The following is a 72,089-nucleotide window of genomic DNA, read 5'->3' as shown; positions in this document are numbered from 1 at the left end:
TGCTTGCTTCTTGGAAGAAAAGTTATGAGCAACCTAGACAGCATATTAAAAAGCAGAGACATTACTTTGCCAACAAAGATCCGTCTAGTCCAAGCTATGGTTTTTCCAGTAGTCACATATAGATGTGAGAGTTGGATCTTAAAGAAAGGTGAGTGCTGAAGAATTGATGCTTTTGAACTGTGGTGTTGGAGAAGACTCTTGAGAGTCCCTTGGACTGCAAGGAGATCCAACCAGTCCATCCTAAAGAAAATCAGTCCTGAATATTCATTGGGAGGACCGATGCTGAAGCTCCATTACTTTGGCCAGCTGATGCAAAGAACCAACTTACTTGAAAAGACCCTGATGTTGGGAAAGTTAGAAGGCAGGAGGAGAAGGGCACGACACAGGATGACATGGTTGGAAGGCATCACCGCCTCAATGGATATAGGTTTGAGCAAGGTCCTTGAGTTGGTGATAGAAGGGTAGCCTGTAGTCTTGCAGTCCATGGGGTTGCAAAGAGTCAGATATGACTGAAAGACTGAACTAGGAGTGTAGTAAGATCAAACCAGTCAATCCTAAAGGAAATCAACTCTGAATATTCATTGGAAGGACTGATGCTGAAGCTGAAGCTCCAATACTTTGGCCATCTGATGTGAAGAGCTGACTGATTGGAAAAAACCCTAATGCTTAGAGGAATGGAGGGCAGGAAGCAAGGGGGATAACAAAGGATGAGATGGTTGGATGGATCACTGACTCAATGGACATGAGTCTGAGCAAACTCCAGGAGATAATGAAGGACAGGGAAGCCTGGAATGCTGCAGTCCATGGGGTCACTAAGAGTTGGACATGACTGAGTAACTGAGCAACAAAATATAGGAAGATGCATAGTGTTAGAGGGCCTCCTGGGTTAGTGGTTTTCATAGAAATAAAGACTTTAAATCAAAGGATATAGAAATATTGGTAACTGTAAAGCTTTGAAAGTATAGTCTTAACCTCAACATGCCAATTATTGCGGACAATGCGCCACATGCTGTTTGTCTCTTTTTAATCAGAGGTGTTAGAAACTTAGCACATCTCAAATAAAGCTCTTAATAGAACTGATTTTGTTTCTTTGCTAGGGTTTTCTGATTTCCTTTGGTGATCAGACTTTGGCACAATGCCTTTCCTTGGGTTTATTTGTTTCTATGTTGCAGGGTTATGTACATTGACTTTGCTGACTTCTCTTTACATAATATGTTAATGTCAAAGCTCATTTCAGTTCAGTTCAGTTCAGTTGCTCAGTCGTGTCCGACTCTTTGTGACCCCATGAACCGCAGCACGCCAGGCCTCCCTGTCCATCACCAACTCCAGGAGTCCACCCAAACCCATGTCCATTGAGTTGGTGATGCCATCCAACCATCTTATCCTCTGTCGTCCCCTTCTCCTCCTGCTCTCAATCTTTCCCAGCATCAGGGTATTTTCAAATGAGTCAACTCTTTGCATCAGGTGGCCAAAGTATTGGAGTTTCAGCTTCAACATCAGTCCTTCCAATGAACACCCAGGACTGACCTCCTTTAGGGTGGACTGGTTGGATCTCCTTGCAGTCCGAGGGACTCTCAACAGTCTTCTCCAATAAGCTCATTTCATATTCCTACTAAATCACTTTTCTCCACTTTATATATATATATATATATATTTTTGGCATTTAAAAAATATTTATTTTTATTTGAAGGATAATTGCTTTACAATATACTGTTGGTTTCAGCCATACATCAACATGAATCTGCCATAGGTATACATATGTCCCCTCCCTCTTTTTTTAAAAATTTTTTAAAAATATTTAAATTTTTATTGGAGGCTAATTATTTTACAATATTATATTGGTTGGTTTTGCCATACATTGACATGAATCCGCCCCAGGTGTACATAAGTTCCCCCTCCTGAACCCCCCTCCCACCTCACTCTTCCCCTTATCCTCCCTCTGGGTCATCCCCGCACACCAGCTCCAAGCATCCTGTAACATGCATCGACCATGAATTGGTGATTCGTTTCACATATGATAATATACATGTTTCAATGCCATTCTCCCAAATCATCCCATCCTCACCCTCTCCCACAGAGTCCCAAAGACTGTTCTATACATCTGTGTCTCTTTTGCTGTCTCGTATACAGGGTTATCATTTCCATCTTTCTAAATTCCATATATATGCGTTAGTATACTGTATTGGTGTTTTTCTTTCTGGCTTACTTCACTCTGTATAATAGGCTCTAGTTTCATCCACCTCATTAGAACTGATTGAAATGTATTCTTTTTAATGGCTGAGTAATACTCCATTGTGTATATGTACCACAGCTTTCTTATCCATTCGTCTGCAGATGGACATCTAGGTTGCTTCCATGTCCTGGCTATTATAAACAGTGCTGCAATGAACATTGGAGTACATGTGTCTCTTTCAATTCTGGTTTCCTCAGTATGTATGCCCAGGAGTGCGATTGCTGGATCATATGGCAGTTCTATTTCCAGTTTTTTGAGGAATCTCCACACCTTATCTTTGACAAAGAAGGCAAGAATATAAAATGGAGAAAAGACAGCCTCTTTAACAAATGGTGCTGGGAAAACTGGTCAGCCACTTGTAAAAGAATGAAACTAGAACACTTCCTAACACCATACACCAAAATAAACACAAAATGGATTAGAGAGCTAAATGTAAGACCAGAAACTATAAAACTCCTAGAGGAGAACGTAGGCAAAACACTCTCCGACATAAATCACAGCAGGATCCTCCAAGACCCACCTCCCAGAATATTGGAAATAAAAGCAAAAATAAACAAATGGGACCTAATTAAAATCAAAAGCTTCTGCACAGCAAAGGAAACTATAAGCAAGGTGAAAAGACAGACTTCAGAATGGGAGAAAATAATAGCAAATGAAGCAACTGATAAAGGATTAATCTCCAAAATATACAAGCAGCTCCTGCAGCTCAATTCCAGAAAAATAAATGACCCATTCAAAAAATGGTCCAAAGAACTAAACAGACATTTCTCCAAAGAAGACATAAAGATGGCTAACAAACACATGAAAAAATGCTCAACATCCCTCATAATCAGAGAAATGCAAATCAAAACCACAATGAGATACCATTTCACACCAGTCAGAATGGCTTCTATCCAAAAGTCTACATGCAATAAATGCTGGAGAGGGTGTGGAGAGAAGGGAACCCTCTTACACTGCTGGTGGGAATGCAAACTAGTACAACCACTATGGAGAACAGCGTGGAGATTCCTCTCCACTTTAATATCTACTGAATTTTGTTTTGTATTTAATTTCTTCTTTCTTTAATTCACAGTCGGGTGATTTTCTTTATAAAAGATCAAGGTGAGCCTTGATTCATTTCTATAAAAGCATAAAGTAACTCCTAATTAATACATTCAAGTGGTGCATGCATAGATCTCTCACTGTAAACATGAAAAGCAAAGAAAATCTTTGGAAAAGGGTGTGAAGTGGATGAAGGTTTCCTCTGGGGACTTACTGACCTGTGAATATTCTCTGTTTCTGTGGTAAAATATGTGGGACTTTGTGAACTTATTTTCAAGAACTAAATTATTTGATTAGTGGAAATTCTTTGAGATTTGACAAAGCATTGGTTAATATTACTGGTTTCCAAGGAAGTCAGGACTCTGAAGCTCCTGGAATATTTTTCACCTCCTCCTCCAGCATCTTTTTTTCTGTTGCTCTCTCTCATCTTCCATTTTCTCTTCTCCTTCCTCTACTCCTCCTTCTTCCTCTTCTTTGATCCTTCTATTCCTCCTCTTTCTTCATCTCAGCGTCTCCTTCAAAGGGAAGTTGGATGAGAAAGCTAGTCATCATCTAACTTCTAAATCTTCTTCCTATTATAGTTTTATTATAATGGGTAGTGACAAAGTAAACAATCCCTGTTGGCTAAATTTGCTTTACTGAAATTAGTTTGAATGTATAAATAAGTATAATATCACTACTGAACTTAATTTAACATTCTAATTAGATGTCACTACTTCCAAACCTAGAATAATTGCCTTGTGATTTCATGGACTTGAAGCATGTTTGCCTAAGGAGACTATGACTAATGCTTCTTATTTTCCTGGAAAAAATTATTCACAGCTGTGATTCAGTAAAGAGATAAAGCTTCTGTAACCTATGTGTAAAAGACCTGAAGAGATGTGTCTGTGGCCTCTTTGCTCCGCTGATCACCATGTGACTGACAGGTCTGAATGACTAGCTGACACTGTCTTTCCTCACTGAGAACCATACTCCTTCCTTCAGGAAAGAAAGACCTTCCCCAGTAGAGGAGTCCAGGGTTTTGGTACCTCTAGAAAGGAAAGTCTCTGCAACTATGTGTGTGTGTGTGTGTGTGTGTGTGTGTGCTCAGTAGCATCTGACTCTTTGCAACCCCATGGACTGTAGCCAACCAGGCTCCTCTGTCCATGGAATTTTCCAGGCAAGAATACTGAAGTGAGTTGCAATTTCTCACTTTAGGGGATCTTCCCAACTCAGGGATCAAACCCATGTCTCTTGTTTTGTCCTGCATTGGCAGGTGGATTCTTTAGCACTGCACCACCTGAGAAGCCTTTGGAACTGTAGTGCACTGGCAAAACATAGTTTGCAATCTTTTTTTTTTTTTACATTTTTGCTATGAAAATGTCAGTACCTTTTCTTCCAGGAGATCATTTTAAAGTAATGTGTGACAGTTGTAGCTGACTAGTGATTTTTCTCATCAGAAGATAAGAAATTACAAATTCTAACTGAAATAAATGATAGAATTCTATCAGAGATATTTAATTATATGTGTATATATTTGAAGAATGAAATATAGTCCCAATAATTATAAGCCTGTTGATTATTTTCCCTAAGTTGTTTACTGTTCAGTCACTCAGTAGTGTCCGACTCTCCGCGACCCCAAGAATCACAGCACGCCAGGCCTCCCTGTCTATCACCAACTCCCGGAGTTCACTCAAACTCATGTCCACAGAGTCGGTGATGCCATCCAGCCATCTCATTCTCTGTCATCCCCTTCTCCTCCCTCCCTCAACCCCTCCCAGCATGAGTCTTTTCCAGTGAGTCAACTCGTCGCATGAGGTGGCCAAAGTATTGGAGTTTCAGCTTTAGCATCAGTCCTTCCAATGAACACCCAGGATTGATCTCCTTTAGAATGGACTGGTGGGATCTCCTTGCAGTCCAAGGGACTCTCAAGAGTCTTCTCCAACACCACAGTTCAAAAGCATCAATTCTTCGGCGATCAGCTTTCTTCACAGTCCAACTCTCATATCCATACATGACCATGGGAAAAACCATAGCCTTGACTAGACGGACCTTTGTTGACAAAGTAATGTCTCTGCTTTTTAATATACTATCAAGGTTGGTCATAACTTTCCTTCCAAGGAGCAAGCGTCTTTTACTTTCACGGCTGCAATCAGCATCCGCAGTGATTTTGGAGCAAAAAAAAAAAAAAGTCTGACACTGTTTCCACTGTTTTTCCATCTATTTCCCATGAAGTGATGGGACCAGATGCCATGATCTTTGTTTTCTGAATGTTGAGCTTCAAGCCAACCTTTTCATTCTCCTCTTTCACTTTCATCAAGAGGCTTTTGAGTTCCTCTTCACTTTCTGCCATAAGGGTAGTGTCATCTGCATATCTGAGGTTATTGGTATTTCTCCCAGCAATCTTGCTTCCAGCTTGTGCTTCTTCCAGCCCAGCGTTGCTCATGATGTACTCTGCATATAAGTTAAATAAGCAAGGTGACAATATACAGCCTTGATGTACTCCTTTTCCTATTTGGAACCAGTCTGTTGTTCCGTGTACAGTTCTGACTGTTGCTTCCTGAACTGCATACAGTTTTCTCAAGAGGCAGGTCAGGTAGGCTGGTATTCCCATGTCTTTCAGAATGTTCCACAGTTTATTGTGATCCACACAGTCAAAGGCTTTGGCATAGTCAATGAAGCAGAAATAGATGTTTTTCTGGAACTCTCTTGCTTTCCGCATGATCCAGAGGATGTTGGAAATTTGATCTCTGGTGCCTCTGCATTTTCTAAAATCTGCTTGAACATCTGGGAATTCACGGTTCACATATTTCTGAAGCCTGGCTTGGAGAATTTTGAGCATGACTTTACTAGCGTGTGAGATGAGTGCAATTGTCCGGTAGTTTGAGCATTCTTTGGCATTCCCTTTCTTTGGGATTGGAATGTAATCCAGGCCTATTCCCCAATCAGTAACTCTGAAGAAGCCGAAGTTGAGCGGTTCTATGAAGACCTACAAGACCTTTTAGAACTAACACCCAAAAAAGATGTCCTTTTTATTATAGGGGGCTGGAATGCAAAAGTAGGAAGTCAAGAAACACCTGGAGCAACAGGCAAATTTGGCCTTGGAGCACAGAATGAAGCAGGGCAAAGGCTAATAGAGTTTTGTCAAGAGAACGCACTGGTCATAGCAAACACCCTCTTCCAACAACACAAGAGAAGACTCTACACATGGACATCACCAGATGGTCAACACCGAAATCAGATTGATTATATTCTTTGCAGCCAAAGATGGAGAAGCTGTATACAGTTAGCAAAAACAAGACCAGGAGCTGACTGTGGCTCAGATCATGAACTCCTTATTGCCAAATTCAGACTTAAATGGAAGAAAGTAGGGAAAACCACTAGACCATTCAGATATGACCTCAATCAAATCCCTTATGATTATACAGTGGAATTAAGAAATAGCTTTAAGGGACTAGATCTGATAGATAGAGTGCCTGATGAACTCTGGACGGAGGTTCATGACATTGTACAGGAGACAGGGACCAAGACCATCCCCATGGAAAAGAAATGCAAAAAAGCAAAATGGCTGTCTGAGGAGGCCTTACAAATAGCTGTGAAAAGAAGAGAATAGAAAAGCAAAGGAGAAAAGGAAAGATATAAGCATCTGAATGCAGAGTTCCAAAGAACAGCAAGGAGAGATAAGAAAGCCTTCCTCAGTGATCAATGCAAAGAAATAGTTGTTTACTGCTGCTGCTAAGTCGCTTCAGTCGTGTCCAACTCTGTGCGACCCCACAGGCAGAAGCCCACCAGGCTCCCCGGTCCCTAGGATTCTCCAGGCAAGCTAGTGGAGTGGGTTGCCATTTCCTTCTCCAAGTTGTTTACTACTAAACATTAATACTAACAAAGATCAGAATGATGGACAGAATGTTCAGTATTATACATGTGCAGTTTATTAAAGTAATTCAAAATTTGAGCCAGCAAATAAAACTTTGTCCTTTGCTTTATTTTTTTTCTGGCATCATCTGGATTTGCTTTACTTTTCATAATATTTCTGTCCTAAGCTTCCCATATGAGTAAGATATCTGCACAGCAAACTGTCACTACATATCTCACCGGTTAAATTTTAGCATGTCCAAGACATGGATGATCTCTGCCCATCACCTTCTTCTGCAGCATACATCATGCACCACATTTCATTAACACTCACATCCAGTACCTCTTGGCTAACTTCCATTTCTCCTTTCAGTGAGAGGCAATGCCACCCAGAGAAAAAAGTGAGGTAAATCATTTTTTCATTATACTTCATCCTCATTACTCCTCAACCAATTGACCATAAAGTCCTGTCACTCAACAACTGCAGTTCAAAAGCACAGGTCCATTAATAATAAAAATATATAGACCCAATGATGGGCCATAAAACAAATCTCAGTACATTTAAGAGGATTGAAATCATGTAGAGTATCTTTTCTGACCACTATGACATTAAATTAGAAATCAATTACATTTGATTGATGTTCAATGAATCAAATTACAGTAAGATATTTGGAGAAATCCCAAATATTCAGAAATTGAACAGCAAACTTCTGAATAACACATATATAAAAGAAAAAGTTACACAGGAAGTTATAAAGTATTTGACCTGGATAGAGGAATAATTGTAATTTTGAATGCTTATTGTAGTAAACTCCACGAAAGTAGATATTGTTTACTGGACATCCATGGGTTCAGAACATAATAATATAACAAGAACTTAATAAGTATTTACCCATGAAATCAACATCCTATATGTCACTTCTTTCTAACATTTTTAGACTTTCTATATTCCCTCTTACTCAACTCTTATTGTTCATCTCATTATGAAATATGTGGAAGTTAGAAACTACGACACAACTCTCTCTCAAATCTGGGATTGATCTTATATTTCCCAATCAAGAGAGTAATGATTTCTTTTCAACTGTATTTAATTTTCTTTCCTCTATAGAAGTATATTAATCTATTTTCAAATAATTATTAACAAAATTTTGCTTTAGCTTTATTTTCATCTTATCTACAAACATTGTATGAGAAAGATATTTAATACAGTTTATGGAAGAGTAAAATGTTTACTAGTTTACCAAAAATAAAGATGTAAGTTTTAATGCTACAATTACTCTTGAAGAGTACATTGCATCAGCATATTCCATCTACTTCTATTGGAAAAGTATCTGAAGTCCTCATCCTACCATCTGTGGATTAATGACAGCACTCCCTTTCCAAGTCATAATATACTGATATTTGACTTTGATTGATTATAATTGCACTTGCAATTCTGAATACCTTTGTCATTGGCTTTATTTAAATTTCAGAGAAAGTTATATGCATACAATTATTTTGATCAATATTGATACATGTTTACTGATTTGGTTTGATTTCAAAGTGCTTATTCTATGCTCAGCACTCCCTACTCCCTACCCACAGTGAAGTGGATAATTTCTAGTTCATCCTCTCAACACTTTTGTTGTTGTTGTTGAGTCTCTCATTTGTGTCTGACTCTTTGTGACCCCATGACTGCAGCACGCCAGGCCTCCCTGTCCATCACCAACTCCTGGAGCTTACTCAAACTCATGTCCATCAAGTCAACGATGTCATCCAAGCATCCCAACCTCTGTCATCCCCTTCTCCTCCTGCCTTCCATCTTTCCCTGCTCAGTGTCTTTTCTAATGAGTCAGTTCTTCTCATCAGGTGGCCAAAGTAATGGAGCTTCAGCTTCAGCATCAGTCCTTCCAATGAATATTCAGGATTAATTTCCTTTAGGAAATCACCTAGAGTATCAATTTGTCTTACATTTAATAAGTCTATTAAATAAAAGAATACCAATAGCTTAAAAAAAACCTATTTAGCTTTAGTATGGTTTCTGATGAAAAGTTTGAGGTGCTCATCACCCTAGCTGTACTTAATTTCTGACAAAAAATATAGAGAGATGGTTTACAAAGGTGGTCTTGCTATGTGCTTGCTCAGTCGCTTCAGTTATGTTCAACTTTTTAGGACCCCATGGACAGTAGTCTGCCAGGCTTCTCTGTCCATGGGATTCTCCAGGCAAAAATACTGGACTTGGTTGCTATGCCCTCCTCCAGGGGGATCTTCCCCACCCAGGGATTGAACCCACATCTCCTGTGTTGCAGACATGTTCTTTACCCACTGAGCCACCTGGGAAGGCCAGTCTTGCTGTAAGACTCATGATTCTCTTTGCTTTGAGAGTATTATTCTCTTAAAGTTGAAAAATGTTGACATATACTACTCAGGACAGTACTTATGAGTTAAAGACTCACTTAGACACTTTGGCAAATAAAAACGTGTGCCAATTTATCAAAGCAGGCACAGATGACTCATTATTACATCAAGCACTTGATCTAAAATCATAAGTGGTGTCAAGCCAAAATTAATCAACAATTTAAGTGACTGACATGGTGCTTAAATTCTAAGGCTGTGCCACATATCCTTTATATGCTAAAGCATTAGTCGCCAAAAGCAAAAGGTGGTAGAGAAAGTAATTGTCACTTACTAAAATACATTTTATTAGTTTGCCACAGATACAATGTTTGTTAAATACAGCATTTTTAGGAAAAAGGACAATTTGATTATATGCTGCTGTAGATTTTTTGAGAACAAATACTAATTTTTTTTCAACAAATTATATTTTTAATGACAAAGCACAGGAAGAAAAAAGAAAATTAAAACAAGAGAAATCACTGCTTATAGATGAAAATGTACAATCAGCTATTAAGGAAGAAAACTGGTACATGGAAAATACTAGAAAGAACAAAAGTTTGTATTAGAGAGGAAGCCATGATTATTTGTACAAATGATGCTGGCAGTTCAAGTAAAATGCCAGTTGTTAAATGAGGATTGGGCTTATCAGTATGGAAACCATGGAATTTTTGACATGAGCAGTTTTGGTAGAGTGTGGGAATGAAAGTCTGAGAGATATGGGTTTAAGAAAGAGTGGGAAGAGAGGACATGAATAAGGCTAGTTTAAACAATTTTTTTTCTAAAAGTTTTGCTGCCAAGGGCAGTAGAGTGATTTGGGTGATATCAAATGGGGAAAATGATATCAAGAGAAAAAAAAATATGATAGGAGAAGTAAGAAAATGTTTCTTTATTTAAAAGAATGATCCAACAATTATGCTATTAAAAGAAATTCCACTTTTTAGAACTTTTATTTATTTTTTTACTCTTCTTTTATTTTATTTATTTATTTTTAATTATTTTTAAATTTTAATTAACTGAAATATACAATGTGTTTATATGTCTCACTGAGTACATGGCATTTAGAAACATCATTACAGAAAGATAACAAAAATACAAAATCTTAAAACCTATGGGATATGGAAAACATTATCCACTGAGACCTTAAATGTAGTATACTTTACATAAAAAGGAAAAGCAATGAGTATGCAAGTATACAGCCAGTTTAAGAAGTTAGCAAGAACTTTTAAAAACAGTAACAATGGAAGTGATAACCTCAGCAATATTTTTTCAAAATATACCTCTTCTAGCCCTTGATTCATTTTCCTGCTGCAATTGCTTTTAGAACCTCATTTGCTAATCAGTCTCCCCTGATGTCTCCTCCCAGTCCAAACTCTTCCACCCCACCCTTTTCCCTAGACCAGCCCATCTTCTTGAAATTTTGAGAAGGCTCACCCTCTCAAACAGCCTAGATCTTTCTTTTTCTGCTGTAGCACTTATATCACAAGAGATTCAGAAACTTACCATCAAGAACCCTAAAAAGTGAGTGCTTGGGGTCGGGGTGAGCAGTAGATAAAAATAAGGAGAAATTAGAGAATATCCTCAAGCTAAAAATTCTTTTCTCCTTCACATATGAATTAATGTTTGTGGTTTTGTTTGCTTGTTCTTTTGTTTGCTTTGGACCAGATTGGTTTCAAGCTGCTCTGAGAATCCCTTGGACTGCAAGGAGGTCAAGCCAGTCAATCAAAAAGAAAACCAACCATAAGATTCATTGGAAGGACTGTTGCTAAATCTGAAGATAAAATCCTTTAACCACCTGATGTGAAGAGCCAACTCATTGGAAAAGATCCTGATCCTGGGAAAGATAGAAGACAAAAGATAAAGAGAACTGCAGAGGACAAGATGATTAGATATCCACCGACTCAGCAGTCGTGAATTCGAGCAAACTCTGGGAGATAGTGGAGGACAGAGGAGGCTGGCATTCTGCAGTCCATGAGGTTGCCAAGACTTGGACATGACTTAGTGACTGAACAACAACAAACCAGAACAGCACCAGGAATATAATTGGGAAAAAGGTTTTCCATTGAAAACTGGGTTGATGCTAAACTAGTTGAAAATACAGAACAATAAAGAAATAAAATACTCTCGAGGCTTTCTTTGCTCTCTTACTTGTCAAGGATGCTAGGAATTAAAACCTGCTAAACCACATCGGACACGACTGAAGTGACTTAGCAGTAGCAGCAGCAAACCACATCAATCCTGGGTGTTCATTGGAAGGACTGATGCTAAAGCTGAAACTCCAATACTTTGGCCACCTCATGTGAAGAGTTGACTCACTGGAAAAGACCCTGATGCTGGGAGGGATTGGGAGCAGGAGGAAAAGGGGATGACAGAGAATGAGATGGCTGGATGGCATCACCAATTCGATGGACATGAGTTTGAGTGAACTCTGGGAGTCAGTGATGGACAGGGAGGCCTGGCGTGCTGTGATTCATGGGGTCGCAAAAAGTCAGACACGACTGAGTGACTGAACTGAACTGAAACCACATCAATAATTAAGATTTTGTGTAATTTCTTTTACATGATTAAAGTAATTTTTTTCTGAGGCTGGCATAATAAAAAAAAAATCTTTGTTCATATAAACATCATTGTAATTTATTTTTCTACATGTTTATATTTTTACCTAGATAATCACAAGTTATGCCCAACCTAGACAGCATATTAAAGAGCAGAGACATTACTTTACCAACAAAGGTCTGTTTAGCCAAAGCTATGGTTTTTCCAGTAGTCATGTATGGATGTGAGAATTGGACTCTAAAGAAAGCTGAGTGCTGAAGAATTGATGCTTTTGAACTGTGATGTTGGAGAAGACTCTTGAGAGTCCTTTGGACTGCAAGGATATCCAACCAGTCTGTCCTAAAGGAAACCAGTCCTGAATATTCATTGGAAGGACTGATGCTGAAGCTGAAACTCCAATATTTTGGCCGCCTGATGCTAAGAACTGACTCATTGGAAAAGACCCTGATGCTGGGAAAGATTGAAGGTGGGAGGAGAAGGGGACGACAGAGGATGAGATGGTTGGATGACATCACCGACTCAACGGATGTGAGTTTGAGTAAACTCCGGGAGTTGGTTATGGACAGAGAGGCCTGGCGTGTTGCCGTCCATGGGGTCACAAAAGAGTCATACATGCCTAAATGACTGAACTGAACTGAATCACTTCATAGCATTAAGTACAACCACTGGATTATTGTAGTTGCCTGCGTGTAAGTCATTTCAGTCGTGTCTGACTCTCTATGACACCATGGACTGTAGCCGATCAGGCTCCTCTGTCCATGGGATTCTCCAGGCAAGAATATTAGTGTGGGTTGCCATTACCTTCTGCAGGGGATCTTCCTGACCCAGGGATCGAACCCTCATCTTTTACATCTCCTACAATGGTAGGTGGGTTCTTTACCACTAGCGCTACCAAATGATCACATAATTATGACCCTAATTATCTTTAATACTTGATTCACAATATTTTGAAATTATCACAGCCTTCGAATAATAATGAAGGTCAAAGGTTTATCTCTATGGAATTCTTTATCTAGATGATTTTAAATATTATACATATTTTATCCTTATTTAAAATTAGAAAAAATGACACCAAAGACTAAGCAGTGATCAGAAAATTTCTGTTGACTGTAAAAATACAATGTGGCATATTCTCTTATATCTTTGAAATGACAGGGAATTCTTTCTTTATATTTGACTTATTTGCTGTCAGACATGACTGAAGCTACTTAGCACCAAGATATCCTTCAGAAGAGGAATGAACAAATGGTGGTATATTCATACAATGGAATATTTTTCAGCAATAAAAAATTAGCTGTCAAGCATGGAGGAAATTTAAATGTATATTACTAAGTGAAAGATGCCAGTCAGAAAAGGCTACATACAAGAGGATTCACACTATATGCCCTCTGGAAAAGACAAAACTACAGACAGAGTAAAAAGATTGGTGGTTGACAGGGGTTAGGAAAAAGGATGAGTATTTGGAGCACAGGAGATTTTTAGAGCAGTGAAACCACTGTATAATACTGTAATGATGAATATTTGCCATCATACTTTTGCTAAAGTTCGTGGAGTTTTCTTTTCCAACACAGAGTGAAACCTAATGCAAATATGAACTTAGTTAATAATATATAAATATTGATTCCTCAATTATAACAAAAGTGTCACACTAATGCAAGATGTTTATAATAGGGAAATAAATGGAAGAGGATATGAGAACTCTACTTGCTGCTTTTGTAAACTTAAAACTACTCCAAAAATAAAATCTATTAAATTTAAAAAGCTCATCATTAATTTTTGTTGTTATATTGAATAAGCTTTAGTTTCATGATACGAATTAATTGCAGAAACAGAATTATTATTGGTTTGCTTTAAAAAATACTAGCTAGTGTTTGGTAATATACAGAGTAACCCTACAGTTATATACTTTAAAAAATGGTTGTTCTTCTAATTGTACATAAGTGATAAAGAGGTGCTGATCTGGAAGAGAAGGAATTATTTTGCTATAGGTGGGTAGCCTACTAGAAGGCCTGGTGTTATATAGTTGTAGTTTCTTAAAATATTTCATAGTTGATATCATTCAATTAAGCAATGGAAGCTTCCTTTGCTTAATGATGATTGATTGAAAAAGAATCATCTGAAATGATTACAGAAGAGATGTAAGGACAGAATAAATGATAATTAGCATTAAAGGTGCAGAAGATAGTATTTTTTGTAAAGATACATTAAGATAGTTCATGTTAGTTACTAGATAAAAGATGAATAAAGGGCACATAAATTTAGTCAAATTAACCAGAATCTTATTGAATAACTTTATCATATAACCATTCTGACTTATATAACCATTCTGACTCATATAACACAGTCTGACTTATTTTAGGCTACCAGACACTTGATAAACAGCAAGAATTTTAAATGTACTTGGCTAAGGTCTGTCATTTACTTGGGAAAATAGAAAAATCAAATCTTAAATTATATCAGACTTTATGGTAATCATTTGAACTGTAATAACATTCTAATTGGTTTACCAGTGAATTTTTTAGGGTTCTTATTTTTGATGATCAATTTCAATTTGCTTTCATATATTTCATTTCTCCCTTTATCATCTGTCTTTTAATATTGTGAAACCTGGTAATAATAGATTCATTTGAATTTTATGAACCCAGTGAATGTCTTTTTATGATGCCTTTTTCATTTTTAGAGAAAAAAGCATTCCCAGCCTCAGAAGGTTATTTCTTTAAGCATTATATAAAAGCTAGTAAAATTGGTTTAACTGTCCTGACCCTTTCAGTTTTAGTCAGTTTTCCATTTCACTGTCTCAAATAAAATTGCATCTCAAGTTTTTAGTAGCTATCAGAAGTTGAAGTACCAAAGATAAAAACTGAAGTTAAAGAAAACCTCAATATGATATGAAAACAAATCCTATGAAGTATACCATAGTATAATTGCAATTATATTATCCATTTGGATATAAAAGAGTAAAAAAAGTTTTATTTTGTTACTACCCTGAAGTTCCCACTGTAACACCCCTATTCATTAAATATTTCCACATATATGGCACATTTATAGTAATAGCTAGGAAGTCAGGATGACCGAGTGGTCTAAGGGGCTGCATTCAGGTCACAGTCTCCCCTGGAGGCATGGGTTCATATCTCACTTTTGGTAGTATTCTAGTTTGGGGCTTCCCTGATAACTCAGTTGGTAAAATATCTGCCTGCAATGCAGAAGACCCCAGTTCAATTCCTGGGTCAGGAAGATCCACTGGCAAAGGGATAGGCTACCCACTCCAGAATTCTTGGGCTGCCCTGGTGGCTCAGCTGGTAAAGAATTCACCTGCAATACAGGAGACCTGGGTTTGATCCCTGGGTTGGGAAGATCCCCTGGAGAAGGGAAAGGCTACCCACTACAGTATTCTGGCCTGGAGAATTCCATGGACTGTATAGTCCATGAGATCATGAAAAGTTGGACACTACTGAGTGACTTTCATTTTCACATTTTTCATAATAATAGCTAATATCAGCTGTGCACTTAATGTGAGATACCACCAAGTTAATTGTATTAACAGAAGAAGATTTTGCCCAATAAGAGAGTATTGATGTTTTAGCACAGAACAAGCACTCAGTACAAATCAGCTATTCTTATTACTCATTTTAGGGCATTGCTTTGTTTTTAAACTGAGACTTTTTCTTCCTAAATTGAGATTTAATTTATGTACAATGAAGCACACAAGTACACGTTCTGAATGTACAATTCAATGAGTCTTATAAATAATTACATCCATGTAACACACATTTGTTACAAGAGAATATTTTGATCTTCCTAGAGAAAGTCTTTCTTGCTCCTTTCAGCAGTTCTGAGTAGAGTCAACTTCTATTCAGACTCTTATTAGTTTAGATAAATTGTGCATATTCCCAAACTTCACAGAGTGAAGTTATATAGTTTGTATTCTTGTTTCTGGCTTCTTTCACTCAGGGTATTTTTGAGTCCCTGGAGGTTCAGTCCATAAACAGTCTGCCTGAAATGCAGGAGCCACCTGCAATGCAGGAGACCGAGTTCTATCCCTGGGTCAGGAAAATCCCCTGGAGAAGGAAATGACAACCAAATCCAGTATCCTTGCCTCGTAAATCCCATGAATAGAGGGGACTAGTGGGCTAGACCATGGGGTCCCAAGAGTCAGACACAACTTAGTGACTAAACCACCACCACTTGTGCATAGCAATAGTTTGCTTCTTTTGTTTGTGAGTAATACTCCATTTGTATGAATATGTCTCAATTTGTTTATTCGTTCACCTGTTGATGAGCATCCGTTGTTTTCAGTTTTTGGCTGCTGCTGCTGCTAAGTCGCTTCAGTCACGTCCAACTCTGTGCAACCCCATAGACAGCAGCCCACCAGGCTCTCCCGACCCTGGGATTCTCCAGGCAAGATCACTGGAGTGGGTTGCCATTTCCATCTCCAATGCATGAAAGTGAAAAGTGAAAGTGAAGACGCTCGGTCGTGTCCAACTCTTCGCGACCCCATGGACTGCAGCCTACCAGGCTCCTCCGTCCATGGGATTTCCCAGGCAAGAGTACTGGGATGGGTTGCCATTGCTTTCTCTGCAGTTTTTGGCTACCGTTAATAAAATGAATACAGCTGCACTCAGTGAAATGCAAGGAGACCCTTATAGCTAGATTTTAGAGCTCAGGAGAAGAAGTGGTGAGAGACAATGCTGGCAAGGCTAGAGTGGTGTCAATCATGAAAGACTTTATTTTGCTAAAGGAGTTTGGTTTTAATCCTCAAAGGAATGGGGGACCATTTGAGAAAATAGTGCTTCAGATTATCATTTCGGACTTACTACTCAGATAACAATGAGTAGAAATCATGGTTTTCTATAAGCTCTACTCTCAAAGGAGGAAAAAGATATTGCTCAGAATGAAAATATGTCAAATATTTTCTCTTAGTTAAAGCATAGGATATATATGTGTTTTAGGGGGAAGGGATTTGGTTTGGGCCCTCATGGGATGGGAAATAAGCACCTATGCATATAGAGATCAGTACTCAGCCACAGCCTTGAGAGGATTACCCTGCAGAATTCTGGAATCCTCCCTCCGAGCTGCCTCTTCCTCTCCAGTACGTTGCCACACAAATTCTAGTACCTCAACGACCTCAGATTTGTATCTCTAATCATCTCTTTCTCCTCAACCTATGGAGACTGTCAACTTCAGTTTGAGTTTCTCCTCCTGGTACTGCAGTTTAGAAACTGACTCCAGGCAATAAGCTAGAGTCACCATGAAACAAACATCTTTTGTTTCCTTGCTGTCAAGAATTACAGTCCTGCACTGCCACTTGTCCAACTTATGAAATCAGTAAATGTAAATATATAAAAAATATAGTTTTCTATGTGCTTAAAGCAAAAGTATAACTTTCACAGCTCTTCATCCTTATGGAGGTAAAAATTCTATTTTTGTTGCTAGTACTAGGTTGACTAGTATGTTTATTTCCCACTGCAGTGTAAGCCATTTATCATTTATTTATTTATTTATTTGCCCTTGCTCAGTAACTCAGAAAAAGAGGGCTCTGGGTGGACTTTGTTCTCAGGGTCTAGAAGAGGCAATGCTAGACTGAAGAACTCAGGGAAGCCTGGAACATACTTCCGCCTAATTCTTCTTCATTTTAGAAACTGCTCAAGTCTGGGCATGTCTGTCTTATGAGAGTCTTCAGTGTCTTTGCCCAGTGGGTACCAGAGACAGATTATTGAAGAAAATAAGAAACTGTTTTCTGACTTAGTAATTTACTATACCAGAATTGTTCAGTTCAGTCGCTGAGTCATGTCTGACTCTGGATCCCCATAGTCTGCAGCACACCAGGTCTCCCTGACCATCACAAACACCTGGAGTTTACTCAAACTCGTGTCCATTGAGTCAATGATGCCATCCAACCATCTAATCCTCTGTCCTCCCCTTCTACTTCTGCTTTCAATCTTTCCCAGCATCAGGGTCTTTTCCAATGTGTCAGTTCTTTGCATCAGGTGGCCAAAGTATTGGAGTTTCAGCTTCAGTATCAGTGCTTCCAATGAATATTCAAGACTGATCTCCTTTAGAATGGACTGGTTGGATCTCCTTACAGTCTAAGGGACTCTCAAGAGTCTTCTCCAACATGACAGTTCAAAAGCATCAACTCTTTGGCGCTCAGCTTTCTTTATATTCCAACTCTCATATCTATATATGACTACTGGAAAAACCATAGCCTTGACTAGATGGACATTTGTTGGCAAAGTAATTTCTCTGCTTTTTAATGTCTCTAGGTTGGTCATAACTTTTCTTCTAAGGAGCAAGCATCTTTTAATTTTAAGGCTGCAGTCACCATCTGTAGGGTTTTGGAGCCCCCAAAAATAAAGTCTGAAACCGTTTCCATTGTTTCCCCATCTACTTCCCATGAAGTGATGGGACCAGATGCCATGATCTTAGTTTTCTGAATGTTGAGTTTTAAGCCAACATTTTTAATCTTTCACTTTCATCAAGAGGCTCTTTTGTTCTTTACTTTCTGCTGTAAGGGTGGTGTCATCTGCATATCTGAGGTTCTTGATATTTCTCCCGGCAATCTTGATTCCAGCTTGTGCTTCCTCCAGCCCAGCATTTCTCATGATGTACTCTGCATATAAGTTGAATAAGCAGGGTGACCATATACAGCCTTGACGTACTCCTTTTCCTATTTGGAGCCAGTCTGTTGTTCCATGTCCAGTTCTGACTGTTGCTTCCTGACTGGCATACAGGTTTCTCAAGAGGCAGGTCAGGTGGTCTGGTATTCCCATCTCTTTCAGAATGTTCCACAGTTTGTTGTTATCCATATAGTCAAAGGCTTTGGCATAGTCAATGAAGCAAAAATAGATGTTTTTCTGGAACTCTCTTGCTTTTTTGATGACCCCGCGGATGTTGGCATTTTGATCTCTGGTTCCTCTGCCTTTTCTAAAACCAGCTTGAACATCTGGAAGTTCATGGTTCATGTATTGCTGAAGCCTGGCTTGGAGAATTTTGAGCATGACTTTACTAGCGTGTGAGATGAGTGCAATTGTGTGGTAGTTTGAGCATTCTTTGGCATTGCCTTTCTTTGGGATTGGAATGAACACTGACCTTTTCCAGTCTCGTGGCCACTGCTGAGTTTTCCAAATTTGTTGGCATATTGAGTGCAGCACTTTCACAGCATCATTTTTTAGGATTTGAAGTAGCTCAACTGGAATTCCATCACCTCTGCTAGTTTTGTTCATAGTGATGATTCCTAAGGCCCACTTGACTTCACATTCCAAGATGTCTGGCTCTAGGTGAGTGATCACACTATCATGATGATCTGGGTCATGAATTTCTTTTTTGTATAATTCTTCTGTGTATTCTTGCCACCTCTTCTTAATATCTTTTGCTTCTATTAGGTCCATACAATTTCTATCATTTATTGCGCCCATCTTTGCATGAAAGTTTCCCTGGGTATCTCTAATTTTCTTGAGGAGATCTCTAGTCTTTCCCCATTCTATTATTTTCCTCTATTTCTTTGCATTGATCACTGAGGAAGAAGGCTTTCTTATCTCTCCTTGCTATCCTTTGAAACTCTGCATTCAAATAGGCATATCTTTCCTTTTCTCCTTTGTTTTTTGCTTCTCTTCTTTTCTCAGCTGTTTGTAAGGCTTCCTCAGACAGCCATGTTGCTTTTTTGCATTTCTTTTTCTTGGGGATGGTCTTGATCACTGCCCCTTGTATGATGTCACAAACTTCTGTCCATAGTTCTTCAGGCACTTTGTCTATCAGATCTAATGCCTTGAATTTATTTGTCACTTCCACTGTATTATTTTAAGGGATTTGATTTAGCTCATACCTGAATGATCTAGTGGTTTTCCCTACTTTCTTCAATTTAAGTCTGAATTTGGCAATAGGGAGTTCATGATCTGAGCCACAATCAGCTCCTACTCTTGTTTTCCTGACTGTATAGAGCTTCTCCCTCTTTGGCTGCAAAGAATATAATCAATCTGATTTCAGTATTGACCATCTGGTGATGTCTATGTGTCTTTTCTTATGTTGTTGGAAGAGGGTTTTTGCTATGACCAGTGCATTCTCTTGGCACAATTCTATTAGACTTTGCCCTGCTTCATTCTGTACTTCAAGGCCAAATTTGCCTGTTACTCCAGGTGTTCCTTGACTTCCTACTTTTGCATTCCAGTCCCCTCAAATGAGAAGAACTTCTTTTTTGGTGTTAGTTCTAGAAGGTCTTGTAAGTCTTCACAGAACCGTTCAGCTTCAGCTTCCACAGCATTACTGGTTCAGGGCATAGACTTGGATTACAGTAATATTGAATGTTTTGCCTTGGAAAGGAGCAGAGATCATTTTGTCATTTTTGAGATTGCATCCAAGTACTGCATTTCGGACTTTTTTGTTGACTATGATGGCTACTCCATTTCTTCTAAGGGATTCCTGCCCACAGTAGCAGATATGATGGTCAACTGAGTTAAATTCAGCCATTCTAGTCCATTTTGGTTTGCTGCTCCCTAAAATGTCGATGTTCACTCTTGTCATCTCCCTTTGACCACTTCCAATTTGTCTTGATTCATGGACCAATCATTCCAGGTTCCTATGCAATATTGCTCTTTACAGCATCAAACTTTGCTTCTATCACCAGCCACATTCACAACTGGGTGTTGTTTTTGCTTTGACTGTGTCTCTTCATTCTAGAATTGTTAAGGCACCTTGTATGTATTAGTTTCAAAGGGCCTTACATCTATTATGTCATTTGATCCTTGGCAAAATCTCAATGGTTTTGATTCTCACAGAAATGTCTCTAGATATTTTTTTCTCAGAGTAAGTCACTCATTTAGAATCACAGAGCTAGTGGTTCAAGTGTAAAAGGAGTGTGGGCTCTTAGAATATAAGAAGTGGCAAGTGTTCAGGAGCCTTGATGTTTCTTAACATCATTGATGCTAAGAAAGCTGTCTAAGATTATATACACTTGGAACCATGCTAGGATTTGAACCAAAGCTGTCCAAATCCAAAGTCTTAGAAAGTGAAGAGCATATTTTATTGGGAGTGACATCAATTATACAAATGAAATTCATTAATTTTGTATCTCTTCCCTTACAATATGATTTTCTGATCTTTAATGATAATTCTTATTTGCCGAATTCATATCTGTGATATTTGGCTTTGTTTCAGCTGTGTTTGACTTTAGATTGCTCTTTCACTAAAATCTGCAATGAAGAAAAGAATTACTGAATAATAACTTTTCAATCTATAGTGGCTGAATTGTGATTAATTTGATTTATCAAACATTGAGTTTTTTCCCTCTTAGATATCTAAAGTCTTTGTTGTTTGGTTGTTTAGTTGCTAAGTGGTATCCAGCTCTTTTGGGACCCTATGTACTGTAGCTCACGAGGCTCCTTTGTCCTTGGGATTTTGTCCATGGGATTTTCCAGGCAAGAATACTGGAATGGGTTGTCGTTTCCTTCTCCAGGGGATCTTCCAGACCCAGGGACTGCACCCATGTCTCTTACATCTTTCTCCTGCATTGGCAGGCAGCTTCTTTACCAATGAGCCACCTGGGAAGCCCTATCTAAAGTCTTACAAAACAGTGAATTTTGCAAGTTTCTAGGACTGTCTTAGAAGCAGATTTCAAGTCATATCATGTTTTTCTTAAATTGTTTTCATATTTATACTGAATATGGCTGAACATTTATACTGAACTTATTTTCTTCAATACTTTCTGGTACCCACTGGGCAAAATACTGAAGATTTTCATAAGACAAACATGCCCACTGATCATACTTACACTTCATTTATTTGAACTCCTAAATGAAGCAAATATATATTTCTGGAAAGCAATAATAACATTAATCACACATCCTCCTCAATGTGGTTTCATGTCTACTTTTTATAAAGCATTTTCCAATTATCACATTATTCTCAAAACAAGCTGATGAAGTACATAGAGATGGTACTTTCCCTCCTACATATAAGTGCTGAAACTGATATGCAGAGATGGCTAAGCATTGGTCCCAGGAATCAGAATATGTATGGGAACGAAGACTGAGACAATAACTTAGATCTCCTGATGTTTTGCCTGCCAGTCTTTTGGTTTTCACTGTCAGCTTTGACAGACAGAATTTTCTGCACATGACTGTATTCTCAGAAGAACTGGCCATTCCCCCCATGCTGTTTCCTCCCCCACCATGAACTATAGCAGTGGAGAGCAGGCTCACTGGCCTTCATATTCTGCAAAGAAAGTGAATTTAACCTAATCCAAAAATAAGTATGCTATACTGTCAAAGTATTTAAAAAATTAATATTCAAAATACAACTTTATTATAATGGTTCTCAGAGTCATATTTTATCTTCATGGAAAATGCCAAAGAATTTTCATCCAGATTGAAATGAGAAAATAATGTTAAGCTGAAGGAGGCAGAATAAAATAATATTTTCTTTTTATCTCTCAAATTAGCATTTATCCAACTAATAACATTTCAGTATTCATGTGCACTTAGCAATACACTGAGCAGTGCACTCTTACTTTAGGGATTCTTATGAATCCTATGAAATAAGTGAGTTTGCTGGTAACTGCACAGCAGACAGCAGTTCATCATTTTTACTAGTTAAATCTTACTAAGTGATAATATCAGGAAAAAGATCAGATCTATGAAAATTACAGTAGAATTAAAATGGCTAATTTTCTTAGAACACAGCATATGTGTTTTGTTTTGAAGTGTATATGATTATAGGGTCTTTGATGAAGAGAAAAATGTAGTTTATGTTGATCTCTTTCCTTTGAATGATCCCTTGTTCCCTCCTTTGAAATCTAATAGTACTTTGTGCAATTTTGAGATACTTGTAACAAATTACACTATCTACAGTAATTTATAGGTATTTCTAGACTCTCCCTAAATATAAGAACTTTTCTCCAGGTTGGGCACAGGCTGGATAGTCCTTTTTTCCCTATAACACCTTACTCAGTGTCTGGTTAAAAACATTTGAATATTGAACACATTATTCAAAATCATGTTTAATAAAATCTTTCTAAAAATTCCTCTCTTTAGAACTTTGCCTTCTTAGGATTCTCTGGAAAGAGGGAGAAATTGGTCAGCACAATAAGTATAAATTTTACAGGATTGCAGGATAGAATTTACAGTTAAGTCTAACATCTGTCTGCAGAGAGGAGGCAGCTTGCCAACTAGTTTTCCTTGCTTTTCTAGAATGTGGTTTTTTGCTTTCTAAAGTTTAGATATTGTTAGTCAAGTTTTTATTTTTTAAAAATTTTTCTGGGAGCATAGTTGATTTACAATATTGTGCTAATTTCAGGTATACAGCAAAATAAAACATTTTTACTTTAAATCTTCCTTGCGTGTGTGTCTCAGTTGCTCAGTTGTGTCTGACTCTTGAGACCCCATGGACTGTAACCTGCCAGGTTCCTCTGTCTGTGGGATTTCTCAGACAAGAATACTAGAGTGAGTTGCCACTTCTTCCTCCAGGGAATCTTCCCCACCCAGGGATCAAACCCAGGTCTACTGCATTGCAGGTGGATTCTTTACCACTAAACCACTCTATCAGAGTCTTAAATCTTCCTTATTGCTTTTCAGATATGTTTTGTGTACCCACATTAGAAATTAACCTGAGCTGTGTGAAGAAGTGAAGTGGGATAAGGGTTCAGAATGCTTCCTATTGTCCCAGAGAATTACAGAAACGAAGAGAGTTCTCCATGAAGAAATGCATGGCTGTGTAACGAAAAGCACAAGGTCTATAGTAGATAATATTCTAACAGACATCATTTCTTTGAAATCCTAAAATTTTATCAATAAATAATTTTGGGGGTGTATCAAGGACATTGTTTTTCTTAAAAATCTTTGCACAATGTAATTATATTCATTAATCGTTCACCTGCTGATACTTAAAGACATGTTTACATGCTAAAGTAAACAGGCTTTGAAAGTGAAGCACCAGCAAAACAAATGTTTGTTGAAAGAGAGAATTAGAAAGACCAAGTTCACGTCTTTTGAGATTTTACTGTAGGTCTGCTCTGGACAAGGTTGAGCATTTCATTTACCACTGGCTTCTCTTTCTGAGCCTTTATTCTCAGTATTTGAGAAGAAACCATATCTTATAATGACACTAAAGCTGCTGTTCCTCTCCTGGGAGCTGTGTTAACAATAGCATATTCCTTTAGCAATCACTGTGAGTGGCAAGGCAAGGACACTTTCCAGGCTCATGCCTTCTGGAAATGTTCTCCCGCATTCTTCTAGCGTCAGGTTAATCTGAAGCCTCTGTTAACACATTGTGTTGTTATTAGTATATTATAACTGCCTCATGGATATAAAGAGATAATATCAAGGGATGAATATGTATTCTAAAAATGCAGGCCAAAAAAAAGTAAGGTTGACATTTTATTATAGTAGAATCTATTGAATCAAATTTACACTTGTCAAAAGATGGTAAATGGTCTTTGAAAAATATGGCAAAGGAGCTTTCCAACTATAACAGAAGTCAGCTGGTGGCTGAAAGGTCAGAAATATCAGCCAAGGTCAAGAGAATTGTGAGAATTACATTTTATCTTTTGCTTTTCATGTGAACAGTGACTTACCTATCAGGTACTCAGAAGGAAGCTGTATTTTGTGTGGGTCTTAGTTTAGTTGATGTTATCTGTGAGTTGATATCAATTTCCTTGTTTGCCGAAATTGACTGGACAAAACATCTCTCTGCTTAATGCTGCAAAATGCCGCCTTAGTCTCTTTTATATTTGTGAGGACTTAATTTTGGTTGAGTTTATGAATAAAGAAATAGAAAATTGTAATTATTTTGGCTTTTTAAAAAGTTTTTAAATGACGGCTTTAGCATTCATAAAATTTTCAGAGGGTTCCTATCTCAATCGTTGTCACAGCAGGAAACAGATGACATACACACATTGGAATAATTTGAGGAAATTTAAATAAGGAGCTATTTATAAGGAAATCATAGTGAATAATACAATACCCTTAAGCTTGTACCATACACAGGACAGGAACCCCCAAGGCCTGAAGTGGCAAGTAACTGGAAGAAGAGGCACAGAGCTGGTTTAAAGAGGACTGTGTGACAGTAACTGTGATCTTCATTTGAGCAATGATGTCATCCCACCGTGATCTCCTCTCCTCCTCTGAAGGTGAGAGGCAGAGGACAGGTACCCTGACCCATTCTCATTTTACTTTCTGTTTTCCTATTCAGATGTTAACTGGTGGAACCCACACTTCATATCTGTTGAACTAGATGGACTGAGTTGAGTTTAGGATTAAAGAATGCATAGATTTAACAGGAAAGAGTGAAAGAGTACCTTGAAACATGCAATTTTCAAAATCAACTAGGCAGTTGGATATATGATTAGATTCTGGAAACCATGAAAAATGTATAGACTGAGTAGATAGATTAGAGAATTAAATCTCCCCCAAATGATTTAGAGTTTATTTATTTATGCATTTTGGTGTCAGACATATTTTATACACTAGGGAAAAAAGAGCCCTGAAGTAAAAACCTTTGGGGATACCGAGATTGAACATTTTTTTTTAGGTGGATAGGAAGTTACCAAAAAACAGTATGGAGAAAAATAGAGTCATCAGTATTTTCAGATGTCAAAGGCTGATAAAGTAAGATGAGGCTATTGAACTACCCATAAAATTTGGTAATTAAGTGACTTTGGTAAATTTTACTAGAGAGATGTCAGTGCAAAATTGTGATAGAAATTTCATAGTACAAAGAAAAGTGACCATGGACAGGTGTAGTCATAACTGTAGACTATTCTTTTCAGTGGCCTTACATTGAACTAAGAAGAGGATCACACAGTGGAGGAGCCTGGGTGCTGTGCATAAAAAGAGAAATGAGGTTCCTATAAGGGGAGGAATTGGCAAACACAGGAAAAGAACTATCAGTGAGGCATATTTTCATACAAGAAAGCAAAAGATCAGATAATGCATTCAGGAGGAGGAATGAACCTTGCAAGAGGAGAAATAAGAGAGAAGGGATTGAGGTTTAGATACATTTACAGGTAGAGATATTGAGAAAATTAACTTCTAATAGTCTAATTGTTCTCTGACAGTTTTTGGACATTTAATATGGTTGAAATTGTATTATAGGAATGGGGGGAGTTCACCAGTTGGATAGAAAAGGGTTTCTGGGGACTTCTGAAAGTCGTTATGGGCTGAATTGTGTTCAACAAAAATATTGCTGAAGTCTGAACCGCAAGTTCCAATGTGATTGATTTCGGAGATGGGATCTCTATAGAGGTGGTTCAGTTCAAATGAGGTCATTAGGATGGATTTTATTATGCCTACTAAATGCTTTATTGCTTTTTTGCTCAAGTGAAGTTGCTCAGTCTTGTCCGACTCTTTGCAACCCCTTGGACTGTAGCCTGCCAGGCTCCTCTGTCCATGGGATTTTCCAAGCAAGAAAACTGGAGTGCATTGCCTTTTCCTTCTCCAGGGGATATTCCTGACCCAGGGATCAAACCTGGGTCTCCTGCACTGCAGACAGACTTTTTACCATCTGAGACAACAGGGAAGACTATTGCTTTTTTAGTTGTAGAATTTTCAAAATGTAATAATGTCTCATCTTCTGTGGATGACAGGGTAGCTAAAAAATAGCTGCAAATATTTTGCTACTCCTTCATTGAGAGATTGAATCCAATTTACTTCCCCTTGAATTTGGACTGGTCTCAGTTATTTATCTCTGGACATGGAACAACAGACTGGTTCCAAATAGGAAAAGGAGTATGTCAAGGTTGTATATTGTCACTCTGCTTATTTAACTTATATGCAGAGTACATCATGAGGAACTCTGGGCTGGGAGAAGCACAAGCTGGAATCAAGTTTCCCGGGAGAAATATCAATAACCTCAGATAGGCAGATGACACCACCCTTATGGCAAAAAGTGAAGAGGAACTCAAAAGCCTCTTGATGAAAGTGAAAGAGGAGAGTGAAAAGGTTGGCTTGAAGCTCAACATTCAGAAAACAAAGATCATGGCATCTGGTCCCATCACTTCATGGGAAATAGATGGGGAAACAGTGGAAACAGTGTCAGACTTTGTTTTTTTGGGCTCCAAAATCACTGTGGATGCTGATTGCAGCCATGAAATTAAAAGACGCTTACTCCTTGGAAGGAAAGTTATGACCAACCTAGGTAGCATATTAAAAAGCAGAGACATTACTTTGCCAACCAAGGTCCGTCTAGTCAAGGCTATGGTTTTTCCCGTGGTCATGTATGGATGTGAGAGTTGAACCGTGAAGAAAGCTGATCGCCGAAGAATTGATGCTTTTGAACTGTGGTGTTGGAGAAGACTCTTGAGAGTCCCTTGGACTGCAAGGAGAGCCAACCAGTCCATTCTAAAGGAGGTCAATCCTGGGTTTTCATTGGAAGGACTGATGCTAAAGCTGAAACTCCAACACTTTGGCCACCTCATGCGACGAGTTGACTCACTGGAAAAGACTCATGCTGGGAGGGGTTTGGGGTGGGAGGAGAAGGGGACGACAGAGAATGAGATGGCTGGATGGCATCACCGACTCGATGGACATGAGTTTGAGTGAACTCTGGGAGTTGGTGATGGACAGGGAGGCCTGGCGTGCTGTGATTCATGGGGTCGCAAAGAGTCGGACACGACTGAGTGACTGAACTGAACCATACAATGCAGCAAAACAAACTCTCCAAAACTTTTGAGGCAGAGTGATAAGCAGCTTTGTAGCCTCTGTCTGGGACTCTTGAGGTACTCACTCTCTGAATCTAGTTACCATGGCCTTAGAAACTGGAGGAAATTGTTGAGGAGATGTTTGTGTGAAAAGGAACCCAGGTTTTCAGATGACATATCTCAACTGAGTTCACAGTCCACAGCCAGCCTCCACTTGCTACCAAGTGAGTAAACCTCCAGCCCTCATTGTTACTGTATGAAGCAGAGGTGAGTTGTTCCTGTCACTTCCTGCCTGAATTGAAGACAGATGAACAAAATAAATGATAGTTGTTTTTCTAAGTCACAAAGTGTTGAGTTGGTTTCTGTTTTTGTTTATTTTGCAGCAATGGGTAATTGGAACAGAGAAAATGTCTTCTTATGCCCCACAGCACAGGACTGCTAAATACTTCATCAATATGGCAGGTACCTGAATGTTTTTAGGGTTTATTCCTTATTCTCTTGTTCACATATGACTTATCATCATGTTTAGAATACCTAACAGTTTCTGCTTACATCTCTAAGTAATATGATGTCATCAGTTAGATAGCATCACCAACTCAATGGACATGAATTTAAGCAAACTCTGGAACACAGTGAAGGACAGGGAAGCCTGGCATGCTGCAGTCCATGGGGTTGCAGAGAGTTGGACAAGACTAAGGGACTGAACAACTACAACTTCAGCATAATGGACAAGTTTGTTGTTATAAAGAGTGTCACATGGTCTAGTGAGGGAAACACAATACCTTCTGTGAGAGGAAAGAGAATATTAACTAAAACATGTAAGAATTCGCTAATATTTTCTGGCAGAAAGCAGGAGAACATGTCTTGCAACAGATTTGGGGGATATGGAAATAGGGAAGACAGGATATAAAAGTGGATACAAGAAAGTTCTGTACTACACAGCTGCTCTCTCATACCTTATAATTTAATATCCTGTCATTGATACCTGGAGCTGGTCTAATACAGTTGTTGGGATCATTTCTTGAAGCTTGGGTAAGACAATGGACTGTGACAGTGATGTGGAGATACTGAAATATAAAATCATACATAGTAAAATGAATTACTTACAAATGTGTACTCCAGGAGTTGGTGATGGACAGGGAGGCCTGGCGTGCTGTGATTCATGGGGTCGCGGAGAGTCGGACACGACTGAGCGACTGAACTGAACTGAAGCTAAAATAAGACAAAAACAAATAAATCATCATTAATGAACAATTTTTGAAACTCATGGGGTTGGGTATGTGGACATTTAATTCTCTCCTTTTTTTGAAATTATTTTCTGTTTTCTTTTAGTAGTGATCTTTTTATCTGCAATATGAGAATAAGTTCTTATTCCACTGCAATTTTCAAAAGAGATGATCCCTTTGATTTTGCAGGTTATTTCCCTCAGTGTCAGTTTCAGTCTACAAAGCAGTGAAGAAAATGTGTCAATATTCTGTAGGCTTTAAATCTGCTCATGAGAAAACAATGGGTATTTCAGTGTGGTCATAGTTTTGTCTCATTTCCTATCATATCTGCATCTGGATTCAAAAACACTAAAATTATCCTGAATTACAATTATTTAGTCAGTGATAACTGGATTCTCACTTTCATGTATTACTTCTACAGATTGAAAATATGCATTAAGTTGAAAGAAACAGAAGTGGAAATTAGAAGAGGAAAATAAGTGGAGGAACAAAAAACATAGAAAATATCCTGAAATTAATTCTTTATCTAGTTAATCATTGAAAGTATTCATTCATTCATTCATACAATTATACTTTTCTTTAGTAAATTATCATTAAGTGCACCAGATAATGCAGATTGGTACATGAACAATATCTAAATGTTCCTTGCTTTCATAAAGCTACCGTCTAAGTGCAAACAGAACAAGAGCCTTCTAAACAGCCTTCTTACGTCTGTTCTTGCCTTCCAATAGCTCCTTAGTCTTCTCACAACATCATGAATGAGTGTTCCTTTGAAGACACAAGTCAGTCCTCTGTTCAGAATCTTCCAATGGATTTGTATCTCACAGAAAAATTCTTATTGATTATTTGTTGCAAAGAAACAAACCACCCCAAAACTTACTGGCTTAAAATAGCAGTGACCTGCCACCTGAGAAGCCCGTATGCAGGTCAGGAAGCAACAGTCAGAACTGGACATGGAACAACAGACTGGTTCCAAATAGGAAAAGGAGTATGTCAAGTTTGTATATTGTCACCCTACTTGTTTAACTTATATGCAGAGTACATCATGAGAAATGCTGGGCTGGAGGAAGCACAAGCTGGAATCAAGTTTCCTGGGAGAAATATCAATACCTTCAGATATGCAGATGACACCACCCTTATGGCAGAAAGTGAAGAAGAACTAAAGAGCCTCTTGATAAAAGTGAAAGAGGAGAGTGAAAAAGTTGGCTTAAAGCTCAACATTCAGAAAAATAAGATCATGGCATCCGGTCCCATCACTTCATGGCAAATAGATGGGGAAACAGTGGCTGACTTTATTTTTCTGGACTCCAAAATCACTGCAAATGGTGACTGCAGCCATGAAAGTAAAAGATGCTTACTCCTTGGAAGAAAAGTTATGACTGCCCTAGACAGCATATTAAAAAGTAGAGACATTACTTTGTCAACAAAGGCCCATCTAGTTGAGGCTATGGTTTTTCCCATGGTCATGTATGGATGTGAGAGTTGGACTGTGAAGAAAGCTGATCGCCGAAGATTTGATGCTTTTGAACTGTGGTGCTGGAGAAGACTCTTGAGAGTCCCTTGGACTGCAAGGAGATCCAACCAGTCCATCCTAAAGGAGATCAGTCCTGGGTGTTCATTGCAAGGACTGATGTTGAAGCTAAAAGTCCAATCCTTTGGACACCTGATGCGAAGAGCTGACTCATTGGAAAAGACCCTGATGCTGGGAAAGATTGAGGGCAGGAGAAGGGGACGACAGAGGATGATATGGTTGGATGGCATCGCCAACTCAATGGACATGGGTTTGGGTGAACTCTGGGAGTTGGTTATGGACAGGGAGGCCTGGCATGCTGTGGTTCATGGGGTTTCAAAGAGAAAGACACGACTGAGTGGCTGAACTGAACGGATTTCTTACATTTGGGATTAACTGGGATCAGAAGGGTAGTTCTCGAGGTCTTTGATGTGGTTGCAGTCATAAGGAGGAGTAGATTCATATAAGGCTTCATGAAACTGGACCCGCAGGGTAACTTCTTTAGTCACAGGCATTAGCTATGAATGGCTGGAGCAGCTATAGGCTGGCCAGGGTCTCTCTGAATATGCAGCTTCCCCGTTGGTTAGCTTTGGCTTCCTTAGAATATGGAAGTCTCAAGGTCAACTTGCTATCCTGGTTAACTTTCAGAACACTGAGCATTCTAACAGACAAGCAAGACTTTTTTATGATTATGTAGTGAATGCCATGCTATTGGTTACACAGGGTACTTAGCAGCACCCTGTGGGACTCTGAGGCCCAAAAGCTTTTTTGTGTCTGTCATTTCTTGATGACAGGAAATAGGCTTCATTCAGCCTCTATAACCTTCCCTGAGTTCTAATAAACGGGTTCAAACCATTGCTAATTAGGGAAGGGAGGGGAAGCTTGAGACAAAGGAGGAACTCTAAAAGGAAATAATAGTGCAGCCTTGGGGCAAAGACTTGGTTTCCCCTTAAGGAATATATGTAAGACTTTCTTTGACTTGTTTTGCAGATACTGAAATCCCCACCAGATGGGAGAAGTTATGGTGTGCTGCTGGCAGGCATGTAGACCACAGATTGGTTGAAAAGGTTGATGATGCTCACTCCCAACCAATCGGAAAAATGTCCACAAACTGATCATGCCATCTTTGAACCATGTCTATAAAATATACTATCCCCTACAGGTGGGACCACACAGTTTTGAGGGCATTAGCCTGTTGTGGCCCCTTTTGCCTGGCAAAGCAATAAAGTTATTCTTTCTGAAAGTGTTACTCACTTAGTCATATCCAACTCTTTGAGAGCTCATGAACTATAGCCCACCAGGCTCCTCTGTCCATGGACTTTTCCAGGCAAGAATATTGGAGTGGGTAGCCATTCCCTTCTCCGGGGGATCTTCTTGACCCAGAGATTGAAGACACTTCTCCCGCATTGCTTGGCAGATTCTTTACCATCCGATCCACCAGGGAAGCCCTACTTCAGCCAAAACTCTGTCTTTGAAATTTAACTCAGTGTCAGGGTACAGAGGGCTTCCCAGGTGGAGCTACTGGTAAAGAACACACCTGCCAATGCAGGAGACATCGGTTTGATTCCTGGGTCAGGATTCAGGTTCAGGTTGGAGGGGAGCTTTATAAAGTGGAATTCCTGGGAATCCTGATTCCCTTTGGAGACTAACTCTCACAAGCTCAAAGCCCTTAAAATAACCTTTTAGAGTCCTTTTACTATCTGGCCTCACTTCGTTATTACTTCAATGTATAATTCTTCATCACTTGCTCATTTTATTCAACTTTCTTAGCCTACTCAATGTTCATTGAAAATGCTACCTTGACAATCATCTCAAGAAACTTTACACTCTCTCCAGAACACTCTTTCCTAGATGTTCACATGACTTTTCCCCTCACTTTCATATTTATGATGAAAAGTCACCTTCTTGGTGAGATGTTTTCTGACTACTACTTTAAAAAGGTACCAATACTGTCAAATTATGTTCCTCCTATAGCATTTCTATTTTCATCTTTTGCTTCTTTTCCATGTAAGTAACACTTGATATACCGTATATTTATAAATATATTTTTAATAATATAATTAATTAATTAATATAATTATATTATATATAATTATAATATAATTTAATTAATATAAATATATTTTTTATAATATAATATAATCTATGCAAAACAGTCATAGACCATGAATGTTCAGTCAAATGAATGTCCTGAAGTGAACAAACCAATAAAACCTGCACCCAAAACAAATAAAAGAATATTGCTGCAACCTAAGAATTTCTTCATTACCCACTTCTAATCACTGCTGTCCCATCCAGTAGTAACCACTATCTTGATTTATAATAGTACAGATTTGTTTTGTCTACTTTTGAACTCTCTGTTTGGAATAAGCGTTTATTCTTTATATTTACAAAATGCAACATGTCAACTTTATCATATAAAAAAAGAGATAATGGTATTAGCAACTTTTCTTATTAGAAGTTTGCCTGAGAAGTTGTAGGGTGAAATAAAGCAACTGTTAGGATATGTACATTGAAAGTGGTTTTTTAAAAATGTGAAATACTTTTTATGTGAAATACTGTAGAAGTTTATTTATATATTTTATATGATAAATACAAAGGGAAAGATGAGGTAGAAAGCAAGAGAGAAAAATGAGAGAAGAGAGCAGGGACAATCACTAGCATATGTTTTCTGAAGAGGCTGAAGGAGATGAAATCCAGAGCACAGATGAAGTGCTTGCTTTTAGATCAGATCTATACTTTGTGAAGGTTGAAAGGCAGGAACAACTCTGTGCAGATGCAGTGTCTAGGGGTGGAATAATGAAGAATACCATCTGATGGTTCCAGTTTTCTGTACAAAGGAGAAGGCCTGAGCCTATACTAAGTGCCAAGTGGTGAATTGTTCAGTGGTGAGAGAAGGGATTAACCAGGGAGATGCACTGGGCTCTATGACAACTCCATTCAGGGGCCTGGTGAGTGTGTACGAAGTGTGGTCCTTGTTTGATGCCTTGTTATGTGATTTGTTCTCATGGTATAAAGAATAAATAGAGACAAGAGAAATAGAGGGCTCATTCAAAATGGTTGTTCATTGCTTTGGCTTGCTTATTTTTATATGCCTGTATTTTAAGATAGGTTAGGAATGAGAGGAACAAATTAGGAGACTGGAGGAGTGGACAACTATATCTACTGGACTGGAAGTTCCTGAGATTTTCTTAAAAGTATGGAGGGCATTAAAAATATCTAGGAAAAAATTTTAGATTGTGTTTCAAAGAACATAGAAAAGATTAGTTGATTGCACTCTAAAATAGGTGTTCTCTGTTATTGCCTTACAGCATCTTGTTCTTTCTCTTCATAGTATGTAGCATTTATTACCATGTTTATTTGTCTGTGTTTATTTGCTTAATGTATGTGTCTTCTAGTAAGATAAACTTGTAACTGTAGGTATTTGTTTAGCTGAGCTCTACTGACGCGCAATAATATTTATTGTGTTGAATGTATGGAGTCCATGGAAAAATTTTCCTCTGAATATTAGCATGAGGGTCTGTTCATGTATAGCGCCTCTTCTTGCCTTCTTTACTGGTTTCAAATCAGTGATGAACAAAGACAGTAGGTTGTGAAGCTTAAGTGATGTCATGCTTTGGAGTCTCCTTTCTCATTTGTAGAGAGTATGCATCAAGAAGAAAAGATTGCCATCCAAAATAATAAAAATTGAAGCCACGTCTCCATTTCAGGAAAGTGAGGGAATTTAACTCAGGGGAAACTGCTTTTGAAAGGTTAGGGGAAACTTTATGAAAGTTTAGGCGCTATCTAGTTTTAGTGAAAATAAATTGAGAAAAGCAGGAATTTAATTGTCCTATATAATAAAGAACTGAGAAATGGTGAGCAATATAATAGTCCTCAACAGAGTTATTTTGTGGGAGAATCATAAAGGAAATTCGATAAGAAATTTTGACTGGAAGAAATGTAGCCCTGAAATGGTAGTGTCAGGTGGGGGCGATCGTGGAGCCTATAGCCAGTTAAAAATTTTCAGTGACAGTGATGAATAGTAACTTACGTGAGAGAAGTAGTAACTGATACCTGATATTTAATTTTGAATCATTGCTGTTGGTTTTTGTAATTTCTCTTTCATACCCAGAGAACCTAGATACTGTTACTAACAGCTTGTGTGTGTTTTGCTGCCTTAGGGAATTCAGGTGAAAAAAGCCAGGGTTTTCTGTAAAGTGACGTTGTGAGAAAATGGTAGCCACAGGATTGGTGGAGAAACAGCCAGAGGTACTGCACAAAATTCTAATCAAGAGATTATCACACTAACAAAATATTAGAATCCAAATACATATTGGGGAGGCGACAGGTCTTACAGTTAGGAGGGATAGGATAGGCTTATATTATTTTCCTGACTAAAGATGAGCTTTCTCAGAATACTTTCAATAAGAAGATGCTCATAACCAACTACCACTGTAGAATTTGTTGCCAGGAACAAATAAGATAATACCACTACAGCTGTTAGTATATGCAACACCTTTGTGCAAAATAGAATAAGCAGCACACTCTTTGGTGAATGAATTAGAAAAAGATGTCCGTTTGGTATGGCTGCATCCTGTTTTAGAGGGTACAATCCCCATCAGGGTGTGCAGGTCCCCTCACCTCTGTGACCAGGAACCTTTGTGCTGTGCATAAACCGCACCCATTTAGCATAGCAGCCCTTGGGTAGTATAGTAGGCATACAGTAGAATGGTAGTGATGCACATTATTCTGGATTCCATTAGGCCAGGTATTACTTGTTTCTGGAAATTACAGCTGATATGTTGAAGATAAAGACTTTTCAATTTTCCCTACAATGTATCTTAATTTAGGTATGTGTGTTTGTGAATGTGTGTATATTCATTCATGCATTTAGTCCTCTGCTTACAAAGATGGTTGCTTGTATTTCTTTGAAGTTGTTGATGTTCACAGGAAATTTGACTCATCTCTACTAACTCTTTTAACTACAAAGGCATTCTACATTAGTGATTTTAATCAACTTCTTTGTTTAGAGAGGATCTCAGGGGGTATTTTATTTTACTTTAAGTTATCATTCCAGGATAGCTTCTCCTATCTCAATGCAATCTCAGCTGCAAAGATAGCTCAGACTCCTGGAGCTGGACTGACCTGAGGGCAGAATTTGAGCCTCTAATGTTTCATTATGCTCCAGCCTCCTGAAGATCTCTGTGTGCTACCCCATTGATTCTAGATAATGGATCTTCAGATGGAGTTTTGACTCTTATGCTTCTGTGACCTTGGCATACACCAGGCAGAGCCCAGATACGCACTTCTTTTCTACTGAGCCTATACTCTAAATTCTTCTGTTGTTACTGCTTTATAGGTAGCTGTCTTAGAATTAATGAAGTTTTCATTGTACTATGGGCTTCCCTGGTGGCTCAGATGGTAAAGAATCCACCTGTAGTTCAGGAGACCTGGCTTCAGTCTCTGGGTTGGAAGGATCCTCTGGAGAAGGGAATAGTTACCCACTCCATTATTCTTGCCTGGAGATTCCCATGGACAGAGGAGCCTGGTGGGCTACAGTCCGTTGGGTCACTCAGACATGACTGAGCGACTAACATTTTCATTTATGCAATGATACTATTACATGATTTGACATATATTTTCCAATTCCTTCTCCTAGAGTAAATCCCCAATTCTCTTAATTCCTTGAAAAACTGGAATTTTTCAGAGTGAGAAATCAAAACAGCTTTTCCAGGCATTAAGTATGTTCAACTTTCATGTGCAGGACACAAATTTTGGAAGCAAGTTTAATAATTAATGGGAAATATGACAGAAGCATAGGAGAGGGAAACAGCAACCTACTCCAGTACTCTTGCCTGGAGAATCCCACGGATGGAGGAGCCTGGTAGGCTACAGTCCATGGGGTTGCAAAGAGTCGGACACGAGTGAGCGACCTCACTTTCACTTTATGCTTCTGGCTATGTATTAAAGTACATCTAAATGCATCTGAATTCTCATCCTACAAGGTAGTTGGAATGACATTTGTTGAACTTGAGTAGTAAATATTAGAAATCGTGGCATTTTATAACATTACAAACAAAACATGATGACAACATTATACAGTTTAAACAAGATAAACAAATTCTTTGTATACAGTAATGGGATTGATCGTTTATCCAGTATTGGTTTCTTCTTCCTTTTTCATAACAAAATGCTAACTTAGTTTACGTATGCATGTCACTCCTACAAGATCTATATACCTCAGGGAAATTTGATCCTAACCTCAATTCCAAGGAGAGGTCAGACTGGACAAAAAGAAATCCCATCTCTCTTCTCAATGATTAGCTCAAAAGTAAGTTTGTGATCCAGTGTTGTCCTGTAAAATATGAGGTTAGGTTTTCTGATATTTTCAGGGAAATATTTCTTGTCTTAAGTCTCTGCAAACAAGTTCTCTTCCTCCTGCAAAATATGAGCAAGGGAATTTTATGTACTAGCAGTCATTCTATAATCTGATTTTTACTGGGTCAAACAATCTTGAAATCTGACTTGCCTCTGAACTTGCTTTTGTACGAGCTTATGTATTTCCATATTATTAAGCCTGTCCAGTTCAGTAGGACAAACACTGAAGGCAGTAAACATATTGTCACATGAATACATGAATAGCGAAAAAAAACAACAACTGAGAAAGATAATGAAAAACAAAGTGTGATAGAGAATTTAGAGGTCAGAGAAGTCCTATTTGAAGGGATCTTGTTTAAACTGAGACCTGAAGTTTCATTTTCTAGGTAAAGATTCAGGAAAAGGATATTCCTTGCTAAGATCCCACGGTAGGAAATTTATTGGCACTTGTGTGGAACTCAGAGAAACTTAGCGTGACTCAATCAAGGGTAATGAGCAAGTAGGGAATTAGGAAACTGTATAAAATGAGGCTAGGGATACCAGCAGCAGTCAGATACTACAGAATATTTAAAGTTTTGGAGGAATTGTGAATTCAGTCATCAAATACCATCAGATTTTGTAAGCTAAATGGTATGTTTCTTTTCCCTTTTTCCTTGACTGCACTGGGTTTTCTCTGCTTTGGGGAGGGCTTTCTCTAACTGCCGTATGTGGGGGCGCCTCTTCAATGTGGTGATCATCCTTCTCATGGAGGTGGCTTTTCTTGCTGCAGCTCCTGGGCTCTAGGCCTGAGGGCTGTAGTAGTTGTGGCACACAGGCTTAGTTGCTCTGCCTGCATTCCGTGGAATCTTCCCAGCCCAGGAACTGAACCCATGTCCCCTGCATTGGCAGGCAGATTCTTATCTGGTGTACCATCTGGGAAGTCCATGTCTTTCTTTTTTAACATTGTCCCTGGCCACACGTTAATAACCGCTCTATAAGGAGTATTTTGTAGTCATGTACATGAGTGAGGGAGGAAAATTGTTCTCCCACTCTCCAAGGTTCCCACTGTTCTCTTTTTTCTGTTGGTGAAAACACAGTGAGCAGATGTTAAATTTTCTTTTTTTTTTTATGCCAACTTAGGCAGTCAAATTTTTTAATATGAGCACAAAATTTCCAGTCCAATTTTTAGTTAACCTAAATCAGGGTTTATATTCAAATCCTGCTTGGGTAAATACGACAATGAGTTTTGTTATCTATGGTCAGGTATGCTGCTGCTACTAAGTCACTTCAGTCGTGTCCGACTCTGTGTGACCCCATAGACGGAAGCCCACCAGGCTCCCCCTTCCCTGTGATTCTCCAGGCAAGAACACTGGAGTGGGTTGCCATTTCCTTCTCCAATGTGTGAAAGTGAAAAGTGAAAGTGAAGTCGCTTAGTCGTGTCCGACCCTCAGCGACCCCACGGACTGCAGCCCACCAGGCTCCTCCATCTATGGGATTTTCTAGGCAAGAGTACTGGAGTGGCTTGCCATTGCCTTCTCCGATGGTCAGGTATAAGCTTGACTATATCCTTTTTATCAGCAATATATTAGAGGTATATCCCTGGAGTAGGAAATGGCAACCCACTCCAGTATTCTTGCCTGGAGGATTACAGTCCATGAGGGTCACAAAAGAGTTGGACACCACTGATAAGACAGAGCACACTAGAGGAATATACTATTGAGGAACCCCCAGAAGAACATGTAACTCAGAGTAGTAAGCCTGCCTGATGAACCTGTTTTATCACTGTCTTCTTGTTGTCCTTGTGTTCAGTCTACCATGAGGACACCAGACTCTCCAAAAATACTGACTGGAAAGCAGAGGGAAGTAAGAATTACTAAGATTGGACCTAGAGAACTTGTATAGGTAAATGACTCGTCCCTGAGTGAAGTGACTAGTAGAAGTCTAAAATAAGTGGCCATTGAAGAATAGGACATTTGTCCATTAATAGCAGCTGAAATTTGTAACACCTTGGTCTGTTGATAGCCTTCCCTTGTGGCTCAGCTGGTAAAGAATCTGCCTGCAATGTGGGAGACCTATGTTCAATCCCTGGATTGGGAAGATCCCCTGAAGAAGGGAAAGGCTACCCACTCCAGTATTCTGGCCTGGAGAATTCCATGGACTGGATAGTTTATGGGGTCACAAAGAGTCAAACATGGCTGAGCAACTTTCACTTTCACGTCACTGGTCTATTGACAGTGGCTGATATATAAAGTCTGTATTTGATCGGTGAGATAGAGTAGCCAGAATTCTCAGGGAGGTAACACTTAAAAATTAAGTAGATAAGAACTTTATGATTTAGTGAAAACCATACAGATAACGGGGAACAGAGTTTTCTCCCAAAGAGAAGGTGGTGTCAGTATAGAAAGATTGACAAATAGATTACAAATCAGTCACGGCTCCAAATCCAGTGTGGGAAATTGAAAGGTAGTGAGAAGCTGAGATTGAAGAGGAGAAGTTAAAGTTTTACATACTTCCTGTTTGTTCTGCCTCTGTAACTCAGCTTGTTCCTGAATCACGTCAGTCAAGTAGTCTTGGAAAGTGGGGACTTAGATACTAGGAACTGGAGCTTATCTCACTCATCCTTCTCCTGCTCTTTGCAACCACCCAGACCCTGCAATCCTGCTTAATCATGCCTGTCCCTGTAAAGGTCAGGCATCCTCCTCCCCGTCTGGACCGCTGTTCCTGCGCATGAAACCCCTTAGTTTAAATCAACCTATTAGCAGCTAGTGTTACCCACTATAGCCTGTCTATAAAAACTCTGTAACCCTTTTGTTCAGGGCTCAGAGCTTGGAGTGTTAACTCCTCTGGGCCCGCTGGTGTAATAAATCTGTTATCCAATTCTCCCAGTGTGGTACTTGGTTTCTGGACTACTGGTTTCTGCAACAAGATATTCATTAAAAATAAAGGGAATAGAAACAAATTGTAATTTCTTACTGATTTCTTCATTGATCAACAAATTAAATATAATCTTTGATACACACTGAAAAAAATGTAGCAATCACAACACAATTACAGCAACAAAAAGCTGTCACCATCATCATTACTGTTACTAAAGCTATTAGCATTCCTACCTTTAATGCTACGCACTTTGCAATCATTATCTCTCTCACAATAGAACTATGTGGTGGTGAGTGTTCAGTTAGCCAATACTCACTGGAAGAAAAAAAATCCAAAGCAGATTCTTTGAGGAACATCCTTTATTACCTTACTGAGATAAAGTATACATTTTTTAGCCAAGTTAGACGTATATTTGTACTTGAAGGACAAAAAAAAAGTCAGAATCAAAATTTTGAGAACTGAACCATTTCTCTATTTCATGAATAATAACTTCTAGAAGTTGTCCTACAAATCTCAGATCCTGAATTAACCTGAAGGAACACTGACAGCACGTGTATGTGCCTAGTTATGTCTGACTCTTTGCGAACCCATGGACTGCATCCCTGCAGGCTCCTCTGTCCATGGAATTTTCCAGACAAGAATACTCAAGAGGGTTTCCATTTCCTACTCCAGGGGACCTTCCCAAACAGGGATCGAACCTATCTCTCAGATCCTTTACCACTGTGCCACCTGGGAAGACTTTGGTATGAGATAAATGCCCTGGGTCCTTGAGTTCAGAGCATTTGATAGTGGTGTCATATAGGTTGACAAAATTCACTTATTTCCAACTGACCAAGGGTCACTAGGCCCAAAGAAATTAGGGGACTTCTCTATTATAATGAGGGATAACAGTGACTATATATTCATAGAATATTTGTTAGAATACAAATCAGAAAATTCTATTTTTTTTCAACGATAATAAATATTTCTAGGACCTGTGTATTAGATGTTAAAAAAGTGAATTCCCCAAATTTAAAATTCCTTTAAAGTAATATCTTAGTTCCTTCATAAAGAGTGTACGACGGAAATAGAATTATTCACAAAAAATTGGGTCAGGCAACCTGAATCCATGACCAAGCTGTTTCTCATTTATGGTTTCTATTACCCATGGCCTCTCTTCCTGCTCCAAAGTGTGGCTTTGAAATTATAATTTCAAATGAAGCTAATAATAACATGTTTTGCTGAAACTGTTTCTAGCAAAGTGTAAAATTCCACATTGATCGACCCTGTTTGAGTCAGTGAAAGCCAAAAACAATCAATATGACATAAAAGATAACTACATTTCTCTTTTGAATTTGCATATTGCTGGGTGAAGAGAGTCAAAATAATTTTCCCATTTTTTCTGGTTGGGCAAGTATATTTTAAGACTTTTTGCTTGAATTACAGAGTTAACAGTAGCAACAGTGCATATCTTAATTCTGTTTTGAATACCCAGCTTAGTGCCCCTTTGGAAGCAATGGAATTCTCTAATTGGTTGGAGAGGTTTCAGGAATACATTCAGTAACTGACATGTGGACAGTTGTAAATAATTCATTACAAAGCATCCAATTAGTTTTTGAATTATCCCAGTATGTTAAACATGGATGAGTGGGCTTATTGTAGATATTGAGGAATAAATATTTGTCAAAAGAATTTAAGCTATAACCTAAAATTAGGGTTATGTATTTATTTATTTACATTTATTCCTTTATCTGTTGGTAATGCCCAAAGGCCAAAAAGCCACAAGTGGACTAGTCAGGGCATGAAGATACTAGTAAATTTTATAATATAAAAATAAAATCCTGTTTAATTTACACTATTTTCGAAAACTATGTAGTTTCACATGGGAAGAGATGATTTGTTTTCTCCGAAAAGTAGACTCATTCAAATAATAGAGCTAACATTATGGAAGCTCCTTTACCTCATATTCAGTTTAATCCTTTTAATCACTAGAGTGGGCACTCCTTAATGCAGTAATAGAGGAGCCTAGTGGTCTACCATCTTTGGGGTCACAAAGAGTCAGACAGGACTTAGTGACTAAACAACAACAATGGCACATGACTTTATGCATATACCTTTATTTAATATCACCATGAACAAATGGCATAGAAAGACCTTTTACCATTTTTGGCTTTAAAAATCTTACCATTTCCCTCTCATCACTTATTTCCCATTTATAATCCACAGATACAAGCCCATATACAACCTGTGGCCCTTTTCTTGTGTATTTATCCTCTGGAATGTCTTTCCATCACCACTTAATATGTGACCAGAAGATACACATGTAAATGTTTAATTAAAAAGAGACTCATTGAATTGATAATTCTTTCCTTTTGATATAATAAATTGAAGAGGTGGCAAGAATACACCGAAGAACTGTACAAAAAAGATCTTCACGACCAAGATAATCACGATAACGTGATCACTGACCTAGAGCCAGACATCTTGGAATGTGAAGTCAAGTGGGCCTTAGGAAGCATCACTACGAACAAAGCTAGTGGAGGTGATGGAATTCCAGTTGAGCTACTTCAAATCCTGAAAGATGATGCTGTGAAAGTGCTTCACTCAATATGCCAGCAAATTTGGAAAACTCAGCAGTGGCCACAGGACTGGAAGAGGTCAGTCTTCATTCCAATCCCAAAGAAAGGCAATGCCAAAGAATGCTCAAACTACCACACAATTGCACTCATCTCACACACTAGTAAAGTCATGCTCAAAATTCTCCAAGCCAGGCTTCAGCAATATGTGAACCATGAACTCCCAGATGTTCAAGCAGGTTTTAGAAAAGGCAGAGGCACCAGAGATCAAATTGCCAACATCCGCTGGATCATGGAGAAAGCAAGAGAGTTCCAGAAGAGCATCTATTTCTGCTTCATTGACTATGCCAAAGCCTTTGACTGTGTGGATCACAATAAACTGTGGAAAATTCTGAAAGAGATGGGAATCCCAGACCACCTGACCTGCCTCTTGAGAAACCTGTATGCAGGTCAGGAAGCAACAGTCAGAACTGTACATGGAACAACAGACTGGTTCCAAATAGGAAAAGGAGTACGTCAAGGCTGTATATTGTCACCCTGCTTATTTAACTTCTGTGCAGAGTACATCATGAGGAACGCTGGGCTGGAAGAAGCACAAGCTGGAATCGAGATTGCTGGGAGAAATATCAATAACCTCAGATATACAGATGACACCACCCTTATGGCAGAAAGTGAAGAGGAACTCAAAAGCCTATTGATGAAAGTGAAAGAGGAGAGTGAAAGAGTTGGCTTGAAGCTCAACATTCAGAAAACTAAGATCATGGCATCTGGTCCCATCACTTCATGGGAAATAGATGGGGAAACAGTGGAAACAGTGTCAGACTTTATTTTTTTGGGCTCCAAAATCACTGCAGATGCTGATTGCAGCCATGAAATTAAAAGACGCTTACTCCTTGGAAGGAAAGTTATGACCAACCTAGATGGCATATTAAAAAGCAGAGACATTACTTTGCCAACCAAGGTCCGTCTAGTCAAGGCTATGGTTTTTCCGATGGTCATGTATGGATGTGAGAGTTGGACTGTGAAGAAAGCTGATTGCTGTAGAATTGATGCTTTTGAACTGTGGTGCTGGAGAAGACTCTTGAGAGTCCCTTGGACTGCAAGAAGATCCAACCAGTCCATTCTAAAGGAGATCAATCCTGGGTGTTCATTGGAAGGACTGATGCTGAACCTGAAACTCCAATACTTTGGCCACCTCATGCGACGAGTTGACTCACTGGAAAAGACTCTGATGCTGGGAGGGATTATGGGCGGGAGGAGAAGGGGACGACAGAGAATGAGATGGCTGGATGGTATCACCGACTCGATGGACGTGAGTTTGAGTGAACTCCGGGAGTTGGTGATGGACAGGGAAGCCTGGCATGCTGTGGTTCATGGGGTCGCAAAGAGTCGGACACTACTGAGCGACTGAGCTGAACTGAATCATCTTTTGTAATACCTGTTTAGATCATGTTACTTAGCTTTTTACAAACTATGTCTTCACATTCTGCAAGTTTACTTATTAATAAATTTTATTTTAAAGTTTTCCCAGGAAATATATCAATGCATTTATTCACAGATTTTTTTTAGGACAGTCTGGAATGATGTCTGAGATCTATTAAAATGAAGTGTAAAAAAGAGACAAATGGAAATCCTGTGAGAGCTTAAAATATGCAAATTCAGAGAAATGCAACCTACGGTATGTGGGAAAGAAAACCATTTAGGAATGTTTGGTTTGTTATACGCTCCATTTGCAGGAAAGAACTTTTGTGTTAACAGGGTGATGGTGTTACCAATAGTGTTCACGTGATATTAGTTTGTACTCATAGAAACTGTGCTCAGAAAAAGCCAAATTGGTATTGGTTATCCCATGCCACAGTTCTGCAGCCACACAGCACAGACTTTATGGGACATATTTTGAAATCACATTACTTAGGTATCGGTCTTCTCTCATATAGACTATTTATGCTGACTTAGATGGGTTAGTTAATAACATCTTTAAGATCCAGTTTTCTCATCTTTCAATTGGGATGATGTAATAGTATTTTCTTTAGACTAATGTTTAAAAATTAAATGAGATAATCTATATATTAGTATGTCTATTTACTCAGTAATTTAAAAATATTAATACTGAAGAAAGTAAAACAGTCTCCCAATTTGTTTTTGTTTTTTTTGACTACAGAATCCTGTTCCCTGGTAAACAGATACTCTATGTAATCAATTTGTTGATGAAATGCTTTCTGTATGTTTTTATCTTCAAGTGAACTTGGCTTTCACTGAAGCCATGTCTATGAGATTGCCTGGTTTTCTACATTCCACTATCTGTGGCCTAGAATTCACATTAAGAGCTTCCCTCACCATTCAACTCTCATCTAAAAATTCTCCCATATTTGAGAGTTTTGCATTCTATCTAGACTATCTTATCCCTAATGTTCAGTAGTAATGTGATTCCCTAATCATTACATTTTCTCATCCTCTGATAGTTTCTCAAGCAGATGACTTCAGTCTTGTTGGGAAAAGAAATACAAATTCATCTTTTATTCCCAAAATTGTTCACCTATTTACATATGAAAGATATTCTTCTGTTTCTCACTTTGTTGCAATAAAAGGTGTGTAGAAAAAGTTGATCAAGAAATTGAAAAATGATATGGGAATTCCCTGGTGGTCCAGTCATTAGGACTGCAGGCTTTCACTGCTGAAGGCTGGGGTTCGATCCCTGGTTGAAGAGATAAGACCTCACAAGCCACGCAGCACAGCCAAAAAACAGAAAAACAAGCAAAAATGACAACAAAAAGAAATAGAAAGATAATTTATTACCAATATTCAAATGATCCATACTAATATAATTACAATAAACAAAATAGAGAGCTAGATTTATGCTTTGCTTATTCTTTAGTTTGCCATTTAATGGTTTCTTATCTCTAGAATTTAATATTACAGGACTTGTTAATGAAAATCTGGTTCAGTGAAACATACAGTTACTTTATCCATATTTCTTTTACATTAATATACTTGAAATCTTAGAAATATGCTTTTGTATAAACTTTTAAGCTTATGCTTTAAAATTCTATGGTAATTAGAATTAATAAGTGTGACATTGCCATAGCAATATATAATAAAAATTAATTCAATCCTGTGTCAGACTTTATTTTTTGGGGCTCCAAAATCACTGCGGATGCTGATTGCAGCCATGAAATTAAAAGACATTTACTCCTTGGAAGGAAAGTTATGACCAGCCTAGATAGCATATTAAAAAGCAGAGACATTACTTTGCCAACCAAGGTCCGTCTAGTCAAGGCTATGGTTTTTCCCCTGGTCATGTATGGATGCAAGAGTTGGACTGTGAAGAAAACTGATCGCCAAAGAACTGATGCTTGAACTGTGGTGCTGGAGAAGACTCTTGAGAGTCCCTTGGACTGCAAGGAGATCCAACCAGTCCATTCTAGAGGAGATCAATCCTGGGTGTTCATTGGAAGGACTGATGCTAAAGCTGAAGCTCCAATACTTTGGCCACCTCATGCGACGAGTTGACTCACTGGAAAAGACTCTGATGCTGGGAGGGATTGGGGGTAGGAGGAGACGGGGACGACAGAGAATGAGATGGCTGGATGGCATCACCAACTCGATGGACATGAGTTTGAGTGAACTCCGGGAGTTGGTGATGGACAGGGAGGCCTGGCGTGCTGTGGTTCACGGGGTCACAAAGAGTCGGACACGACTGAGCGACTGAACTGAACTGAACTGAATGCAATTCATGAACTAAAAAAATACATCATTTAGAAAATATAGTACAACACATGCATAGATCTGTAAAACCATGATCAAAATTAATATTGGAAAATGTATAACAATCCAGTTGGAAAACAACTGAGTCTCTAGACTTGAAAATTTCATTACCCTGTGAATATTTCACATTTAATTACCCCTTCAATATTTTATACGTATCAAATCAGACCAAACAACAGTTAAAAAGGATAAAAATTATGACCAGTTTTCCTGGAATACAATGCTAAACATATGAAATTTATATAATTGGCCATAAAAATAAAACAAAAAAGCAAACCTAGATGATCATCTTAGAAGACACAGGAAAAACATTTGATTGAATTCAAAATATATTTCTGATAACAAACTCTTGGCAAATTATGAATAGAATTGACTTAATTAAAGACATATATGAAAAACTTACTCATAACATCATAGTTAATGGTGCAAGGCTGAAACTTGATAGATCCCATATAGGGCATGTTTTTGGATATCTTCTTCCTGCTTAGATTGTAAAGCCAAATATGCCTCTCTGTGATTATTTAATGGACTTGATTCGCATAATGCTTCTCTGCATGGTAAGGATTAATTTAGAAGGCTAATAAGCATCACATATAGGGCATATTTATTTTGAAGCAAAGCAGAAAAAACTTATTGAAGTGAACTGATTGCAAATGCACTAATTTGAATTAACTTGCTTCATTTGAACTCTGTTATACTTTTTGAGATCATTAAATGTGAATAATGTACTGATCTCAGTTCTCATACTGGGAGGGCCCTGAAATGGAAAACTTCAAGTCTGAGCAGTTTTCAGATTTTTTAGTTTTATTCTGAAAATTTTATATCTTTAAATGGGAATAGTAAAAATAAAATCTAAAATTCAACTTTAATAATGGTCTAATATGTATTCTATTATTGAAACTCCAATACTTTGGCCACCTCATGAGACGAGTTGACTCACTGAAAAAGACTCTGATGTTGGGAGGGATTGGGGCCAGGAGGAGACGGGGATGACAGAGAATGAGATGGCTGGGTGGCATCACCGACTCGATGGGCATGAGTTTGAGTGAACTCCGGGAGTTGGTGATAGACAGGGAGGCCTGGTGTGCTGTGTTTCATGGGGTGGCAAAGAGTCGCACACAACTGAGCGACTGAACTGAACTGAACTCAACTGAGAGATTGAAATGAAACAAAATAACATTCATCTAAAAGAAATAGTTACTTTTATAGCAATCTATTATAAATTACCAAGGTCATATATAAGTTACTTAAGCAAACTAACCCAGAAACCAATAATATTAAATGGAATGTCATAACACACAATGCCTTACCACGATGTACATTATTTGAATTTTTCTTCTTTATAATTTCAGTCCAAAATTCGTAATTAATGCAACAAATCTTGAGAGTTGTATGAAATATAAGAGATTCTTTGGTGATTTTTCAGACATTGTTTTTCTTTTTTACAAGACATCTCATTATACTTAGAGAATTTATTCTAGTTTTTTGCTTTCTCTCACTATACATATTTCCAAACAATAATGGAATTAAAGATTAAGCCATTCTTCTGCTTTTAAGTATGGATTGTTTTCCTTTCTTAAATTGCCTTCTCACTCACATTAATAGTTTCATTTTTTTCAATGACAGCACAGTGCACACTTGCTCTTAAAAATGTATATGGCAATTGTTCTTTGCAGGGGCTACTCTTTTCCTTATTGCTGCATCTCACTATTAAAAATCTCAATTTCTCTTGAATAGTATGTAGGCTATCTCAAAAGTAGTGCTTGACATTTAGGTTGCTAAATGTCCTGGCTAATATTAATAGTGCTGCAGTGAACATTGGGGTATATGTATCTTTCTAAATTATGGTTTTCCCAGGGTATATGCCTAGTAGTGAAATTGCTGAGTCATATAGGTAGCTCTATTTTTAGTTTATTAAGGAAACTCTATGTGTTCATAGACAGATTAATGGAAAAAGAAGATGTGGTACATCTATACAATGGAATCGGAGAAGGCAATGGCAACCCACTCCAGTACTCTTGCCTGGAAAATCCCATGGGTGGAGGAGCCTGGTAGGCTGCAGTCCATGGGGTCGCAAAGAGTCAGACACAACTAAGTGACTTCACTTTCACTTTTCACTTTCATGCACTGAAGAAGGAAATGGCAACCCACTCCAGTGTTCTTGCCTGGAGAATCCCAGGGACAGTGGAGCCTGGTAGGCTGCCATCTATGGGGTCACACAGAGTCGTACACGACTGAAGTGACAGCAGCAGCAGCAGTATACAATGGAATATTCAGTTCAGTTCAGTTCAGTCCCTTGGTCGTGTCTGACTCTTTGCGACCCCATGAATCACAGCACGCCAGGCCTCCCTGTCCATCACCAATTCCCGGAGTTCACTCAAACTCATGTCCATCGAGTTGGTGATGCCATCCAGCCATCTCATTCTCTGTCATCCCCTTCTCCTCCTGCCTCCAATCCCTCCCAGCATCAGAGTCTTTTCCAGTGAGTCAACTCTTCGCATGAGGTGGCCAAAGTATTGGAGTTTCAGCTTTAGCATCAGTCCTTACTCAACCATAAAAAGGAATGATATTAGGTCATTTGTAGAGATGAACCTAGAATCTGTTGCACATACTGAAGTAATTCAGAAAAAAGAAAACAAATATCATATAAATGATAAATATATCATAAAATATCATATATGTATATACATGTGTATATGCATATCATATAACATATATGTAATATTAATGTATATATGTGGAATCTAGAAAAATTGTACAGATGAACTTATTTGCAGGGCAGGTATAGAGATGCAGATGCAGAGAACAGACTTGTGGATGTGGTGGAGTGTAGAGGTGGGTAGGATGAATTGGGAGATTGGGATTGACATATACACTACCATGGGTAAAACAGATAGCTGATGGAAAGATGCTATATAACAGAGAGCCCAGTCCAGTGCTCTGTGATGACCTAGAGGAGCAGGGTGGGGGGAGTGGGAAGGAGGCCCAAGAAAGGGGGGATATATGTGTGTATGTGTGTGTGTGTGTATGCTGCTGCTGCTGCTAAGTCACTTCAATCGTGTCTGACTCTGTGTGACCTCATAGACGGAAGCCTACCAGGCTTCCCCATCCCTGGGATTCTCCAGACAAGAACACTGGAGAGGGTTGCCATTTCCTTCTCCAATGTGTGAAAGTGAAAAGTGAAAGTGAAGTCATTTAGTCATATCCGACCCTTAGTGACCCCACGGACTGCAGCCCACCAGGTTCCTCCGTCCATGGGATTTTCTAGGCAAGAGTACTGGAGTGGCTTGCCATTGCCTTCTCCGGTGTGTGTGTATACGTATATATATATATATATATATATATATATATATATATATATATATATCTGATTCACTTCATTGTACAACAGAAACTAACACAATACTGTAAGGCCACTATGCCCAAATTTTTAAAAAAAAATTTTAAAAAAGAAAGCAGAAACCAAATGAAAAGAAAAAAAGATAGTACGTGACTTTGCTTTTGAAGCAAGAGTAAACAAATTACAACCTGAAGGCCAAATCCATTCCACTTTCTCCTATTGTATACTAGTGAATTAAGACTTATTTTAATATTCTTAAATTGTTGAAAGAAATGAAAATATAATACTTGGTGAAATGTGAAAATAAAATGAAATCTGAAAACATATCTATAAGTGAAATTTTGAATTCTTAACCTTAAATGCTTGTGAAAATTTTCTTTTTCGTATATGAGTCCTTCATCATATCTTTGATTTGGGTCTTGGCTAGCAAAGCCTAAATATTTAATAACTGGCTCTTGACAGAAGAGAAATGGACTGCAATTTTTATGAAATACTACTTTTTATATCAGTTTTTAAAAATGATTTCAGTGAAGAAAATATGCATTCAAAAAAATAAAACAAACAGGAATGAAATTAATTTTAAAGCAATTATTGGGGTTCCAAATAGGAAAAGAAGTACATCAAAGCTATATATTTTCACCCTTCTTATTTAACTTATATGCAGAGTACATCATAAGAAACACTGGGCTGGATGAAGCACAAGCTGGAATCAAGATTGCTGGGAGAAATATCAATAACCTCAGATATGCAGATGACACCACCTTTATGGCAGAAAGTGAAGAACTAAAGAGCCTCTTAATGAAAGTGAAAGAGGAGAGTGAAAAAGCTGGCTTAAAGCTCAACATTCAGAAAACTAAGATCATGGCATCCAGTCCCATCATTTCATGGCAAATAGATGGGGAAACAGTGGAAACAGTGGCTGACTTTATTTTTCTGGGCTCCAAAATCACTGAAGATGGTGATTGTAGCCATGAAATTAAAAGACACTTACTCCTTGGAAGGAAAATTATGACCAACCTAGATAGCATATTAAAAAGCAGAGAGATTACTTTTCCAACAAAGGTCCATCTAGTCAAGGCTATGGTTTTTCCTGTGGTCATGTATGGATGTGAGAGTTGTACTAAAAAGAAAGCTGAGCGCTGAAGAATTGATGCTTTTGAACTGTGGTGTTGGAGAAGACTCTTGTGAGTCCCTTGAACTGCAAGGAGGTCCAACCAGTCCATTCTAAAGGAAATCAATCCTGAATATTCATTGGAAAGACTGATGCAGAAGCTGAAACTCCAATATTTTGGCCACCTGATGTGAAGAGCTGACTCATTAGAAAAGACCCTGATGCTGGGAAAGATCGAAGGCAGGAGGAGAAGTGGACAACAGTAAATAAGATAGTTGGATGGCATCACCGACTTGATGGACATGAGTTTAAGCAAGCTCCAGGAGTTGGTGATTGACAGGGAGGCCTGACATGCTGCAGTCCATGGGGTCGCAAGGAGTCAGACACGACCAAGCGACTGAACTGACTGAAAAGAGGCTCAGAGAGAGGTCCTTTGGCCTTTCACCACATGAGGTCAGAGTGAGAAGATAACTCTCTGTGATGAACGCAGGAACTTTCTCTGACTAGATGACTGGTCTGTCAACACCTTCATCTTGGACTTCCCAGTCTCCAGAACTGTGAGAAATAAGTTTCTGTTGTCTATAAGCTACCCAGTTTATACTATTTTATTGTAACAACCCAAACAGACTAAGACTTCTGAGAAAAAAACTGTAGAAGTTTTATGCATTGCTTGTCAGAAACAGAATAAAATAAATTTATAAATTCATGTTAGTTTTGCTGTAAGGGTCATGAATTGATAAGGTGTAATAATGGGCCAAGCATTTAAAGTGTCATCCCTGGAAATCAAGGACTGTCTAAATGTGGCACAGTGTGACAAATGAGTCAAATTGATGAATTGAGCATATCTACAGCGACTGAACTGAACTGAACTGAACTGAACAGTGTTTTGCAGGAGAAGGCAATGGCAAGCCACTCCAGTACTCTAGCCTAGAAAATCCCAGAGGAGCCTGGTGGGCTACAGTCCATGGGGTCGCTACGAGTCGGACACGACTGAGTAACTTCCCTTTTACTTTTCACTTTCACGCGTTGGAGAGGGAAATGGCAGCCCACTCTAATGTTCTCACCTAGAGAATCCCAGGGATGGCGGAGCCTGGTGGGCTGCCATCTATGGGGTCACACAGAGTTGGACACGACTGAAGTGACTTAGCAGCAGCAGTAGCAGCACAGTGTTTTGCACTCATGCTTTTCCACTAAAATAAGTATTATATGTATAATATATGCATTATCTGTATAATATATGTATCATATATAATACATGTATAATATGCATGTAAAATACACATATTATATATATCTATATAAAAGAATAAAATGATACACAGTATACATATAAAAGAATTGAGTACATTGATTTCTTTTTACTTTTCTTAAAATTTTCTTTTGCCTGCTAGATTATTATTGTTTTTTGAAGATGATATAAACAAAACACTTAAGAGGACTGTGATAAATTCTCAGGATTTCTTTGGCTATTTGGGGTCTTTTGTGGTTCTATATACATTTTAGTATTTTGTTGTTGTTGTTCTATTTCTGTGAAAGATGCTATTGGGATTTTGGTAGGGACTGCATGGAAACTGTAGATTGCTTTAGGTAGTATGGACATTTTATAACCTTAATTCTTTTACTACATGAGCATGGAATATATTGATATTTCTTTGTGTCTTCTTCAATTTTTTTTTTCAGCAGTGCCTTATGGTTTTCAGTGTATAGCTCTCACTTTCTTGGTTAAATTTTTTCTTAGCTATCTTAATTATTTTTTGTTGTGATTGGAAATGGGATTGCTTTCTTAGTTTCTCTTTCTTCTAGTACAAGAAAAAGAAATGCAAAAAAGCCAAATGGCTATCTGAGGAGGACTTACAAACAGCTGTGAAAAGAAGGGAAACTAAAGGCAAAAGAGAAAAGGAAAGATATACCGATTTGAATGCAGAGTTCCAAAGAATAGCAAGGAGAGATAAGAAAGCCTTCCTCAGTGATCAATGCAAAAAATAGAGGAAAACAATAGAATTGGAAAGACTATAGATCTCTTCAAGAAAATTAGAGATACCAAGGGAACATTTCATGCAAAGCTGGGCTCAATAAAAGACAGAAATGGTATGGACCCAACAGAAGTTGAAGAAATTAAGAGGAGGTGGCAAGAATACACAGAAGAACTGTACAAAAAAGATCTTCATGACCCACATAATCATGATGGTGTGATCACTCACCTAGAGCCAGACATCCTGGAATGTGAAGTCAAGTGGGCCTTAGGAAGCATCACTATGAACAAAGCTAGTGGAGGTGATGAAATTCCAGTTGAGCTATTTCAAATCCTGAAAGATGATGCTGTGAAAGTGCTGCACTCAATATCCCAGCAAATTTTTAAAACTCAGCAGTGGCCACAGGACTGGAAAAGGTCAGTGTTCATTCCAATCCCAAAGAAAGGCAATGGCAAAGAATGCTCAAACTACTGCACAATTGCACTCATCTCACACGCTAGCAAAGTCATGCTCAAAATTCTCCAAGCCAGGCTTCAGCAATATGTGAACCGTGAACTTCCAGATGTTCAAGCAGGTTTTAGAAAAGGCAGAGGAACCAGAGATCAAATTGCCAATATCTGCTGGGTCATCGAAAAAGCAAGAGAGTTCCAGAAAGACATCTATTTCTGCTTTATTGACTATGCCAAAGTCTTTGGTGGTGTGGATCACAATAAACTGTGGAAAATTCTTCAAGAGGTGAGAATACCAGACCACCTGACCTGCCTCTTGAGAAATCTGTATGCAGGTCAGGAAGCAACAGTTAGAACTGGACAAGGGACAACAGACTGGTTCCAAATAGGAAAAGGAGTACATCAAGGCTGTATATTTTCACTGTGCTTATTTAACTTATATGCAGAGTACATCATGAGAAATGCTGGGCTGGAGGAAGCACAAGCTGGAATCAAGATTGCTGGGAGAAATAGCAATAACCTCGGATAGGCAGATGACTCCACCCTTATGGCAGAAAGCGAAGAGGAACTCAAAAGCCTCTTGATGAAAGTGAAAGAGGAGAGTGAAAAAGTTGGCTTGAAGCTCAACATTCAGAAAACAAAGATCATGGCATCTGGTCCCATCACTTCATGGGAAATAGATGGGAAACAGTGGAAACAGTGGCAACAGTGGCTGACTTTATTTTGCTGCTGCTGCTAAGTTGCTTCAGTCGTGTCTGACTCTGTGCGACCCCATAGATGGCAGCCCACCCGTCTCCACCATCCCTGGGATTCTCCAGGCAAGAACACTGGAGTGGGTTGCCATTTTGGGGGGCTCCAAAATCACTGCAGATGGTGACTGCAGCCATGAAATTAAAAGATACTTACTCCTTGGAAGGAGGGTTATGACCTACCTAGATAGCATATTAAAAAGCAGAGACATTACTTTTCCAACAAAGGTCCGTCTAGTCAAGGCTATGGTTTTTCCTGTGGTCATGTATGGATGTGAGAGTTGTACTAAAAAGAAAGCTGAGTGCAGAAGAATTGATGCTTTTGAACTGTGGTGTTGGAGAAGACTCTTGCTAGTCCCTTGGACAGCAAGGAGATCCAAGCAGTCCATCCTAAAGGAGATCAGTCCTGGGTTTTCATTGGAAGGACTGATGTTGAAGCTGAAACTCCAATATTTTGGCCACGTGAAGTGAAGAGCTGACTCATTTGAAAAGACCCTGATGCTGGGAAAGATTGAGGGCAAGAGGAGAAGGGGACAACAGAGGATGAGATGGTTGAATGGCATCATCGACTCGCTGGACATGGTTTGGGTGGACTGCGGAAGTTGGTGATGGACAGGGAGGCCTGGCGTGCTGCGGTTCATGGGGTCACAAAGAGTCGGAGACGACTGAGTGACTGAACTGTACTGAACTCTGGATCAAACTATCACTTTTAAAATGCTGCAAATTTAGTGAATGGTCTTGTTCCCTATTTCTGCCCTTAAGGTAAAGGTGGAAAATACACACATGCGTGTTTGCGTGCTTTTTTCAGGTTTAGTGAAATGCTTTTAGTGTTTGCTTCTTCTGTTTCTTTTCTTCACAAAGTAAATGTTTATTAGCTTATGTAGAAGTAAGCTTGTTTTCCACAGTATTCCCAAACACATCTCACTCACCCCAAGCAGAATCAGCCTCAAGAATATTAGCCAAATGTCTTAATCTCCTGATTAAGTTGCTTGTTTGTGCCTTTAGCAATAAATTAGTGGCAGGAGAGGGATTAGAACAGACACTCCTGAGATGCTTCTCTACCTTCTCCTTTAGTTATAAAGGAAAATAATGAAGATTTTCTGTTCAATGCTTGTGGGTAATTAGACTTTCTATTATCTAAATACTAATTGGTTTTTTATTCAATCTGTTCACTTAAGGTGAAATACTAATTAAATTCTTTCTCTTCATGAATTTTTTCCTCAGAATTTTTTTCTGAGGACAGTAGAACAGTTAATGAATGGAAGGGTGTTCAGAGTTTTTAATGGATACAAATCAATATATATGAGGAGTTTATTAGGGTTTTTTCAGATAACAGATGTATCTTGGTTTGCATTATTATCATTGTCATGCTCAGTCGTGTCCGACTCTTTGTGACCCCATAGACTGTAGCCCATCAGGCTCCTCTGTCCACCAAATTTAGGCAAGGATATTGGAGCAGGTTGCCATTTCCAGCTCTAGGTGATCTTCCTGACCCAGGGATTGAAACCACATCTCTTGTTTCCTGCATTGCCAGACAGATTCTTTACCACTGAGCCAGATTTACAATTATTAAAAATCTCTTGAGTTTCTAACAGGCCAAATATGCTGTAACAGGAGAACAGAATTAAGCCCGTGATGTGTGTGGGTGAGGCTTTCTGCTCTCTCTCTGTCTTCCCTGTCTCCTTGGTCTGTTTTCTCTTTGCTCCATTACTGTGCTCGAAAGCCCAGCAGGCATGTCTATTCCTGCTGTGAGTGTGTGTGTGTGTGTTCAAGTTCCTTCAGGAGGCAAAGTCATACTGCTAATAACTTTGTTAGTGGCCATTCAGAAAAGATAAAGACTGCTGCCTGCCTATACTATCAATGGATGTGATAATGTTTAAATGTATTTTTATGAAAAGATGCTCAAGTTTCTTTAGAAGGAAAAAGTGGCTTCTGAAAAATGTAGTCCTTTATATGGTGAAACAAGTAGAAGATTATGAATTTTTTAAACTTTATATTTTGAAATGGCTTAACTCATAATATTATGTTTCAGGGTATAGAGCTTACTTTTGTACTCGGATCTCCTTTCATTCAGCTTCCCCAATGATAACATCTAAGGTGAAAATAGGTACATTTTAAAAGTCAGGAAATTGACATTCATACAATGCTTTATTTATTTTTTAATAATAACTTTTTTATTACTTTACATTAATATATTGGTTGGTTTTGCCATACATTGACACGAATCTGCCCCGGGTGTACATGTGTTCCCCCTCTTGAACCCCCCTCCCACCTCCCTCTTCCCCATATCCTCCCTCCAGGTCATCCCCGTGCACCAGCCCCAAGCATCCTGTATCATGCGTCGAACCTGGACTGGTGATTCATTTCACATATGATAATATACATGCTACAATGCCATTTTCTCAAATCATCCCACCTTCACCCTCTCCCACAGAGTCCCAAAGACTGTTCTATACACCTATGTCTCCTTTGCTGTCTTGTATACAGGGTTAAGGTTACCATCCTTCTAAATTCCATATATATGCGTTAGTATACTGTATTGATGTTTTTCTTTCTGGCTTACTTCACTCTGTATAATAGGCTCCAATTTCATCCACCTCATTAGAGCTGACTCAAATGCATTCTTTTTGATGGCTGAAAAATACTCCATTGTGTATATGTACCACAGCTTTCTTATCCATTCGTCTGCATATGGACATCTAGGTTGCTTCCATGTCCTGGCTATTATAAACAGTGCTGCAATGAACATTGGAGTACATGTGTTTCTTTCATTCCTCGGTGTGTATGCCCAGGAATGCGATTGCTGGATCATATGGCAGTTCTATTTTCAGTTTTTTGAGGAATCTCCACACTGTTCTCCATAGTGGCTATACTAGTTTGCATTCCCACCAACAGTGTAAGAGGGTTCCCTTTTCTCCACACCCTCTCCAGCATTTATTGCACGTAGACTTTTGGATAGCAGTCATTCTGACTGGTGTGAAATGGTATCTCATTGTGGTTTTGATTTGCATCTCTCTGATTATGAGGGATGTTGAGCATTTTTTCATGTGTTTGTTAGCCATCTTTATGTCTTCCTTGGAGAAATGTCTGTTTAGTTCTTTGACCCATTTTTTGATTGGGTCACTTATTTTCTGGAATTGAGCTGCAGGAGCTGCTTGTATATTTTAGAAATTAATTCTTTGTCAATTGTTTCATTTGCTATTAATTTCTCCCATTCTGAAGGCTGCCTTTTCACCTTGCATATAGTTTCCTTTGCTGTGCAGAAGCTTTTGATTTTAATTAGGTCCCATTTGTTTATTTTTGCTTTTATTTCTAATATTCTGGGAGGTGGGTCATGGAGGATCCTGCTGTGATTTATGTCAGAGAGTGTTTTGCCTACATTCTCCTCTAGGAGTTTTATAGTTTCTGGTCTTACATTTAGCTCTCTAATCCATTTTGAGTTTATTTTTGTGTATGGTGTTCAGTTCAGTTCAGTTCAGTCGCTCAGTCGTGTCCGACTCTCCGCGACCCCATGAACTACAGCACGCCAGGCTTCCCTGTCCATCACCAACTCCCGGAGTACACTCAAACTCATGTCCACAGAGTCGGTGATGCCATCCAGCCATCTCATTCTCCGTCGTCCCCTTCTCCTCCCGCCCCCAACCTTTCCCAGCATCAGTCTTTTCCAGTGAGTCAACTCGTCACATGAGGTGGCCAAAGTATTGCAGTTTCAGCTTTAGCGTCAGTCCTTCCAATGAACACCCAGGATTGATCTCCTCTAGAATGGACTGGTTGGATCTCCTTGCAGTATAAGGGACTCTCAAGAGTCTTCCCCAACACCACAGTTCAAAAGCATCGATTCTTCGGCGATCAGCTTTCTTCACAGTCCAACTCTCACATCCATACATGACCACGGGAAAAACCATTGCCCTGACTAGACGGACCTTGGTTGGCAAAGTAATGTCTCTGCTTTTTAGACAGTGTTATAGTTTCATTCTTTTATAAGTGACTGACCAGTTTTCCCAGCCGCACTTGTTGAAGAGACTGTCTTTTCTCCATTTTATATTCTTGCCTCCTTTGTCAAAGATAAGGTGTCCATAGGTGCGTGGGTTTATCTCTGGGCTTTCTATTTTGTTCCATTGATCTATATTTCTGTCTTTATGCCAGTACCATACTGTCTTGATGACTGTGGCTTTGTAGTAGATCCTGAAGTCCGGCAGGTTAATTCCCCCAGTTCCATTCTTCTTCTTCAAGATTGTTTTGGCTATTCGAGGTTTTTTGTATTTCTATACAAATTGTGAGATTATTTGCTCTAGTTCTGTGAAAAATATTGTTGGTAGCTTGATAGGGATTGCATTGAATGTATAAATTACTTTGAATAGTATACTCATTTTCACAATATTTATTCTTCCAGTCCACGAACATGGTATATTTCCCCATCTATTAGTGTCCTCTTTGATTACTTTCACAAGTGTTTTATAGTTTTCTATGTAAAAGTCTTTTGTTTCCTTAGGTAGATATATTCCTAAGTATTTAATTCTTTTCGTTGCAACAGTGAATGGAATAGTTTCCTTAATTTCTCTTTCTATTTTCTCATTATTAGTTTATAGGAATGCAAGGGATTTCTGTGTGTTGATTTTATATCCTGCAACTTTACTGTATTCATTGATTAGCTCTAGTAGTTTTCTGGTAGAGTCTTTAGGGTTTTCTGTGTAGAGGATCATGTCATCAGCGAATAGTGAAAGTTTTACTTCTTCTTTTCCAATTTGGATTCCTTTTATGTCTTTTTCTCTATGATTGCTGTGGCCAAAACTTCCAGAACTATGTTGAATAGTAGTGGTGAGAGTGGGTACCCTTGTCTTGTTCCTGACTTTAGGGGAAATGCTTTCAGTTTTTCACCATTGAGGATAATGTTCGCTGTGGGTTTGTCATATATAGCTTTTATTATGTTGAGGTATGTCCCTTCTATTCCCACTTTCTGGAGAGTTTTTATCATAATTGATGTTGAATTTTGTCGAAGGCTTTCTCTGCATCTATTGAGATAATCATATGATTTTTATTTTTCAGTTTGTTAATGTGGTGTATTACGTTGATTGATTTGCAGATATTGAAGAATCCTTGCATTCCTGGGATAAAGCCCGCTTGGTCATGATGTATGATCTTAATATGTTGTTGGATTCTGATTGCTAGAATTTTGTTAAGGATTTTTGCATCTATGTTCATCAGTGATATTGGCCTGTAGTTTTCTTTTTTTTGTGGTGTCTTTACCAAGTTTTGGGATTAGGGTGATGGTGGCCTCATAGAATAAGTTTGGAAGTTTCCCTTCCTCAGCAATTTTCTGGGAGAGTTTGAGTAGAATAGGTGTTAGCTCTTCTCTAAATTTTTGGTAGAATTCAGCTGTGAAGCCATCTGGACCTGGGCTTTTGTTTGCTGGAAGATTTTTGATTACCGCTTCTATTTCTGTGCTTGTGATGGGTCTGTTAAGATTTTCTATTTCTTCCTGGTTCAGTTTGGAAAGTTGTACTTTTCTAAGAATTTGTCCATTTCTTCCAAGTTGTCCATTTTATTGCCATATAATTGCTGATAGTATTCTCTAATGATCGTTTGTATTTCTGTGTTGTCGGTTGTGATCTATCCCTTTTCATTTCTAATTTTATTGATTTGGTTTTTCTCCCTTTGTTTCTTGATGAGTCTGGATAGTGGTTTGTCAATTTTATTTACCCTCTCAAAGAACCAGCTTTTTTGGCTTTGTTGATTTTTGCTATGGTCTCTTTTGTTTCTTTTGCATTTATTTCTGCCCTAATTTTTACGATTTCTTTCCTTCTACTAACCCTGGGGTTCTTCACTTCTTCCTTTTCTAGTTTCTTTAAGTGTAGAGTTAGGTTATTTAGTTGACTTTTTTCTTGTTTCTTGAGGTGTGCCTGTATTGCTATGAACCTTCCCCTTAGCACTGCTTTTACAGTGTCCCAGAGGTTTTGGGTTGTCGTGTTTTCATTTATTTTATGCATATTTTGATTTCTCTTTTGATTTCTTCTATGATTTGTTCGTTATTCAGCAGCGTGTTGTTCAGCCTCCATATGTTGGCATTTTAAATAGTTTTTCTCCTGTAATTGAGATCTAATCTTACTTCATTGTGCTCAGAAAAGATGCTTGGAATGATTTCAATTTTTTTGAATTTACCAAGGCTAGATTTATGGCCCAGGATGTGATCTATCCTGGAAAAGGTTCCGTGTGCACTTGAGAAAAAGGTGAAATTCATTGTTTTGGGGTGAAATGTCCTATAGATATCTATTAGGTCTAACTGGTCTATTGTATCATTTAAAGTTTGGTATCACAAACTTTAGAGTGTCCAAGATATTAAAATTTCCTAAATATCACTATGACATTTTTATGCATACTGCTATGCTTGTACTAGAATTTAATAAGATTTGCAATTTGTTCCAAAAGCATCATGCTCATCTTTTATTAGAGATATGCCTATGATACATATACACACATGCCACACACACACATAGACACAGACGTGGAGAGAGAGAAAATGATTGAGTTGAGAGACTTAGTTGAATTGAGATTGGAAAAGAGTTACTATGAAACATGGAAACCTTTCAAAATATGTTTTCCAACTTTGTTGTCGCAGGTAGAAAAACACTGATTTTCGCATATTGACTGTATATTTACCAAAGTTGCTAAGTTCTCTCATTAATCGTAAAGACTTTAGATTCCATTAGGTTTTCTATACAGACAGTACAGTTATGCTTCTTCCTGTATAGTTTCTATAATAGTCGATCTTTCTTTTGATATGTACACTGGCTATTCCTCTTTATCTTCTGTACATGTTTCCTAGAGATGACAAGCCCTCCTTTTCCCCCTAATTTTCTGTCATCTTATTCTCTGCTTCTTTATTCTTCCTGTCTCTTAGTGCTGGATGCTTCAGCAATCAGACCTTTGAGTTCCTCTCCCTTGTATCTAGATTCCCTAAGTAAATCATTTAATCTCGCAGCTTTAAGCACAATAGGAGCACTGGTGACATTCAAGTTTATAAATGTAAGTTAATGTTCTTTCTCGAACATGAGATGTGCATGATCACTATTTATTCAGTTTCTCTAACTTATATGTTTATTAAGGATATGAAACTTCCTATCTTGGAAAATGAAGTCCAAATGCTGCTGAGCTAGAGCATGGGCAAGTTGAAGTGTAAGAGCAGGTAAGAATCAGACTGTGAATTTAATTATAGACATTATGACATTTTGTCTTTGCTCTAGAAACAATCACAACATATTGATATGTTTTAATAAAGGAATAATGTTTAAATTTGCCACTTTAAAATTCTAGTCATAATACGTAGATTCATGAGGTATGTTAATGGATAAGAAATGCAGTTCAGACACTATCAATGGTCTGAGTGAGAAGACTTCAAGAATGAGCTTATGACTGCTGGGGGGGAGGAGGAAGAGAAGGGATATTTAGGGAGTTTGGGATAGACATGTGCACACAGCCATATTTAAAATGGATAATCAATAAGGGTCTACTGGATAGCACATGTAACTCTGCTCAATGTTATGTGGTAGCCCAGTTGTTGCATACTATAATTTGCTGATTTATCACCTTATTTTTGCATTACTACCATACTACTGTAGTTACTGCATTTTTTATATGTGCTTTACTATTTGGCAATATATTTACTTATTTTTTGTTCTTTTTATTAAATGAAAAGTCTATTTTTACCATTTACTTCGTAGAGCAGAAGTTATAAGACAAAACATTTTTCTAGATATTTTTAACCAAACCAACATTTTCAAATAAGTGTATTTTACATAAAAATTAGATTATTGATTTCTCCAGAAATATCAGAAGATCCAATAATACTATTTCCCATATTTCAACAACTGGCAGGAAGATGATAACATGTATGTTCTGGTTTGTCTGAAATACCGTGGATTATAATTCCTCCCAGGAATATTGATTAATGGTGTCTCTTTTTCACTTTTATGTACACTGGGTAGGAAAACAAATTATAGGTTTACTCTAACTTTGTATATTGTAAATACCCCATAGTTTGTTTTCATAAATGCTTGGAAATTACAAGAGTTTGCATTCAGGGATATTTTCGAAGATGAACATTGCAATAATTTAGTCAAGTTCCTCAAACCCCACTGCATTTTTCAATGAATATGTATTGAATTATGTGATTTGGGAAGTGAGATGTTTGTTTTTATTCCCAATACCCTTCTTCTATAATTCTTGGATGCAGCTATGAGATATGATTCAAATTCCAAAGGTAGCTCTTTATTGGCTGAAGTTAATCAGATCCTGACATTTTCCTGACCATACTGAAAAGATAAGAGTTGAACACATAGCTTAAGTTTGACCCAGTAGAATATATTTCAGCATTTTTATTTGAAGTTTGTGAAAGACATATCTCTCCTAAGCCCCCCTCACCCCATTCCCACTCCCGATGTGAACAAGGAATCCTACAATCCAGGGAGCCCTGGGCAACTAATCAGGGAGAAAAAAAACAAAACAGACCTTAGAATAAAGCTAACAACACACAGGGCAGAACATAAGATGGAAAAATGAACTGTGGCTTTGGATATAAGTCAATAAATTAAGCCAATCTTGAATTTCAATTTTCTTCTGGACTTCCAATTACTTGAGCCAACAAACAGCTTCTTTCATAAGGCTAGTTTGATTTTATTTTATTTTGATTTTCATATTAAGTGTTCTGATTAATACAGGAAGAAGTAATATAATTTTTGTATGTCATCATTCTAGTCAGGAAAATAATATAACATTTATTTGCATCTTTTTACATGTTTAGTAAATGTTTATCTGTTTGTTTTTCTATATATCTCCTGCCATTTTACTTATTCTGATTTCCCTGGAAAGAATTACCATTTGACTAAATTGTCAGCATAACCTAAACTTTACATTTTATATACACTAGCCATACTCTCAACCTAATGAAGAAAAACATTGGTTAGGAATTCTTTAAAAATTCCAAATATAGTTCATACATCAAAAACAAAGTAAATGTAGTCAATTTTCACTTCTGAACTATGTACATACAAAGCTAAATTGGACATATTATTTGAAAAAATTGGAGAAAATATCCTGATAATGATTCATGGCACACAAAACAGGATATTATATTGGAAATGATTCAAAATAGATTAGCAAAATTTTAAATTTCTACAAAGTGATTCTTAAATTAAGCCTTCAGTTCAGTCACTCAGTGGTGTCTGACTCTTTGTGACCTCATGGACTGCAGCACGCCAGGCCTGCCTGTCCGTCACCAACTTCCGGAGCTTACTCAAACTCATGTTTATCAAGTCGTGATGCCATTCAACCATCTCATCCTCTGTCGTCCCCTTCTCCTCCTGCCTTCCATCTTTCCCAGCATTAGGGTCTTTTCCAATGAGTCGGTTCTTCTCATCAGGAGGCCAAACTATTGGAGTTTCAGATTCAGCATTAGTCCTTCCAATGAATATTCAAGACAAAGTTCCTTTAGGAGGTACTGGTTGGATCTCCTTGCAGCCCAAGGGACTCTCAAGAGTCTTCTTTAATACCACAGTACAAAAGCATCAATTCTTTGACGCTCAGCTTTCTTTATAGTCCAACTCTCTTATCCATACATCATTACTAGAAAAACCATAACTTTGGTTAGATGGACCTATGTTGGCAAAGTAACGTGTCTGCTTTTTAATATGATGTCTAAGTTGGTCATAGCTTTTCTTCTAAGGAGCAAGAATCTTTTGATTTCATGGCTGCAGTCACCATCTGCAGTGATTTTGGAGCCCCCCAAAATAAGGTCTGACACTGTTTCCACTGTTTCCCCATCTATTTCCCATGAAGTGATGGGACCGGATGCCATGATCTTAGTTTTCTGAATGTTGAGCTTCAAGCCAACTTTTTCACTCTCCTCTTTCACTTTCATCAAAAGGCTTTTTAGTTCCTCTTCACTTTCTGCCATAAGGGTGGTATAACCTGTATATCTGAGATGATTGATATTTCTCCTGGCAATCTTGATTCCAGCTTATGCTTCATCCAGCCTGGCATTTCTCATGATGTACTCTGCATATAAGTTAAATAAGCAGGGTAACAATGTACAGCCTTGACGTACTCCTTTTCCTATTTGGAACCAGTCTGTTGTTCCATGTCCAGTTCTAACTGTTGCTTCCTGACCAGCATATAGGTTTCTCAAGAGGCAGGTCAGGTGGTCTGGTATTCCCATCTCTTTCAGAATTTTAGTTCACTGATTCCTAAATTGTGGATGTTCATTCCTGCCATCTCTTGTTTGACCACTTCCAATTTACCTCGATTCATGGACCTAACATTCCAGGTTCTCATGCAATATTGTTCTTTATAGGTCAGACTTTACTTTCATCACCAGTCACATCTGCAACTGGTGTTGTTTTTGCTTTGACTCCATCTCTTCATTCTTTCTGGAATTATTTCTCCACTGTTCTCCAGTAGCATATTGGGCACCTACCAATTTGGGGAGTTCATCTTTCATTGTCCTATATTTTTGCCTTTTCATAGTGTTCATGGGGTTCTCAAGGGAAGAAAACTGAAGTGGTTTGCCATTCCATTCTCCAGTGGACCATGTATTGTCAGAACTCTCCACAATGACCCATCTGTCTTGGGTGGTCCTACACGGCTTGGCTCATGGTTTCATTGAATTAGAACAAGGCTGTGGTCCTTGTGATTAGTTTGCTTAGTTTTCTGTGATTGTGGCTTTCATTCTGTCTGCCCTCTGATGCGTAGGGACAAGAGACTCCTGGAAGCTTCATGATGGGAGAGACTGACTGAGGGGGAAACTGGGTCTTGTTGATAGGAGAACTGGGCTTCCCTGGTGGCTCAGAGGTTAAAGCGTCTGCCTCCAATGCAGGAGACCTGGGTTCGATCCCTGGGTCGGGAAGATCCCCTGGAGAAGGAAACGGTAACCCACTCCAGTATTCTTGCCTGGAGAATCCCATGGACGGAGAAGCCTGGTAGGCTACTGTCCACGGGGTCGCAAAGAGTCGGACACGACTGAGTGATGGAACGGAACGGGTGCTCAGTAAATCTTTAATCCAATTTCCTTTTGAATGGTGGGGCTGTGTTCCCTCCCTGTTGTTTGACCTGAGGCCAAACTATGGTGGAGGTAATGAAGATAGTGGCAACCTCCTTCAAAAGTTCCCATGCACGCATTGCTGCACTCAGTGCTCCCAACCCTGCACCAGGCCACCGCTGACCCACGCCTCTGCCAGAGACTCCTGGACACTCACGGGCAAGTCCGGGTCAGTCTCTTGTGGGGTCACTGCTCTTTTCTCCTGGGTCCTGGTGTGCAAGAAGTTTTTTTTTGCCCTCGCAGAGTCTGTTTCCCCAGTCCTGTGTAAGTTCTGGCAGCTCTATGGTGCATTTAATGGTGACCTCTTCCAAGAGCGCTTAATGTCATTCCCAGGTCTGCTGCATCCAGAACCCCTACCCCTGTGGCAGGCCACTGCTGACCAACCTATACAGGAGACACTCAAATACTCAAAGGCAGGTCTGGGTCAGTCTCTGTGGAATTTCCTGGTACACACAAGTTTTGGTTTGAGCCCTCTGAATGTCTTGGAAGGTATGTGGTTTGATTCTAAATGTGATTTCACCCCTTCTACCACTTGCTGAGGCTTCTCCTTTGGCCTTGGACATGGCGTATACATTTTTAGTGGGATCCAACATTCTCCTGTCGACGGTTGTTCAGCAGTGAGTTGTAATTTTGGAGTTCTCTCAGGAGAAGATGTCCTTCTACTCCACCAGACAGTTCTAATCTTAAATTTAGTCTACAGGTGAAAAATAAAAGACTTTTATAAATATCAAACATATTGATAGATGGTTTAAATTTATCTACAAATCTTAGCTTTTGCTGATGGAACATTTCCTAAATTGTTACTGTGAAGACAAACTAAAAACTTTGCAAAAACTTTTTTAAATGTTTAAAATATGAATTCATGTGAAATATAAATTCCTAAAAGGAAAGTGTTATATAATGTATGCAAAGGTAGTGAAATTTTTTTTGTTGAATTGATCTTTTGGTGACATGATCATTTGATGAGCAAATATTTGGTGAAATGATACATTTGTGCTCCTAATAACATACTCTTTGTTCTAAAACTTATTGTAAAAATTCTTAATTTATATCTTTGGCTGTGTATTTGTATTTATTAACTGTGTGATTGATATTTTAAAGTTTGTAATAAATTATACAAATGACCTATATTTGCTTTTGAAATATCTATGAAGCAATCTATGTTTCCTAAGCCATGGCAGTTTGTAAAAGAAATATAAAAATTTTGAAGCTTTACAGTGGGCATCTAATTCTGAGTATAGTTTTATTTTCATTTCCTAACTCCACAGTAAACATGATGATTTAATTTACTTTTAGAATCTATATCCATAAGCTAGATGCATAAATGTTTTAGTATAATTAAAATTGGCTTCTGAATTGCAGAAAGAACTAAACTAGTTTGGCCCAGTTCTTAGGAGATGGATTAATTATACACAAGAGGCTAATTATTTTTCCCATTTTGATGTTTTAAATTGTAGTGTGGATTCTCTGCCTTGGGGTAATTAAGCAACTGTTTATTTTTAAGGATTAACCCAAATGATTTACATTAGAGGACTATACCCTGAGAAATATTGCTTTGCCTTAAAGGCAGCAATGCAGGAATGCTAAAGTTTTATTGTCTTTTTATCTTAAGCATGATATTTACTTGGCTAAATACTTAAGGAATTTCTTAATTATGACCAAGTTTTATTTTAAAAATAAATGTTGTAAACACATCCAGTTTAAATACCAATGTTAATCAAATGTAAATAAGTCAATTATACAACTCATTTCAATTAAGGTCATCAGAAATCCTCAAAATATTTTCACATAAAATAAAGGGCAACTAAACTTAAATTTATCTAATTATGTATGTTTCTATAATTTATTTCCATAAAAAGGGAATATAGTGGTAGAATACAATATCTTTTGTTTGGATTGAGCTTTTGAATCTTGCTTGCTTTCTTTAAAATTGCAGATGTGAATTTCTCACTTTGTATTCTTTTGAAAGTTGTGTCATCCTGACAAGATGCTGAACCTGTATTTATATTCTAACTATAATAATAATGTAGTGACATTATTCAACAGCTTATCTTCAAAGAGTTCAAAGACTGTAGATAACATGCTATCACACACATCATAGCATTCTTGTGAATTCTGATGCTTTCTTTTCTTTTCGTTTGAATTAAATAATCTCAGAATAGGGTGTTGAAAGTGAAAACACTTCATATTGGAGCTATTATGAAGAGCTTGGATCATTATTTTCTTAAGCTAAAAAAGAATATTTGAATTTCTAGGTTTAATCAAAAGTTACAGTTCAGTTCAGTTCAGTTCAGTCGCTCTGTCGTGTCCGACTCTCCGCGACCCCATGAATCACAGCACGCCAGGCCTCCCTGTCCATCACCAACTCCCGGAGTACACTCAAACTCATGTCCACAGAGTCGGTGATGCCATCCAGCCATCTCATTCTCCGTCGTCCCCTTCTCCTCCCGCCCCCAACCTTTCCCAGCATCAGAGTCTTTTCCAGTGAGTCAACTCGTCGCATGAGGTGGCCAAAGTATTGCAGTTTCAGCTTTAGCATCAGTCCCTCCAATGAACATCCAGGATTGATCTCCTTTAGAATGGACAGGTTGGATCTCCTTGCAGTATAAGGGACTCTCAAGAGTCTTCTCCAACACCACAGTTCAAAAGCATCGATTCTTCGGCGATCAGCTTTCTTCACAGTCCAACTCTCACATCCATACATGACCACGGGAAAAACCATTGCCTTGACTAGACAGACCTTGGTCAGCAAAGTAATGTCTCTGCTTTTTAATATACTATCAAGGTTGGTCATAACTTTCCTTCCAAGGAGTCAGCGTCTTTTAATTTCATGGCTGCAATCAGCATCTGCAGTGATTTTGGAGCCCAAAAAAACAAAGTCTGACACTGTTTCCACTGTTTTTCCATCTATTTCCCATGAAGTGATGGGACCAGATGCCATGATCTTTGTTTTCTGAATGTTGAGCTTCAAGCCAACCTTTTCACTCTCCTCTTTCACTTTCATCAAGAGGCTTTTGAGTTCCTCTTCACTTTCTGCCATAAGGGTAGTGTCACAGAGACATTTAATTTAAAAAATCCAATTAATCTAATCCAACCTCTCTCATACTGCAAGTTAACCTTTTACTTTATTCCATGAACAGTGTCGCTCAACTACTTAACTTCCCTTATGTCAGGAGACAATCTCTTCCAGTGCCTAATAGTTCTACCTCTCTAAAATACCTTTTTAAAACTGTGCTAAAATCTGTTTACACATACATTTTGACTTTTGGGTCCCATTCTTTACTAAAAAGCAACACATCACTCTTTGATCACAATCCCAGGCCAATACTTATGCTAGACTGGGCCATTGGGTATGTCTTTGGATGTTCACAGACAGCAAATAATTATTTAAGAATGAAAGAGATTTTGAAGAGAGGATGTTGCATTACGAGAACAAATTGGACACAACAGATTCTGAGTATCAAGAAAGGTTTGCATAATGACTTATAACAAAGAGAATGAGGACCTCATCTAATAAGATAATAATAAGGGTGACAAAAGGGAAAGAGTTTGGAACATTTTAGAAATGACTTGATGTGATGACTCACTATATGTGGAACAGAATCACAACAAAGATGACTGATAGTTGGAGCCTGATTGATAGAATTACAGTGATATCAAGAGTATCTCATGTAATCAATAATTACTGAAAATTCATTATATATATATATATATATAATTCCCTGCTTAGAGCTCTCAAATAGTTGCTTATTGCACATAGAATAACAAACAAATTCCCTACCATGTTCTGCAAACTACATAATCTTACTATTCTTCTCGACCTTTTTGGAATCATCTTATGCCATTGGGGGGCTTCCCATGTGGCACTAGTGGTTAAGAACCCATCTGTCATTGCAGGAGATGCAAGAGATGCGAGTTGAATCCTTGGGTCGAGAAGAAGATACCCTGGAGTATGAAGGGCAACCCACTCCATATTCTTGCCTGGGAAATTCCGTGGAGAGAGCAGCCTGGTGGGCTACAGTTCACAGGGCTGCAAAGAGCTGGACATGACGGAGCAACTGAGAGACTGAGAATACACATGACACTGCAACCCATATTTACTGTCTTCCATCCTCACTAGTTTTATATAGTTTACAAGTTTACATCCTTACACATTTGATGCAAGCTTGTTATTATACTAGTGTTTAATAGATTTTCTGTAACCCATCCTTGAAATACTCCTTCCTGAAATCTCCATGATTATTCAGGTCAGAGGTAAAGCATCATTCTCCTAAAGAGGACTTTCTTGACCAACCATCTGCATTATTAGTTTACTTTGATTAAACTAATGATTAAACTTTGATTAAACCATGGTGTTACGGGTTTTTAGTTTTGTTTTTATTTTTTAAATAGGCATGTATCATACATTTACATTTTTTAATTCTTACTCATATCTTTTATTTTATCTAATACATTTTGTTATGGGAAATTACTCTCCCAGAACCATCCACTTTCATACTTGAAGCCCAGTTGAGTTGCTTTATGACAAAGTCCTCTTTCTAGCTTTTAGTGATTGCTTTATATTCACTTTCCCCCGCCCTCCCTTTTGGTATCCCATGACTTCCTCTCTTCATTGGATATGAAAACCTTGGTGGGAAGACTTTTTCTGTATTCTCTTTCAAGGACCTAGATTGATGAGGTGTTGATTTTTCAGGTGAATCTGCAATAACATTCGTACAATAGGAGTTTTTTCCCGTCACTGATAGCCAGAACTCTGGGCATAAGCCTTAAAGTATTCTTCTTTTGTGGTGGTATTTATTTTCCTCTTCTCCCTTAATCTTTGTCTCCACACATACACTTGCTCAAAATGATCTATGAGCACCATTTTTCTTCATTCAGGATTGATGTGCACTTCCACAGATCCTTCTAAAGTGAGTGTCCTCATACATTCTGTTTGCATTATCTTGGTGAAAATCAGCATTTTATTGGAATATATTTGCTTCACAATGTTGTGTTAGTGTCTGCTGTACAAAATCATGAATCAACCACACACACACACACACACACACACACACATACATATATTCCCCTTCCTTTTGAGCCTCCCTCCTAGCACCAAGCTGAGTTTTCACAAAGGCAGCTGAGTTTTCACAAAGGCAGCTGAGTTCACCACTTTCTTGATGATGAAAAAAATTCTAGACCAAGATTGGCACAAATTGCCTATGATCAATTAAAGTTGGAACCAAAAGTTTCCTCATTTGTGCAAAAGGTTAGTAGTCAAAAGAGGAGAGAGATCTTTGGAGATTATCCTTGGATTTATTCCTGCTTATCTTCCTGAAAAATAAAGTTCAAATATACCATAGACTCTGCCTCAAAGATGAACTTCAACACTTATTTTAAACAGACAAACAAAACTTAATTGGTAAAGGACATTGTGTACAATATTATATTTGCAATTCCTTTTGGGAACTTTAATTGTTACTTTTAGGATCAGTCAGTGAGTCAGTTCAATTGCTAGGTTGTGTCCGACTCTTTGTGACCCAATGAACCACAGCATGCCCAGCCTCCCTGTACAACACCAACTCCGGGTTCCACCCAAACCCATTTCCATTGAGTTGGTGATGCCATCCAACCATCTCATCCTCTGTTGTCCCCTTCTCCTGTCTTCAATCTTTTCCAGCATCAGGGTCTTTTCAAATGTGTTAGCACTTTGCATCAGGTGGCCAGAGTATTGGAGTTTCAGCTTCAATATCAGTCCTTCCAATGAACACACAGGACTGATCTCCTTTAGGATAGACTGATTGGATCTCCTTGCAGTCCAAGGGACTCTCAAGAGTCTCCAACACCACAGTTCAAAAGCATCAATTCTTCAGCACTCAGCCTTCTTTATAGTCCAAATCTCACATCCATTCATGACCACTGGAAAAACCATAGCCTTGACTAGATGGACCTTTGTTGACAAAGTGATGTCTCTGTTTTTTAATATACTGTCTAGGTTGGTCATAACTTTCCTTCCAAGGAGTCAGCGTCTTTTAATTTCATGGCTGCAATCAGCATCCGCAGTGATTTTGGACCCCCAAAAAATAAAGTCTGACACTGTTTCCATTGTTTCCCCATCTATTTCCCATGACGTGATGGGACCAGATGCCATGATCTTTGTTTTCTGAATGTTGAGCTTCAAGCCAACCTTTTCACTCTCCTCTTTCACTTTCATCAAGAGGCTTTTGAGTTCACTTTCTGCCATAAGGGTGATGTCATCTGCATATTTGAGGTTATTGATATTTCTCCCGGCAATCTTCATTCCAGCTTGTGTTTCTTCCAGCCCAGCATTCCTCATGATGTACTCTGCATTCAATATTACAGTAATCCAAGCCTCTGCCCCAAGCAGTAACGCTGAAGAAGCCGAAGTTGAACAGTTCTATGAAGACCTACAAGACCTTTTAGAACTAACACCCAAAAAAGATGTCCTTTTCTTTATAGGGGACTGGAATGCAAAAGCAGGAAGTCAAGAAACACCTGGAGTAACTGGCAAATTTGGCCTTGGAGCACGAAATGAAGCAGGGCAAAAGCTAATAGAGTTTTGCCAAGAGAACGCACTGGTCATAGCAAACACCCTCTTCCAACAACACAAGAGAAGACTCTACACATGGACATCACCAGATGGTCAACACCGAAATCAGATTGATTATATTCTTTGCAGCCAAAGATGGAGAAGCTCTATACAGTTAGCAAAAACAAGACCAGGAGCTGACTGTGGCTCAGATCATAAACTCCTTATTGCCAAATTCAGACTTAAATAGAAGAAAGTAGGGAAAACCACTAGACCATTCAGATATGACCTCAATCAAATCCCTTATCATTATACAGTGGAAGTGAGAAATAGATTTAAGGGACTAGATCTGATAGATAGAGTGCCTGATGGACTCTGGATGGAGGTTCGTGACATTGTACAGGAGACAGGGACCAAGACCATCCCCATGGAAAAGAAATGCAAAAAAAAAAAAATGTAGTCTATAGGGTTTGACAAATGTATAATGACATGCATCCATCATTATAATATCTTAAGGAGTATTTTCAATGCCATCAAACTCCTCTGTGCTCCACCTATTCATACCCAACTCCAACCCCTGGCAAACATGTTTTGTTTTTTATTGTCTCCATAGGATTTGCCTTTTTAGAACATCATAATGTCTGTAAAGATCTTTGATCTACTTTAAAATATGATTGCTTTCTTATTGTTGAATGTTAAGGTTCGTTGTATATTTTAGATAAAGCCCTTTATTGTATGTGTGTTTTGCAAAAACTTTCTCCTTGTCTGTGGCTAATCTTCTAATTTATCTGACATTATTTTTCACAGATCAGATGTTTTTAATTTTTCTTTTTATTATCATGAAAACTTGCTTTGTCATGTCTGTATGTATTATGAATGACATTTTTCTTAAAGGTAAGCAGATGTTTAAATTTT

The sequence above is a fragment of the Moschus berezovskii genome, chromosome 10 (genome assembly GCF_049115385.1).
Source record: "Moschus berezovskii isolate FMDL1 chromosome 10, NW_MosBer_1.0, whole genome shotgun sequence".
Lineage (NCBI taxonomy): Eukaryota > Metazoa > Chordata > Mammalia > Artiodactyla > Moschidae > Moschus > Moschus berezovskii.
This window is presented reverse-complemented; position numbering follows the sequence as displayed.